This window comes from Symphodus melops (assembly GCF_947650265.1).
Source record: "Symphodus melops genome assembly, chromosome: 23".
Taxonomy (NCBI): Eukaryota; Metazoa; Chordata; class Actinopteri; order Labriformes; family Labridae; genus Symphodus; species Symphodus melops.
This window is the reverse complement of record NC_136713.1, coordinates 7,601,905-7,654,716: the sequence shown is the minus strand read 5'-3', so window position 1 is coordinate 7,654,716 and position 52,812 is coordinate 7,601,905. Positions and strand designations below refer to the sequence as shown.

The 52,812-nt window shown below is 42.2% G+C and overlaps 2 protein-coding genes and 1 long non-coding RNA gene across 4 annotated transcripts; all 3 read left to right on the top strand.

Moving 5' to 3' along the window:
* Positions 1 to 11,862: 11,862 nt before the first annotated feature.
* lig4 (ligase IV, DNA, ATP-dependent) lies at positions 11,863 to 16,438 on the top strand. 2 transcript variants are annotated; one of them, XM_079336361.1, is made up of 3 exons: positions 11,863 to 11,994; positions 13,117 to 15,184; positions 15,675 to 16,438. In XM_079336361.1, exons 2-3 carry the CDS (start codon positions 13,125 to 13,127, stop codon positions 16,342 to 16,344), a joined length of 2,730 nt encoding a protein of 909 aa, XP_079192487.1. In that variant the 5' UTR covers positions 11,863 to 11,994; positions 13,117 to 13,124; the 3' UTR covers positions 16,345 to 16,438. The 2 variants fall into 2 exon arrangements, with proteins under 2 accessions (XP_079192487.1, XP_079192486.1); XM_079336360.1 differs by having other exon boundaries at positions 13,077 to 15,184.
* A 3,247-nt stretch (positions 16,439 to 19,685) lies between these two features.
* LOC306818519 (NALCN channel auxiliary factor 1-like) lies at positions 19,686 to 45,753 on the top strand. The gene is made up of 3 exons (XM_079336146.1): positions 19,686 to 20,886; positions 41,711 to 41,882; positions 44,216 to 45,753. The coding sequence occupies exons 1-3, from the start codon at positions 20,215 to 20,217 to the stop codon at positions 44,512 to 44,514; spliced, it is 1,143 nt and encodes a 380-aa protein (XP_079192272.1). The 5' UTR covers positions 19,686 to 20,214; the 3' UTR covers positions 44,515 to 45,753.
* Positions 45,754 to 49,861: 4,108 nt separating this feature from the next.
* Positions 49,862 to 50,405, top strand: LOC306818762. The gene is made up of 3 exons (XR_013778363.1): positions 49,862 to 49,939; positions 50,027 to 50,146; positions 50,181 to 50,405. It is a non-coding gene; the product is annotated as an uncharacterized lncRNA (long non-coding RNA).
* The last annotated feature ends 2,407 nt before the right edge of the window (positions 50,406 to 52,812 follow it).

The following is a 52,812-nucleotide window of genomic DNA, read 5'->3' as shown; positions in this document are numbered from 1 at the left end:
GTACGACATCTTCCTTGAGTCCCCGGCGTCCAAATCCTGTTTTCTCATCGCTAATCTCATCTCTGTAAATCTATTAGTGAGGGTCCTGCATCTGCAACAACCAGCTTTGAAGCACCATTGGTGTCGCTGAGCTTATTCTCAGCTGTGAGGTTAACTAGAGCAAAGTGATTTGCGTCAGTGTGTGTTAAAGCCTTTCACACTCTGCTTAAATGTGGACGTCTGCTTTAGTGTATTTAACATGAATGTAGTCAGCATGTTGTCTTGTAATGTTCCTTGTCTGTCTGTGTCTCTTCTTTTAAATCCTGCAGCTCCCAGTCAGGGTCTGAGCCAACTTTGTATCCCCCAGGCTACAATAAAGTTATGACTGTGTGACTATGTCCATGCACGGGAAGACTGCAGGCTATACATGCACTTATGAAGTATCCATCCATTGATGGATAAATGTCTGACACCGCTATGATTGATTGCATGTTTCACCCTTTCAGTTCCCCTTATTCTCTTATATTGACCCTTTAGACTTGTAATATTACGACTTATTATCGTAATTCTTATTTTGAAAATCTCAAATTTAAAAAAAAAAAATTGTTTCATTCCTTTATGGTCCGTCATTACATTTGCAATATTATTTTTAATATGTCAATTGAAAGAACTGGCAAATTTCAAGTAAAAGATTTGGAATACTATAGATGTGAAACCTTTTCAGACTTTTGAGCATGTTTGCAGCATATCTCAGTCCTCCAACCATTCTTCCAACATTCCCCGAACTTTTATAAAGACTGTCACTGGACTCCACCGGCAATTAGATGACTCTGCAAATGGATGCTTACAGTTCTGGATTACAAACTGAGCTTTCTGAGCCATGCAGGTTTTGATATCGCCTTGAGTTTGTTTGCATGAGGGTGTCTGGGTCCCTACTTGAGCCGGAGCCACTCTTATTTTTGACCTTAGTCCTGGTGCCTGTTTACCTGTCGAGTGGACTGCGGAGTTATGTAAGACTTAATCTGTCAGAAAGTGCATGTTCCTCTGTTACCTGGGCCACAGTTTAACACACACACACACACACACACACACACACACACGGATGTCCACACTGACTCACACACAAACAAAAAGCTTAATGAGATGGCCTTTCTGCTGCAGCCTCCAACCACCACTCCAATAAGGAAACATAACCCTGCCTACACATTATTAAGCTTCACCCGCCTGTACACTGCACACACACTGCACACACACACACACACACACACACATACACACACACACACACACACACACACAAGTGTTCAGGTCCCATCGGAGTGTCCTGGTAAAGCACTTTTATTGCCAATAACTTGGATTTTACAGCCGCACAACAGAGATAAAGGCTCACGGCTTACACTTTGCTGAAAACACACAGACCTTACAAAACATTTACTCCGTCTCAATTTGTCAGCGCAGATGGCTGCTCGCCAATTAGTTTGGCTCTGCTTGAGGCTGTGGGGCCTGTCAACATTTTTGCCTGACACTGTTTTCATGTGTTAATTTCACCTGCTTTTGATGACTCTTAACTTACCTGTCACACAGATCCAGGCTTTGTTAACCAGGTCGTTGTAGAATTAGCTTAGAATTAGTTTGATTTTCACCCTATAATGGCTTAAAATAACAATCTGATTTGTTTCTGTCAAATGCGCATTCTTGACACACACACATGCGAGGTCAATATGTTTTTCTGGAGGTTTCTTTGCATGGGACCCATCATATTGGTTTCCGCTCCAATGCATCTCCTCTGTGACCTGGTGTGGGACTGGGTCAGGCTGCTCATAAACACACTCTTAAACTCTCCGACCTACCACAGAGGGTTCCAATGAGCCGTGGCTTGTAAGGTTTCCACATAAACATATCAGTGTATGGAAAGCAGAAGAAGAAGTCTGTCTGCACTCGGAAAAGAACATGTGTGAGAAATATGTGTGCCGAACCACTGCTGCACACAGAAAGAGAAGTGTTGCAATCTTTTCGCTTTGTGTGCTGTGTTCCACTTCAACCTACACTCGTAACGGAAATTACACAACCTTATATTTGAGTAAGATAATTACATGATATGTGTTCTTATGTTCATGTCAAATGGGGCTACATTATGTTGCAAGACTAAAGCTGCCCTATTTAAAGTTTGCACAGAAAAACAGGGGGTATTAACGTGAACAAACACTTTGTCCAGAAGCATTATAATGGTGTAACCGTTCTCTATACCTCCCATATGAACTTCTCACCGCCAGCTGTCTGCAGGAGTTTGAAACCTTGCCCAATCCTATTAGTGAGACTGGGTTAGTGCCTATAGGAATCTTAGTCAGCAAGCACAACACCCACCAACAAACCGAGGTCACACAGCGAGCATGTTTGCGTGCGCCGCAGCCAAGTAAATCATCCGTCAAACATGCCAGCCACGAGGCTAAAGCTTACAGAACAGGACAGAGTTGGATTCACACAGTCAGAGGGGCTTAAATGTAGAGCAGTTGCACGCTAAGATGTTGCACCCAAAAAAACCTTACAGCCAAATCCAGAAGAAATTGTATACTTTGTGCTGGATGCAAACAAGCAGCAAAACGCAGACGTCGAATATGTGTGAAATCAACAGCTGGTGCAGCACTCACAACAACTCATTTTTGTTGATCTGACAGCCAGGTGTCCACCAAACACAAAATTAGCAAGGAGATCATCTTTGTATTAATGGCAATTGTGTTGTAAACACAGCATTGACCTTTCATTTCGCACCTCATGCTTACACAACTAAATGAGGCACACCTGCATGTGTTTTGAGTAAAGCCATTAGAGATCTTTCAAAGTCCGCTTGTTTATGTCCCGCAAAGGAAAAAGTGAGAGCAAGGGGTTCGAACAGCTTATTGTTCTTCAAACACGTAATGTGGCCCGGGTCCAAGAATACCATTTTCACTAAAGAAGAAACTGAAGCGCCTCATTGCTCCTTAAACTTCAAAGCAACACGGATGGAGAAGTTGATCCTTAATTAATCCTTAATTTTTAATAATACAAACGTGATCAAGCAAAAGAATATACACCTGGAAGTCAACAATTTGTTTTGTCACAATCCCCTTTGATTTGACTTTCTTGCTGTCAAACGCTTTTTGAAAATTGCGGCATGGTTTCGTTTCAAAAGGAGTTTCTTTTTCAACGATTCGATATTGATGTAAATTTTCGAATCAATATTTTCAGAGATCGTTTAAAAACACCATAAAAAAAACAGAAGAAGTAACGCAACGCAAGTAAAAACAAACAGTGGGAGACATCAACAGCTTTTGTTGTTTTCAAATTCAAATACAGTCAGTTTTGTTGAGTTTTCATGATTTTTTTTAAGTTAAAAAAAAAAAAAAGTTTTCCATTTATGTTTACAAGCAGGACACTTTTACAAGTCAAGCAATGATAATGAGGAGTAATGTAATAAGAATACTGTAATATTTTGACATGTAGTTGTCGACATTTAGCATAATTGACTTGTAGTCGTTTTTTCAAAAGTGACATAACATTTATAACTGCAGAATTATCTACTTGTCAAGCCCCGCCTCCCAAAATGACTGCCAACATGTCAGCCAGTCCTTTCATTCTGACGTAATACCATTTAAAGTTCCCTTAACTTTGCTTCCTGACAGAAAGCTGCTAGCTAGCTTATTAGGCTAAAAGTGAATGTTTTAAAGTAAAATTGTTCTAAGAGACTGAAGCTATATTGCAAAGTCTTGCACTTCCGATAAGCAGACAAATGCAGACGCTCAGATCATGATGCTCCAGACCACACAGGCAGATTGACCAGAAAGAGGCCATGAGTAAATGTGTGTTTACAAATGACCAGATTGTAGTGGATTCGGTTGCTTATTGGATTATGGAGCGTGCCAAGTGTCTCAGATTGGTACGCCGTACTGAGGGGCAAAGTCCTGGCCTGAAGAAAACAGAGAACATGCCAATAACGCTGAGATGTAAACAACATAAATGAGGTTGTATATGTGATTTATTAGTGGTCCTTAAAGGCGCCATAAAAGCTGTGTCAACGAAATCAATCCTTCCCTGGTGATAAAGTTAATAGAGGCGCGAATGATCTGAATGGATGCCTTTTTTTCTCTTCCAGTCAGATGTCCCCATGACATAATAAGTCAATAAATATATTGATGAAAGATAAATGACCAGGCAGGACTTTAACTACACTATATAAAAGGGTTTAAAGCTAATGTCCCTGTATGGAAAAAGACTCCTTAGCTTACTATTTTAGCACCATTTCAGTTAAAGTTTGACCCCCTCTCCCAACAAGATGTCACACGACTTCAGAACACGGCCTTGCTCCTAATTTGAATGTTATTTAAAGTAGTTTTTTTAGCAGAGCTCTCTATTTTACAGCCTGTGATAGCACAACGTTGCATAAGATGCAAGTCTTGTTGTGTCCTTTGAGCTGGATAATGTATAAGTTGTAGGTTATAGTGTGACAAGGTAAAAAATGCAGCCAATAGAAAAAAAGGGTAATTTACCAGTCAGTGAGTTCAACAGAAGGCTTGGCAAATTACTCTGCAATAGATAACAGCTCTTTACAGATCGTCCTGTTCAGAATACAGCATGACTGATAATTAGATTACTGGTAGAGGAGCCAGGCAATATGAATTCGAAACAATCAGCTTGTTCCTTTCAAGGGGACATGTTATGAAAAATCGACTTTTACAATATTTTTGAAAATTTATTTGGGTAAACTGAATGTCTGTCGACCCGCAAAATTTGAACTAAATCTGTCCAGTCCTTTGTTTGTTGTCTACATACGTCTTACAACACAGAAAATGGCTTGTGATGTCACAAGTTGCAATTTTTTGCGAAGGTCTGGCATTTTTATTCTCGCCATAGAGGAGGTTCATTGCATTTAAAGAGACACACACCGCCACATTGAATCCTCCGCTCTCCTACAGCAACACACTTCTCCCCTTGCATTATCAAATTGGACCGATGAAGTGCTAACCGCAGCTTGTGTTGCAGTGTTGTTATCAGGCTAATGGTAGCGACCTTTAGTTTGCTCAGAGCTTCACATTGCATGTAGATTTACACAGAATGACCATGATCTCAACATGATGACAGACAACGTCTTCACTTATTGTAGAACGTAATGACTGAAATGTTGCACATTCCTCCTTAAAATTTCACACAATCTGAATAAAAAAACTAACATGCACGTTTTTGTTTTTTTTGTTTTTTTTTGCTGAATGCAAATGTAAAATAATTACATTCATGCGTTTCCTAACTCGCCACCCCAGGGGTACCTCCATGCTTCTGCCGCAGTAACACTGCACAGATCAGCTCAAGAACAGGCTTAAAGGGTCAAAAGCACAGATGGATTAACTCGCTTGGGGGTCCGAGGGGAAAATTAAGCAGTTTGCACTTTTAAGCACATACTCTCGTGGCCCCATCTTATTTGTGCCTCCAAGAAACCCACCTCATTCGAATGAGCCCCTGCCCCAGATTTACTCTCTGACGTTAAATTTGTGCTAATAACCACACATTTAATGAAGGATAAGCACCATATGAGAGGAATAAAAGCTGAAATATGCATCTATAATTTGACACTATGAATCATGAAGTGAATTTGCATAGGAAGTAATCCCTTTGCCTGTAGATCATTCAAAAACAACCTTTCTGTGATTTATCACTTCATAAAATTGGGCAATGTTTTATATCAGTGCCTCAAAACTGACTCTTTTGTACACCTGTAATGTTTAACTTTATGCAGATGACACTGTTCTGTATTATTGGACTGACAACATTTAATAATAAAGAGTTGCACTAGAGACTGCTTTGACAGTCATTTGAGTACTTTTCATCAATGAATTGCTTGGTTATTCCTTAAACTGGCTGCAAAAGCTAAGGAATCCACTTTAGGGGCCGTAAAATGTTTTCCCATTTTCACAGAAAGAAACGTTTATAGCCTGATTTGAGAAAACATATTTGTCACAAATAGCTCATTTATTCCTTAGTACTCAATGTGAGAGGGAATGATAATTGCAAACTCATCCGTTTTGATTTCGCTCATCCGAAGAGTCATTCATAAATTTGCATTATGTGGGTGCGGCTGAGTTGACCAACAGGTGTGCCAGAAACTGTTTGCCAGGAGGCTTTAGGCTCGCCTTAACTCTAAAGCTTTGCTTGTTTAAAGTTGAGTTAGCATTTTCCATATGGCAACAGCTATTACAAGGATAATAAAAAAAATGGTTCCAAAGGGTCATTTCAGAAAGGTAGTCAAAACTCAGATAAATAAACATTATTTATAAATAACAGACCACAGGGACAGTGTGTCTATTGTCCTTGTCCTCTAGTTAAAAACAAACCCTCCTCTGTATTAAACAGGTGTGAAACAAACTATGTTTAGTCTGACGTTCTTTTGGTGGCGTATTTTGTCTGCTACCCGGTTGTCTGTCTGAAAGTCCTTCAGCACAGAATCCATTACGTTTCACCATCCCTGGGCTTTGCTGTAAAGCACCAACCTGTAAATAGCAAACACACCATAATAACATTCATGCAAACAATACTGTTTCCACAAATGAAATTCATAGTATGATGTTTTGTCAAGTGTATTTGTATAGCACATGTAAAATCAGCTTTAGCTGACTAAAGTGCTTTACAGGCAATGCATTAAAAAAAAAAAAAAAGAAAAAAAACGATATATCGACACATACATGCAAGTGCCTACTTGTCGAGCCACAAAGCATTATACACACACTGATGCATACATGCACAAGCATAGAAACTGATACTAGACTAAAAAATGGGGCCTGTTTAAACTGGTTTTAAAGGCCAGGGGGAAAAATATGAGAAGATATTTATCTCAGCCTGTACTACATTAAATCTTTACTCCACTACGTTTTATATCAGAAATATGTTTATCAAGTGGGAAACTGTTCATTTTAGAGGGATAGGAACCCTGAATATCAGATTTGTCTTTTCATTTATGTCAACTTTGAGTATACTTTACCAGACAATTGAATCTTTATGACAATAACAGGATGAGGTACATTTCAAGTGATCCTCCATGACATCCTTAATCAGTAGAACAAATACTAAAGCTGCTGAACGCCTATTTGGATAGCAACATAGACAGTAGCACTGTATGTGTACTTTGAAGACAGGTGAGTCTACTTTGGAAATGAAGATGAGTTTACTGATTCAACAATGACTCATTCGTGTTTCAGCTTTAAAACATAGGTGCCGAGTGATAACCTTTGACAGAGAGTTACCAATGTAGAAATGCCTTCCATAAAGAACAGAGGCGAGCAAGCTGTCAGTTAATGTTCACAAACAAAGACATAGCTGTGAGTGAGCAGGAGTTCATGAATTTGCCTTTTTTTTAAAAAAACAGCAAAAGGGATAGAGTGGAAAATCGGTAGATAGTGGGAAAAACGACCTGCAGGAAAGCAGCCACAGGTCGGACTTGAACCCTGGCCGCATGCTTTCAGGATTTTAGCCCCGATACACTTCGCATCAGCAACCCCAAAGAGAAGTATGGAAACTGGAAGAGACCTAAGAACATTGCCGTGAGGCGCACCACTGCCCTCGGAGCCCATCAGAAAGTACAACTTAAATCAAATGCAGTTGGGTTTTTTCACGCCTAGGACTTAGACAAATAAGTCATGATGTCCTGATCAGGGGTGCCAAAGAAACACTGCAGCAAAATGGACATTGGCCAGTTTGGACAGGCTTAGGTGTCAGTGGAAAGGAGCTTTGGTAAGAGAGTGTGGCGTTAAGCCCACACCTCCGTTCACAACCAAATGCACCATGCTGATGAAGGACCAACAGAAGTGTTTTTGATTTCCTTTGCCTTGATTAGCTTGACTGACACGTAAGCCTCTTTAAATTTGAGCTAATTGTGACACACTCGTTTAGTGAGAGTAAACACCTTAGTTCAATGTACCAAGGGTGCACTTGTCCTGTTTTCTTAGATCTAACCTTGACCTCATTTCTGAACCCATCTGCTTCACTTCACTGATGCATAGCTTGTTATCACAGCCCCAAACCAATGCTGAGTTGCGGTCACTAAAGTGCTGCCATGGCCACCTATCCAGCCCTCTGCGATTATGCCACATGATGTAACCGAGCAAGACCTCCGCTGAGGTCAGCAGCCGGACCAGTCAGTCTGATGAAAACAGAGTTCGGGGATTTAGAGGAAATTCAATTTTATAATAACAAGAGAGAGGGAGAGCAAGAGCTATGACACAGCCTGTTAGAGTGAAGAGGGGAAAGCGACAGGCAGCTATTAAACAGGTAAAAAAAAAAAAAGAGAGGGCAATTTGCGTGTGGGATGGCAGTGATGTGTGAAGCTGATCTAATTTTAGTTGAAGGTCACTGGGTACTGTCTGGCTCGCACTGCCAGCTGAAAGCCTCACACAATATTTTGCGCACGTCAATTTAGGTGAATAGGATCTCCCTGTCCTCGTCTCCCTTGACATTTGTTTAAGATTACATGGTGAGGAGTTCAATCATGCCTTGAGGCTGCCACGAATCAAAAGCGGTTTTGGTAAGCGTACACAGAGTTGTCCTGTTTATAAAACATTTCCTGGGAGTATATTAAGTGCCGTACATGCAGGTACATTCTGTACCGAAACACTTTCTCTTACGCACGTTGTGTGTGTTGTTGTTTGTAATGCAAGTCAGCTTTAACCTTCAGGTCACAATAAGCAGCTGCTGCATTATACTGCCTCATACCAGAGATATAAGCAATACTGGAAAACAAACAATAAAGAAAGACTTTATTCCTGAGGGGAAATTCTGATGCATAACAAAATGAAAGACATAAATATAAAGATGTTAATAAATAGGAAGGGAAATACAACATATGAAAGACTACAACACATAAATGAAGGAATAATGTACTTTATTAAAACCCATATTTGGTGTTGTATGATGATTACAGTGTTAATATTTCATCAACATTATATTAGATATTTTATAATGTCACATTTGTATGAGTATTTTTGCATGAGAAAAAATAAGTGAAAATAAACATCACTCTAAATCTAAATGTTGCACGCAGCTCTATAGTGGCTATTTTATTGATTATTTTGATAATTAAATTTCAATTTTTTTCCACTAAAGCAAATTTTGAAAAATTTGAATAGAAGCAATTTTATATGGTTGGGCTTTTACTGGGATTCGCCACATCTTTGCACTTTATTAAATATTATACAACCAGTGTGAATAATCAATGGGAACTCTTCTGGCACACACATTTGTCACTTTGTCAGCAACCAGCAGGGGACAGGAAGTGTTTACGACTGTCTCTGCAGCCACACATCACCACCGACACCGAGTCAGTCTGGATGAGAAGGCTGACGCACCGCCTCATCATCGGCCATGTCGACAACGTGTTAGATCTGTTACTCTGCCCAACTCTCTCCCCATCCCACGCCAGGATCTCAAACACTACAAACCCCCACCTTCCTCCTTCTCCTCCTCCTCTTCCCTCTAAAGTCCCCGTGCGAGCGGATGCATACCACGGAAGCAGTGACGTCACTTGTTTACTGTCTTGTAGCCTGCTGCTCGTTGTAGTGCAGCAGCATATCCAGCAGGGTTTATGTAACCTCGCTGGATGACAGGCCGTTTACTGCAGAGTGTGTGTGTGTGTATGTGTGGGTAGAGGGGCTGAAGGATGGGGGGGTGTTATGCTGCAGAGCTTCACTCACTCCCACACAGGCGCAGGTGCATGAACGTTACACGCGGACTTAACAGCCAGTCAGCCAGCTTTCCTCTCCACTGCACCGCATTGTGTTTGGAGTGAAAACACAGCGGGTTCACTGCTGGAGCACATAGTAGCTCCAACTGGGACCTCTTCCCTCCCTCGCCACACACATAATCCCCCACTGCAGCAGCAGCAGACAGGTAAACAACTCTGGCTGGCGTGTGTGACTCTCGGACTTCAGTCTTCCAGCTCTGCTGCGTGGACAGAAATCGCCCCCTGCTGGCAGGAAGCAACGAAAAACCCCCAAATAAGGAATGATGATGATGAAGCGAGGAGCCAGGTTTTTTCTTTTTTTCTTTTTGGCAAACAAAAGTGCCTGATTTGTTCTGGAAAAAACGAGGATAAGAATAGCATATAAATTGTACAAGTTTGTTTCACATCTAGATGAAGAAGCCCACAACACTGAGTTTCTGAGTATGGAGTTGAAATACAGTCACACATTATTGACCTGATAAAAGTTAATCTGATGCTCCAACACTCTTAGTCTGGTGTCTCCTTTCGATATGTCATTTTCATTTAACTATGTTTACACAGCCCCCAAAAATACCACATAGTATGTAATCAAACAGTAATCAAAATAAATTATTACATTATTCTCTCTTGTATAAAAGCTATCATATGTATGTATTATATCCAGTCTTACTTGGGATTGGAAATGTACGGTTAATAACAATCATTTCTCTAATACTTAAAAAAAAAAAAAATTGATTAGATCTCTCTGTCATAGAAATATCTCATGAGCTATTACTTGCAGAAAAAAATACAAGGCTGATGACAAAATGGTGCAATAACTCCTGCTGTATTATGCCTATATATAATGGTTATATGCACTAAATGGGACATCATACTATGGGCTGCTTCTTTTATGAGACCATTTAAAAACACCTTCTGCTCATGTCTTTGCCCTGTCCTTTTCGTTGTATCCAAATAAATACCCCAAAATGTTTCATTGATCCCTGTAGGTTAATTTTCCTCTCCCACGAAGGTCAGAGTTCGAGGCTTTTGATCAAGCTGCACACATTAAATGTTGTCGATAAAGACACATACTATGATTGTTCATACGCAAACTTATTGACAACAAAGATCAGCGTTTGTGATTATGTGGTTTGCCGGGAGCCTCAGAAAACTTTTGTCACTTGAATGATATGTCGCATCACTTTACAAGTAATGGCATGGACTTGGAAGAACACCAGCTCCCACTAATGGCGCTGGTGTCAAAACAAGTTTGTAATGGAAACAAAGTTCAAGGTTAAAAGCTGATGGACGCTGTTACATAAAACATGAGGAGGCAATAAAAAGTCATGTTTTTGTGTTCTTAAAAGACTCCCTTACGTCAGTGTACTACACTGATAATATTGCTTTGAAATAAGTCAGTAGGCGTATTTGCAGGCTAATTTATAAACTGGTTCTCCGCTGAAATACACTAATATCATGGGGCTTGTAATACAGCATGTTTTATCTCTAATAACAATAATCACCAATCAAAATGAACCCTTTCGGATAAGATCATTAGCATTCTTGTTATTGTTCAAGGAACCTTAATGCAATCATGACTAAACATGAAGGCTTTAATTGACAGTAGTTCCTCCTATCAGTGGACTCTGTTCGAAATATGTTTTATGTAATCATGTGATGTACTGCCTTCTTGGTGTCAACACGTTTTCATTCATATTTATTGTCTGACTACTTTGTTTATCACTGATTCAATGGCTCCAGGGCCAATGATGGTAAACAAACTCACTGACTGTGCCTCCTCAGAAACGTGAGCATTTAAATGTCGCCCTCTGCTGGTGAGTAAAGGGACAACAATGTTATGTCAGTCGGGAATTTAATCATTTATACGAACTACACTGCCAACATTACGTTAAATCTGAAACTAATAAAATAACCTGGTTTATTTTTTTCATCATTAAATGAAAAAAAAAACTGCAAAGAAAAAATGAACTTACCACACTTACCACAAGATATATCTAATATCTAATTCATTGTTATTTCTATTTTTTATGTAATAAATAAAGAGGATTAGTAATTATTTTTTGGATACTTTAGGTACTATTCATGTGAGTAAATTAAATACTAAATAACAAGAAAACAAATCCTCATCAACTAGGAACTACAGATGTACGCTCTTGTTTCTGGGGGACTTTTTATTCGGCACTGCACCTTCTGTGTACGAGGAAGTGTTAAACATGTAGCTGGCTCAGAAGTCTCACACTGAAAGGTCTTTTGTTTTGGGGGATTAAAGCAGCAAGGTAAACTTAAATGTTATTTATTTAATCCAGTTGTTGATGTTTTGTTGTTGTTCCTAAAAACCGGATATATAACATGTCTGACTTTGTTTTGAAAAGAAGGCGCAACAGACAATAAATAATTAACTTTTTAACTAAATATTTTGTGTTAAGATTTTGTGTTTGTAAATCGGATCATATATTTTTAAATTATCTATGTTTCTAGTCCAACTTGTTTGGATCATAGACTGGACATGTCTGGGCCAAACAGTCTACGTCACATAGTCACGTGATAACAGATAGGTCTGCTTTTATTTTGAAATTGAAAACCCGAGAGATGTTTTCTGTCCTGTGTGAAGATTTCCTCAAATGAGCACTGGGGAGTTTTTGGCAGATAAATGTAAAAGTTGGAAAAGTGTACAGACTCTCTATACAAGCTGTCCTCAGAGGAAAAGAAGGTACCTGTAGGCTTACTGTTTGAAGATAACATGGAGAGAAGTTATGGGTGGGGGAGCCACTATACCAGGGACCCACTGTCCCTTTAAATAAAGTTTGTGTATTTAGTAAAGAAAATATAACAGAATTGTTTCACTTCTCCAACGTTTTAAATTTCAGCACCAAATCTCCAAATTTTACTTTTAATGTTACAACATTTAGAAGGATATTTAGCAGGTGGAAGTCGATACAACACACTTTGTGTTTAATATTAATAGTTTATAGGTTTAGAGACATGTAAATCAAGTTTTTGTAATCACTGAAGGAAAAGCAATAATCTTCAACCAGTTGAATATTAAAGTATATGAATAAATTGTAAATATATTGTTGTTGATCATTTGAAATATTCTGCTTTCCAAATGTATAATTTAAAACAAGGTATTTTGAGCAAAAGTTTCCATAAACGTAATTTTAAGCAACCTAATTTTATACTCATAGACTTAGTAGTATTTGCTGATAGTTTCCTAATTTATTTATTTTCAAAGTTATTTTTGGGTTGTTGTTTTTCCTATACTCGGTAGGACAGCTGAAGAGGGACAAGAACAGTATATGTTTTATTACATGTTATATGTAATTCCTACGTTTAATAAAAGTGCTTATTTCTGTTATAGATCCTGCACGACTTGACTGATCTTTACATATTCGTTATAGGTCTTGCAATGGAAGGAACTGCAGCTGATGCGACAAATCAGCCCTCAGTCGCTGCTCAGGTTCCTTTTCTCCACCTTTGCAACACTTTAGAGAAAATCCAGAAGTCTAAAATTCGTCCAGAGAAATCCAAAATCCTTGGAGATTTCATTGAGTCATGGAGGAAGTTTCATGCTGCTCTCCACAAGGAGAACCCCAAAACGACCGACTCTTTCTACCCAGCGATGCGCCTCATAGTCCCCCCCTTTGAAAGAGAGCGCATGGCTTACGGCATCAAAGAGAGCATGCTTGCTAAACTCTACATTGATGTATTAGGTCTCCCAAAGAATGGACCAGAAGCTAATAAACTTTTAAACTACCGTGCTCCCACTACATCCCAAGGAGAAGCAGGAGACTTTGCCGGCATGGCGTACTTTGTGCTGAAGAAACGGTGCACCAGCCAAGGTAACCTCAGCGTCAAAGAAGTCAACGACTTTTTAGACTCAGTGGCCATCAACAACGCCAGCAAGAAGAAGGATCTTGTAAAAAAGAGTCTGCTGCACCTTATTACCCAAAGTTCGGCTCTTGAGCAAAAGTGGCTCATCAGGATGATCCTGAAGGACATGAAGCTCGGGATCAGCAAGGAGACAGTTCTCCAAGTCTTCCATCCAGATGCGAATGACCTCTACAATGTCAACACAGACTTGAATAAGGTTTGCCAACAGCTCCACAATCCCTCCGTGTCTTTAAGCGAAGTCTCCATTGGACTGTTCTCCGCTTTCAAGCCTATGCTGGCAGCTGTTGCCAACATACGCAATGTCGAGAAACAGATGGGAAACAGTCCATTTTACATCCAAACCAAGCTGGATGGGGAGCGTATACAGCTGCACAAAGATGGGGACGTGTACAAGTACTTCAGTCGAAATGCCTTTGAATACACCCAGCAGTTTGGTGGATCCCCTTTGGAAGGCTCTTTGACGCCTTACATCCACAACGTTTTTCAAAGCAACATCGTAAACTGCATCCTGGATGGAGAAATGATGGCGTACAACCCGACGACCGAGACCTTCATGCAAAAAGGGAGCAAATTTGACATCAAGAGGCTCATGGAGGACTCTGAGTTGCAGACGTGCTATTGCGTGTTCGACGTGTTGTTGGTGAATGACCAGAAGCTTGGCAAGGAAACACTGAAAAAACGCTACGAGACCTTGCAGACAGTCTTCACCCCGGTCAAGGGAAGGCTGCACCACGTCCCAAAGACTGATGCCAGAACCGTGCAGGACGTGGTGAATGCGCTCAACGATGCAATTGACAGCAGGGAAGAAGGTATCATGGTAAAGGATCCTTTATCCATCTACAAACCAGACAAGCGTGGGGAGGGATGGCTGAAAATAAAGCCAGAGTACGTGGACGGCTTGATGGACGAGCTTGACCTGCTGATCGTTGGCGGCTACTGGGGTAAAGGAAGGCGAGGCGGCATGATGTCTCATTTCTTATGTGCCGTTGCGGAAGCTCCAAAGCCTGGAGAGAACCCTTCAGTTTTCCACACTCTTTGCCGAATTGGTTCTGGCTACACCATGAAGGAGCTGTACAACCTTGGTTTGAAGCTCGCAAAAAACTGGAAAGTCTACCGTAAGAATGACCCGCCAGCCTCCATCTTGTGTGGAACAGAGAAACCGGAAGTTTACATCGAACCCTGCAACTCGGTCATCGTCCAGGTCAAGGCTGCGGAAATTGTCGGAAGCGACATGTATAAAACCAACTGCACTTTGCGTTTCCCAAGGATCGAGAAGATACGCGACGACAAGGAGTGGCACCAGTGCATGACTCTTGCAGAGCTGGATCAGTTCCGTGGTAAGGCGTCTGGAAAACTCGCCTCGAGGCACCTTCACATTGGCGACGACGAACCGCAGAAGAAGAAGCGCAAGATGCCGGCCAAACCCAAGAAAGTGGTCGGGATCATCGACCACTTTAAGCCCCAGGATCTCTCTGGGGTCACCAAGGAGACGGATATGTTTGAGGACGTTGAATTCTGTATTCTGAATGGAACTGAAGCTCACCCCAAGGCGGAGCTGGAGAAGGGTATCGCCAGGTAACATGACATCTGAAATAAAAGTAGTTGGAAGTTTAATGTGCAACCGATGTTGAACTTAAAAAATGAAAATACTCATCCAGAAAAACATGTAGCAACAAAGCAAAGGTTTAATATGGAGGCTTGTTTGTGTCCTCTGAGGAATGTTAGTCCAGCAGTCCCTCACTTTTACAATTAGTCTCCACCAACTCCTAAGGCTTATCTTTTGTGCTAAGTAAGTTTCCCAACCAGTTTATGGCAAAAAAAATCATGCATACCTGTTCTGTGTGCAATAAAACCAAACTGCAGTTACAGACCTGTAAACCAAACAATTAAGGCCAAGGGTATTGGACACACTGCACAACCAAGCTGAATTATATTCCAAACAGGCAATACTGTTAGACAGCTGCTACTCGCAAAACTCTAGAAACTCAGTTTGCTTTTGATGATGAAATACTGATTGTGTTATCACCACTCTTAAAAATGTACATTGGTGTCATTTTCTCATCAGGTGTGGAGGTATTGTGGTTCAAAACCCAGGACGGGACACCTACTGCGTGATTGCCGGTGTGGAGAACATGCGCGTGAAGAATCTGATTTCATCCGACCAGCATGACTTGGTATGGGCCTCCTGGCTGCTGGAGTGCCTCGACCAGAAGGAAGTGGTCCCCTGGCAACCTCGCCACATGATCCACATGTCGCCCTCCACCAGGGAGCACTTTGCCAAAGAGTACGACAGCTACGGAGACAGCTACTTTGTGGCAACCGACGAGCAGCAGCTGCGGGAGGTGTTTGGCCGAATGAGTGGCGCGGAATCGTCGGTGGGAGTGGATGTGGCCCAGGTGGAGCAGCGGTATGGTTGGGAGGACCTTCCAACCAGCTTGTTCAGACCCTTTGAGGTTTACATGGACCGCTACGCCGACATAGGAGACCCCAAAACTGCCTTACCCGCGACATGTTTGGACATCAGGGCGCTGGAGTTCCGCTACCATGGAGGGAAGGTGTCGCAGAAGCTGGAGGAAGGAGTCTCGCATGTTATTATCGCGGAAGAAGCAAGACTTCTGGATTTGAGAACTCTGAGACGCTGCTTTAGGAAGAAGTTTAAGATAGTACGAGACTCATGGGTGACAGATTCAATTAAAGCTGGGTATCTGATGAACGACACTGACTATTCAGTTTGAAGACTTTGCTGTTGATTTTGACAGCTTTTAAATTGACACTGGAGACAAATCCATTTGTATTAGTTAATTTTTTACACAATCCCTAAAGATAAAATTAGTCCAATCTTTTTTAAAAAAAGCTAGAAAATACAGATTTTAAACAGTAAAATCTCCATAAAAACACTAGAATAGTAATGTGATGCAACACTACACTTACTATAAATATACAGGGACATATTTTCCACAGGTTTCACGCAAACAATACATGTTTTTGCTCTTGATTTTAATGAGATATTTAGTCTGCTTGATAGTTTTAAATTGATTGGACAAAGAGAAAAGTTTGGAAGGCAAACATTTTTTATTTGATTTTAAGTATTAAAAGTGTATTTAAAAACTTGAATGTGCCATGTTTTCTCCTTTTAAACACTGGAAACATCAGGGATTATTGTGTTGCTTCTTGAACCTCTTTATGCTTTGGTGCGGTGTTAATAATAAATATCTTGTTGTCGACGAACAACTGTTGTGTCCGCAGTGTTCATTTTGTTTGCACGAACCTGATTGAAATAAAATGGGGCTTCTGTGTGAAACGCTGACCTTGGCCTTCAAATCTTCTGCGGTTTCTTGGAGAGAGAGAGAAAGAGACGGGTGAACACCACAGGAGGGGCGTTAAAACCGGTTCAGCTCAAGGCCCTCAAACAAAGATGTCTCCATGTTTTCCTGTCTTCAAAAATGTCACCTGTGCCCCTTGGGACTCATTGATATGTTATAACCTTCATTACCATCGCCTCCAGGGTGCAGGTAGCTGCCTGTGGCGTCCTGGGCATTGTTGTGCGTAAATGCCACATGAATACATTTTAAAGTAAAAGTGATGAGGTACCTGTTCCTAATCATTTCCTGTTAATAACTGATCTCTTTTACATCTTGTTGTGGTCCCAGTGGGGTTTGATTTTTTTTTTTTTTTTTTTGCATTTTCGAATTCTGGAAATGTAGGCAGTATTTAATATAACGTAAAAATGATAACGCAATCTAAAACAAAACACTAAAATGACAAGATGAACATGATTTCCTTTCTTGGCAACAATGAAAACATTGTGCTTCAATAAGCATCCTGTAATCCACTGCCCACTCTGCACTATTTCCAGGTGTTGCGAGGTGAATGCTTGACTGACAGGCTTTAATTAGAGGTGTTCAACTGGTGCTTATAGCAGTGTGGGCGTTTGTAAGGTGTGCTGCGTTGCTGGGATGTTGAAAAGTCTTAACTGCTAGTCCTAATGACCCGGAGATGAAAACAGCAGCCTTGCAAATTTGCCACTGAAAGCTAGCATTGCAAAACTACCGTTTCCTAATGGGATAACTGCTCTTATTTACTCGACCGTATATCTACTGGAGAAATGGCAAACACTAGGGGACAACAAAGCAGAAACAGGTGGTTTGGAAACATTTGGCTGGACAACCAGTGTGTGCATGCATCCAGCTGAAATAAATGAGCTCCTGTGGAGACCAAACAGAGGCTTAAAGCTGCAGAGAAGGTTTGTTTGCAGCAATTAGCACATGCACCCTTTATGAGGTCATTCCACTGGGGGGGACAGACAGAATAAAGCTCAATGTCGTGCCATATAAATGATCATAAAGTTTATTATGAGCTGATAAATTTATGTTCAAATCATTGGTAAAAGTGCTGAATCAATATGTTATCTCCATGTAGCCTATTGTGAATAATAAATATATACCTGCACCTTTTTTTTACATGTTAATATAACAGTGTATATATTTTTAAATTGCTTATTAGATTTGTATCTTGTTTTTTTAAATTATCAGGAGCACTGCTGTTGTCATAGCTTCTTACATGCTTTGGTACTTTGCTTATTGTTTTGCACAAAAACACAAAGTCCTATTTCTTGTGTGTAAAAAAAAATACATTTTTTTTTCTGATCATTGAATTATTGTCTGTTATTATTTCTTTTTTAGAAACTCACATTTTAAGGGTGAAATAGTGATCTCCAAAAACCTGCGACACAGGTGACAGTACCTACATAAACTCGGTGGCCCTTGTTGGACTATATTTCTCACGTTGCAGGTGATTGATAACAAAATCCATCACAACTAACTTAACATCGTCTTTTGCTGTTTGCAGGGTTCTCTCTTGGTTGTGATGAAGCTGCAAGCACTTGTTGATTTAAACATCTGGGTTGCACAACTGTGTCACCTTTGACAGTGACATTCTTTCTCTCTCTCGACTTTTAATGAGATTATTTTTCAAAAGGTTTTTCAGGTGTATCACATTCTGAGGCTGTGCCACAACAGAAGCGGGTGTGTGTTTTTGAAAGTGTCGAGATGTGAATGAAAATTGGCTAAAACATGTATTCAGTCCTTTGTAGAGGAAAACAGGCTGGATTCTGTTGAGCATCTTGTGTGAAACCAGGTGAGCATTAACCTGACAGGACGAGTGTCAAGTCAACCATAAAATAAGGTATCATGAGCCTTGTAGGGGAAGTTTAATAAATAAAATAAAATCACACTATTGTTATCGTGTTAGTGCATGTTATTGAACAGAGTGTTGCCTACTGCTAATGTTTTTATTTTAGCGGCTGTGTTTTCTTTATTACGGTACTTTGTAGCTTTATAACTGAGACATTATTTAATTTTGTGACTGAACTTACAGGCTTTCATTTTGAAGTCAAATTCACATCACTGCTTGGGACATTTTTTTTTGCGTACTACATCCGACTTGACCTACCTTAGTACCAAAGGATGCGGTAACTGCGGTGCGCGCGCATAACGTCAGAGGTGGAGTTGTGTTATGAAGCTCTCAACAATCAGCGCGCGATATATTATGTTTTTCAATTAGGCCTTCACAATAAAATAAATATTCCACAGTTCGCTTTTTTTTGTTAAAATACTTTCTTTTCTTTTTTTTTAATCTGAGCTACCTGAAATATAATTGTGTTATACAAAACACAGAAGCAATTATTTTCATTATGCTGTATTTTTCCATTGTTATCAATTGCATTGTCATGCTTTTAAAGCTTTTCTTCTTTTTAAACCATTTTAAAGAACTAGAAAAGATAGATCCACTGCAAACCGATGAAGAGCCTTGACACTGGTATTGGTAGATCAGTGATTCATTTCTCTAGATTTTAAACCTTCAACATACAATCCAAGTATGAAAATAATGTGGTCAAATTGCTGATCAACAGTGATAGGAGTAAGACCAGACACACATCCAAAAGACGTTTGTCTATTTTATAGAGTCTGACAAAAAATATGGAGGAGCTTAGGGTAAAAAATTAAACAGAGTCAGCTGGTAACCTTTAGTCTGAATCAAAATTCCGGAACTGCTGCTGTTTATTGCTGCTTCCTTGACGCGGCTTCCTGCAAACACACACCGTCTCTCGGCGAACATGGCGGCAACTTGACAACGGCAGCGAGATGAAGACGGTGAGGGCTTGAAAAAGAAAAGAGGTTTGTTGCAGGCTGCAGGCCCATCCCGCCGACACAAATACAGACAGCTTCGCCATGTTGGAAGAGGATGTCCCTGCACGACCGAGGCCGGGGAAAACGTAAAACGCGTCGGTGAGTGTTTCTAAAAACGGAGTCGAGGCTACGCAGAGGAGCGGAGCGGCGCGGCGCGGCGCGGCGGCAGAGCTCAGGGCGGACGGGAGGACACAGGCTTCACCGGTCAGCCATGGAGGATGCGGCCCGTGGTCGCCAGCGTCTAATTTGCCACCCGGCCCACGCTCATTTTGATGGGAATTACCGCTGAAACGCAAAGGCAAGCCGGGACAACCCACCACTTGACAATTGAGGGGAGGAAAACGCGAAGCGGACCCCCACGTCAATGACTGTTGCGGCAGAGGAGCCCCCACGGTGGAGTCGGCCGGTTCCCAAAATATGACCAGGGGTGCTGGGACGTGTTGGCAGCAAGAAGATGACGACGGCTTCCAAATCTGGCTAGAGCCCCCCCGCGACAACCAAAAGCCATTCACCGACTCAGAGAGGGCGCAGAGATGGCGACTGTCCTTGGCATCCCTCTTGTTCTTAACCATCCTCCTCTCTGATCACCTGTGGTTCTGCGTCGAGGCCCGAACCCGGGTCAAGTTCGCACCCTCCCAACTCCTGTCACCCCAGACCCACTCAGCACACAGCAGCCTCAGAGGAAACCCAGCTATTTTTATAGGAAACTCTACTAAACATTTGTGGCGGCTTGAAACTTGCCACCAGGATAGTTTATCTAAAGACTGCTTTACTCTCGCGAATGCCGACGACTTGTGCGAGGGCCTTTCCGACAAAGAGGGGACGCGGGCTGTAAATATGAGCGATTTGTACCTTTCCTTTTGTAACTCCTACTCTCTGCTGGATTTGTTTTACGGGTCGACAAGTCCGGACAATTTGAACTGCAGCCTCGAATTGCTGACCGATGACACCAACAGATGCAGCGAGTGCGTCCAGGCGTACCAGCGCTACGACCAGCACGCCCAGGAGAAATACGAGGACTTTGAGCTCCTCACTCAGAAATATGAGCCGGGGGCTTATTCAGTGAGGACGTGCATGAAGCAGTGCAAGGTAGGATGCAAAAAAAAAAAAAAAAAGGGGGGGGAGGGGGGGCTGTGTTGGTGGTGGTGGGGTGTTTTGGAGGTGGGGGTGAAGTGGTGGCCATCTGTTGATTTGGGCCCGGATAGATGCCAGTTTTTGGTCCTCCTCCTCCTCCTGTCACCATGGAGACGGATGACAGATTCAAGGAGACTCCCGGCTCCAGGCCTCATGTTCATTCATCTCCTCATTGTGTTTAGGCCCCATGCTAATGTGCAGATGGAGGCCCTGCTTGTGTCTTTTTTTTCTTCTTCTTCTTTTACCTCACCTGCTATTCTTTGACATTGAAGACCGCCTCGCGCTCCTCTGGTCAACAGATATAGGGCTCTTACAATTGCCTTAAGCTTTTACAACCTTGCTTTTACAGCGTGAGCAGGAAGAAGGCTGCTACCATATGCAAACAACTCAGGAAGCCTGTGTGTGCTGTCGCAGTCCGCCAGGTGTTCATCATGGCCGCCCACTTAATATCGAGAGCATTTCATTAAAGTCAAGAGGTGGTTTCCCTGCCTAATGTGGCGGAAGGCTCTTTTTGTGTTTGCTTATTGACAGGCCCTCGCGTATAGGCCTCGTTTCGGCTATAGGCCCTGTGTCACTGTTTACCCGCTTTCAGCTGGAGACGGTGGGTCAGAGTGAGCTGTTATGTGTTCCCGGGAAACGCGGACCTGCTGCTTTTGAAGCGGAGGCAGAAAAAAAAGAAAAAAGAAAGAAAGGAAAAAAAAAAAATCAGCACCGCGGACAGCTCCACAGCAGCGCTGCTGTGGAGCTGTCCGCGGTGCTGAATGGCGCTCCACACGGATCCATTCACAGAAGCCCTGGCCAATCCCAGATGGCCTCCATTCAACCAGTGGCTGAAACACGCGCAAAAGCCTCAACAACGCGAATCTAACGAGGCCACCTGCCTGCGTTTGAAAACCAAATTCATTTAGATATTTTCATTTATACAGAGCCTAGTTTGCAAACTAGCGTACATTTTTACCTGATAAAAAATGGGCAGTGAATCCCTATTTTGTATTTCTGTCATTTACTGTCTTTTATTCTCTCCTCGCTGTTGCTCCTCTTAAGCTTAGCAAAGGTGGCTCTTTTTTTAATTTTTATTTTTTATTTTTAGAAAAGCCAATAACAGGTTGTGGACGTATAGTTTGTGCTCCTCCTACTCACACAGTGTTTACACTGACGTGCCTTTGTTTCATTCATCTCATGCTCCTGCATGATATAAGCCTTCACAGTTTTATGGATAATGTCTATAAAGGAGGTTTGAAGACATGCTTCTCTGTCAATATGACAGACAAGTAACTGTAGCTATTAGGATGTTTGGAACTGTCTGACATGATCTTTCGATTTAATTTCATAATCAGCGACATTTTTGGTAATCCTTTTCTATTTCTTGTTTCGTTTCTTTTGAACAAACACTTGTTCATCTTAATGTGATAATATCCAGACTCTCTTTCTCCACATACTTGATACACCTAACGTGTGAGTCAAGCTTTAACTGAGCAACCTGCAAGACTTTCTTCAAGGTGGTTTCGGTTGGTGGATTGTGTAAACACAAGCGTTCATACAGGAAATGAAAGGTGATGGCAGTGAACATTGAATCAAAGAACTAGCCTTCCCAGAATCCAGCCAAGGCTTCCAGTTTCCGCCAGTGAAGAACATTGCTTTCACATAGACTAAAGAAGCCTCGGCGCTGCTCTTAACAGAAGCCCTGCACATTCCTGTTTTACCCGCTGCCAGTCTCCAGCTGACATTCACCCGCTGTCAGGGTTAACCTCTTGGCTCTTAAAGAGAAAACAGTAATTTAGTCAAGCTGCTAATTCCTTTCACAATGACCCTTCTCTTTCCCTTTCTTGATTATAGGTTTGCTGCAGTCTTGTATATGTTGTTTTCAAGGGGTGCAGAAAGAGCAGTGTGACTCAAGGGATAATGTTACACTCTTGTTGAGTTAATAGATACCTGCCTTGGAGAAACTTGGAAGTGCCCATTTCAAGCCAGCAGAGATGGATGTGTATGTGTAAATATGGCACGGCTATATTGTTCAGTGTGGTAGCAAGAGTGAAAACATTAACCAAATAGATGTTTCAACATTCAGGTGTAACACGTTTTTTGTTTTTTTTTCTACAGCCAAAAGGAAGATATGTGACATTTCAATCTGAGTCATTTGACATTGAAAGTAGTGTTTGTTGTGCAGGAGTGGCTCTTGCCGTCCGCAGGTGGTGCTTTGATTCTCGTAACCTGAGGTCAAACATCACACGGCGAACGCGGCCGCTGTGCTGTTCCTCACGATGGGATTCTCCGTCACCCGACGCGACCAATACCCTCCTTTCATCTCAGCAGTGGGGGGCGGGCTTGAAACATTTAAACCTGCGTTGAGGCACTTAGGCGGACTTGAAAGCAGTAGTCAGTGTGAACCAAAAAACTCACCGATAGTTTCACAGGAAACAAAGACGTCATAAGCAACCGCCCGCTTTGAGGACTTATAGCCTCTGTACATGGGGCGCGACCTAACCGCGAGGCCATCAGTTCCCCCCACAAACATCTTGTCAGTGCAACATATGAAAGCATGAATTTAAAGGCAGGGTTGTTAATTTCTGAAAACTAGAATGATTTGGAAAGTAGCATTCCCTCAGTGCTCCTTCTGCACCCACCCGCTCCCCTCTGTGCTCCCTCAAAAGCCACGCCCCTCACTTACATGCACAAGCACCATTGGCCCAGAAGAAAACGCGCAGGGAGACAGGGAGGTGGTTCATAAAACTTGAACGGAGTGCAGGCATTGGTCGAAGTTTTTACAGGCTGACAACAGCTATAGGTGACTGATTTTTTTGGTCCTTTTTCAGAGCACATGAGTTAATCATTTATGTCAGGACCTAAAGATGATTTCAACCAAAATCTGATGACCAACCCTGCCTTTAAGCGTCATCAAAGGTGGGAAAAAAATCACTTTGACCCCAAGTGATGTTTTCACTCCTCTCATTAAGTGGGCGTGGCCTAACTGGTCAGTTTGATTACTTATTCTCCCCAGCACCACTCAGGATTTACCAACACCTGAATCAGAATCTGATGCCATTTGTAGTGTTGATTTCTGATAAATGACACATAACAATGAAATCCAGTAGGTCACCTGCTCTCAAGCCCACAGATGTTACATTAGTGTTATTTGTCTTAGGAGTTATAGAGTGAAAGCAAGATGGTGACTCAATTGGAAAGTAACTGCACATGTGTGTGCGTCACCGCTTGACACTGTGGAGGGGATCATACATTATTATTCTAATTATTATTTGACTGGTGAATAAATGTACTCGAGATTGATCCTGCCTTTATTAGAGCATTCATTTTACACATCTCCAACATTACTGTACATGATGACCTCAAGGGCTCTTCGTTGTTTGATCTTTCACAGCGGAAAACAACCGAGTTCCCAGCTGACATTACCGCAGCTTGAGACAAGAACATCGATAATTTCTCAAAACAAAACACTGAACCTCGACCAGAATCATAAATCAGGAGCAGAGGTTTCAACAACATCACTCCTTCTTAGTAACGTCACTAATTTGCCAATTTTAAAACTGAAACGTTCAACACTTAAAAACCGAAAACTGAGCCACTCTATCTGCTTGGACTCGTCTTTGACCCTCTATGACCTCTACTTCAAGAGTGACAACTGCCGACCCAGCGTCTTCCTTTCTGCCTCATCCACCAGTGCTGTGATGCAAAATCATTTCAAAACACAATCACTGATAAGTCTGCGCACAAATCTGTCTCCTCCCCCCACCCTCCAGGTCCAATTGAAAGTCTAATCTTAGCCGGTTGTGTTGTGTGCGAGTGGAAAAGAGGACAGCGTCCACAGTGTGCTCCCTCTCTAGATCCTTGTCGACCGCACACATCTGCATTGATCTGAGCTCTTTTTGAGCCAGAGGGACGGATGGCAGCAATACCAAGAGGTTGATCCCTATTGATTTGCACCGAGCCCTCCGCGTTTAATCGTCCTTCATTTGATAGTGGGCAGCTCCTCTGAACCGAAATAGGCCAGCGGCTGAGCTCAGTGAGGATATCATGTTTCAGTCGGGAACCTGTTTGATTGTGGCATCAGACCGGGGGAATATGCCTGTTTGTGTTTTCAGATTCAATTTAGAAAAAGACGAGTGTTGAAGTTGCGTTCGCTTCATCCGTTATCTTCGTTTCCTACAATAATGACGGTTATGCAATCCTGCAGTAAATGATGTGTAACCACGAGGATCAGCTGTCAGATGGGGGGGCCTGAAACAGAATCCTAACACAGATGGAGCCTGGTGAAGAAATGCATTTTAGGGTTTGGAAGAAGCTTGAGGTGCTCGCTTGGAACAACAAATCTGTCTTTTAAACAAATCCCACCATAATGTTCACAATGTGCAACAAGCTCTCAAACCCGGTATGTACCGTAAATTCCGGACTATAAGCCGCTACTTTTTTCTCACACTTCGAGCACTGCGGCTTCTACTCCGGTGCGGCTAATGCATGGATTTTTTATGGGGGACAATGAGCTTCTGCCGCAAAAACATTTGACTTCGTCACGTCGGATCTTAATATCAGTCATTTTGCGCTTCATGCACGCACCCTCATGATGGAAAACACACGGAGAAATACATATGATGCAGCTTTCAAGTTAAAGGCGATCGACCTGGCTGTCAAAGAAGCTAACAGAGCTGCTGCACGTTAAGATGACACTGACAGCGACAACAGAGACTGAGGAAGTGAGTAATGAAGTCATTCTGAGGCAGTGAATGGATGGACTTTTTCTTGTGAAATATATTACGGTCATCTTTTTCATCAGCCGTGTTACAGACACCGTCGGCTAGGCTTCGTATTGTAACGGTTCATGTTGTAAAGTCAGTAGTTGATAATGTGTTCATAATTCCGATTATGTGGAGAGTCAGTGAATGCACCAGCGAGAACGTGTTGAGTGGCTGTATGAGAGAACGCTGGGGGAGAGAGTTGGATTGTTACGGCAAGTTATGTGTTGCTCTCTGCTGTAAACGGCGTGGTCACGGCCGACAGTGATCGGGTTATTAAAAATTATTATTTGAACGCTCTCGTCGTCCTTTAACGTCCGTACGGACGCTATAGTATTTGCGGATGTTACCGGTAGCCTACGTCTGTGTAAATAGCTCTTGTTATAGCGTGGACACCTGCGGCTTATAATCAAGTGCGGCTTATATATGTACAAATACATTTATTTACTTATTTTTAGCCGGTGCGGCTTATATCCAGGTGCGCTCAATAGTACGGAATTTACGGTAGTCTGTGATTTGTAGATAACAGTATGGCAGAACTGGAAACGTCAAAACAACTAAGAGGGCGGTTTCTACACTTCACCTGTTTGATTCATTTCAAACAAACTCAACTCTCTCTGCCAAGTTTGCACGGTCCATTTGTGCTGGTGTGGACCAAACCACCGTACCGTACCGTTTGTCTCCATCCGCTTTGTGTTTGCTTGTTTTAAGATCCAACCTCGATTGGACCTAGCTGCAGGAAGCGTTGTGTTTTTTTTGTTTTTAATTCAGACATCTACCATAGTCTGTTCATCATCGCTGAACATGTGTTAAAGACCACAGGCCGATTGTACCTGATGGATCTTTGTGAACAATTTCGCTGAATCAGCAGGTCACTGTTCAGGAGGAATAATGCGTGCCTCTCCTGAGCTGTCTTGATAAGCCCTCTGCATTGTTTTTTTTTTTTTTTAGAGCTGCAGTCGCCCCTCATTTTCAGACTGTGTCCTTTGCCTACACTTATAAATGCAAACAGTATACAGATGACCAGAAGCAACGTCAGTCTGTGTTGCTGTGTGTCCATTTTGTAACTGAAAAGCGGCTTTAGAGCAGCGACAGCCAGGCAGGGCTCAGCAGTTGTTTTGCGTCTCTTTTGAGAGTTTGCGTTTTGCTTTTGAATGTTGAGCGTTTTTTTTTCTTCTAAATGTTTGTCATTTCATCAGTTGCAGAGCATGTGACCCCTACCGGCCACCGTACTTATACTTTATGCAACACAAATGCTTATTGCTGAAAACTGAACTTCAAAGACGGTGAGGTGGACGATGTTGTCACGATCAGCACGTGTGGATGCTAATGCTAACTACTGTTGGCGAATCAGAATTAAACTCGAAGCAACCCAGAGTTCACAGCGTGGTTTTCTACAATATTCAACGTCCTGGACAGTCGCCCAGTAAGTTTTTAAATGTATTGACAAAGAGATGAGTCGCAGCCCAATGGCCAGTGTCTTATAACCCTGAGAGCTTGTTAGCAGTCTGAACACTCTCCTTGTGTCTGCTGTTCCTGAAGAAAGTTATTATTTCAACAGTTTTTGTTGAAAGTTGCAGCAACCTTACTCATTATGTTGGGTGTGCTTCAAGCATAATGAAAATCTGTTTTACAGTTTAATTGCAAACTGTGGTTAGAGTTATGAATTCAATGGATTCCTTGTATCATGACAAACACAATAATAATCGTTTTAGTCATCGTGAATAAAAGTTTTAGCTCGTTCTTTCGATTTTAAGGCCTTCGATTTTGTCATTTTGGTTCCCTTTCAGCGCTCTAACCTTAACCCGCGTGATTCTCAGCGTCAGGATTTATTATTATTATTATTTTTTAAGCTAATGCTTAAAAGAAAACACCAAATTACACACAAGCAAAGTTAAAAACAAGCAAGAGAGCACATTGGAGCATGTAGCAAATCAATTCTAAAGTCACTCCTGCCACATGTGTAAGTTATTAGAATGTAGAGATCTGAGATCCTGTCATGACATTATGGGCCAATGATGACAAACAGATCCATACTTTGTGTATCAGTGTCGGTGGTTTGTATTATTTGTATTCCAGTGACAACAAGACACTGACACACGGACTCTCTCATCCACAAACCCTTCCGTTTTTATCTCATCTGCATGAATATCCTCTGATCAAGCTTTTTAAATTGCTGCCTTTGTCAGCCTTTTATCCATTATTCATATTACCCCAAACACAGCGTGTGTGTGCTTTTGTGCATTAATGAACGACAGATTGTTGCAGAGCGTTGCATTGTTCGCTCGTCCAGGTTTGCACGAGTGGCGCAAACGGAGGTGAGCGCGCGCGGCACTTCCGCCATTGTGTCTCCCTGCGGCAGTTGTGAATGCTGACCTTGGAGAGGGTTTTGTCTCTCCAAGAAGCCTGGCCCACTCCATGGCAGCCCTTTTATGAATGGGCAGTTCCGTGGGCCGCATGCTAATGAGGCGGAGAGGCGATAGAGAGAAGAAGGCTAGCTTGCTGCAGTGCACAGCAGCGCTTCCGTATGGTTTGTAACAGTGAACTGCTGCACTTTGAGCACACCAGATCGGAGGATAACACACAGCTCGAGGAGGGAGGCTATAGCTGCAGGGAGCAAAGGGGGTTACCCAGTTAAAAGGCCTCATTTAACCTCTGGTGCATTTCCATCACAGGTGCCATGTGCAGAAATTACTCTAACATGATGTAATGTTGTCTGTAATTCGATTAAGAAAATAGTTCTTCTTTTGTTTCCTATACACCATCCGGTCATAATGGCTTTGTAGTTTTTGTCATATTCTAATGAGCAACCACATAGCTGGTATGTCAAACTAAGATTGAGATGTTGGAAAACAAATCTGCCAAACAGCCAGATATTAGCATAGCATTGGCTTAAAGCAGCTTCAAACCTGAGAAAAGTCTTAAGCATGTCTTTCATTTCTTCGTCTTATTCTAACTACTCCCGAACATTTCTACAACATTTAAGGGAGACTGCCCCGGACAGTGGGAAACTTTCCCTGATTGGACAGGAGAGTAGAGGTTTGAAGAAGACGAGATGTGAAAGGAATGACGCAGATGAGGCAACAGAGTCTGGAACACAGTGCTGGAATGATCATGTTGGCCTTGATGCTACTTTCAGTTTGACACTTGAGCATACTGCAGCAACACAATGCAGCAGAGATCGCAGCGGTCGGGTGCTGTTCTATGTTTACACGCTCGACTCCCAAACGGCTCTTAATTTATGTTGTTTTGCAGCCTCATTTTTTTCGCCGAACTTTGCAAAAATGAAAGGTTTGTGTGTTGAAAACCCTCTTGCGTTCAGCGACACATCACTAATATGAGGCATGAGACATCTGTGGGATGTAGGTAGTTAAAGAAGTATTGACTACAGGAGACAGATAAATAAATGCTATTTAGGCCTCAGTAGCCGAGTTGGGCCACCCCACTCAAAAAAATTCTAGACACGCCCTTGTTTAACCATGTGACATTGTTGGGGTTATTGTACACTGCTTTTAACAAAGTAATCTTTTTACACACTACTAATGACAAATAAAGTGAACAGTTTGTGCTGTTTAGAGTGTCTGTTGCCGACACACATGCGCGCACGCACACCGACGCACGCATGCACACGTGTTGAAATGACATTCTTAAAAATCCTCCTCCCTGGAGATAAATTGCATTTAGTTGCCAAGCTGTTTTCATGTTTTGCAATCATGGAACAATCAGAATTTAATTAGAGGAAAAACATCAATTACTTTGGCTTTACAATTGTGAGAAAATGAAGTTGTTGCAAGCAGGATGTTTTTTTTTTTTTTTCTTCCTGTGAAACACCTAAGGGTCAGACTAATACCTTCATTCATTTACGGGCTTGACATCAATTAGTCTAACAGTCCTATTGTCTGCATAGGTGTTTGAATGGATTATCTTTACAGGGGCAGCCTGAATGCATATCCCAGTTGTGTGCTTTATTGAGTTGAAGTATTTAACCAATGCAGAAAAAGCAGGAGCAGGGTGAAGGTTTTGTAGTCTCGTTTATGGGGGTACTCGCGGTATTGTCCAAAGCAAAACTGATGACCTAGTACCTCAAATATCCTTTGTGCATCCTCCAGATGCTCACATGTAAATTCCACCACAATTTGGCACAAATGTGATTATCTGACTCCTCCTTTAGCCCACACTAAGGTACCCCTCTCTCTCCCTAAGTGCCCTCTTCTTTTTTTCAAACCAGGTCTGCATGTATACAGTGGACTGTAGGTAAAAGGTTATGTTTGAGTCCCCGTTAAGCTCTGTGCGGCCCATTAGGATGATTGAGGATGATGTTAGTCCTCGTAAATGAATTTCAGTCACTGGACATGTGTTTTTTTTTTTTTTTTTTTGAAAGCACAGTATAAAGATTTTCCTCCCAGTGCTGTCGTGAAGAATAAAGGTGCTCGACACTTTGAGTGCCGTCAAATTGCTCACTTGGACACATCCATCTTACGCAATGAGTTGAAATGCAGTGCCAGTCGACCTCGCTGGCAACATGACGTTTTTAAGATTGTCTAAACGTTTCTAGCCTCCTGAAACTGAACCACCTCTGGATGCTATCAAATCAAATTAACCTATTTCCAACCATAAGCTGCGTAACATTGTGAAATTGAAAGAAATGGGGCGCCAACGGCCTCGTGCTGAAGTCGCGCCCCATGTACAGAGGCTACAGTTCTTTAAGCAGGCGAGCATGGGTTTGGATCTGATCTGTTTTTCCTTCCATGCATGTAATTCCTTGAACTCTCCTTCAATAGGTCCTGATCTATCCACCGCTGCCTCTACTGTAAATAAAGACATAAAGAGAACAACTTTTTTTGTGTTGTGAAAGCAGTCATGCAGAGGCTGACGGCGGACTACCAAGAGCCTGATCATGCTCAGGATCTCTTCCTCTTAAACGGGTGTTTTCCCCGGCCACTGATGCTAAGTGCTTGTAGCTCATGTGTTGCTTGTATTGCTGATGATTGTTGGGTCACAGTAATAGTAAACTGACTTGACCTTTCATATTTACATGCTGCCTCTCCTTCACACAAGTATTCTTGATCCACATCGGTGGACCCGATGGAGAAGAAACGTGGAAATAAGAACAGCAGCTGTAGTCTCGGAGTTCTGGTCAATAAACTTAAGAAAGTGGGGAAATTCATCAGCACACTTCACTTCACCTCTTCCCTTCCCTCAGTCAAAGCAACATATTGATTTGACCCACACCATCATTCTTTAGCTCAGCTTGTAGTTCACGTACAGTTTTTATGCTGGCTGTCTAGTTTTCAATTTAAAGTTAGAATGTTTAAACAGGCAACCTGAAAAAACAAACAGTGTTATAAAAGGCAAGTCTTCAGGAAAAACAGCATACACATTATTATTCTAGAGATGTAATAACACCGCATGAAACGAAGAAGAGAAAATGCCAGAAATGGTGGAAGCAAGTTAATAATTTTGGATTTAAAAAATGGTCTTGTTTTAAAGCCGAGTTGTAAAAGCAGGAGATGCAACAGAATCTGGATGCGAAGAGAAAAAAGTGTAAAAATCCTGTTTTAGGATGTGTCAGATGCCTTTTTTTCTCATATCAGAAGAGGAAGAACTCAACTTTATGAAGCATGAAAGTGTCAGACGATTGTTTTCTGTGTTGTAGTCACGACATACCAGCGTGCTCCGAGACCGAGACAAAGACTACGATATTTAGGGATCGAGACCAAGTCAAGACCAGGACCATACATATCAATGAAAAATCATCATCTTGCCTGCGTGTTACTCGGACCATAACAACGGGAAGGTTGCAGGGGATGAAAATCAAAGTAATGAATTTAAGTTATTTGCTTTTTAATAAAGAGAAGTTTTCCTTTGGATGACAGTAAAAACGTGGGAAGATATTCTTTCATAGGTGGTCTTGATTCAAAACCCGGAGTCCACCCAGTCTGAGAGCGATACGAGACAGATAAAAAATGTTAAAGACGAGGCCGAGGCCTCTAAAAAGTGGTCTTGATGAAGTGGTCCTCCATAACAGTTCCTTTTTAATGTCTTTAATTGTTTGTTATATTATTTCCAAAAGACAATTTTCAAAAAATCCCGAAGAGTCTGCAAAGGATCAAAAACACTGTCATTAAATGCCAAATTTTACAAGACAGTTCAATATAAACGTTGACTTGGGCTTTAAGATTTCTATGCTCAGCAGCAATTGGCCTGAGAGAGCGGCTCAGTTTAGCAGAAGTGACAGAGGATGTTGAGCAATTGTCAGAGCCACCTGGTCCACCCACAGTCCTGATGCTGCTCCTGCCTGACCTCTCCTCCAAATCCTCACATCTGATCTGCCAAGTGGCCACCTGAGTGGAGAGCTGCTCTGCTGCGCTCTGAGGAGCTGCGCCTCTGTCACTCCGAGGGCCCGTCTTCTCTTCAGTGTTCAAGTTTGAACAGTACATGTTAGCCATATATAATGTATCATGTTTGCTCTTTGACACTCACAAACGGCCCTAATATGCCGCTGGGATATCAGAAAAGTTGCCTCACAATGACTCGAGGATTTCAAGGCTGTGATGTTGATTTGAGAGATGGGGTGGGGGGGGGGGATGTATCATCGCAGGGCTGTGGGCGGAAAAAGAGGCCTCTTGGCTGTTTAACTTCAATTTTGTCCTTGTATATTAATCACACATTCCTGGAAAGCTTTAGTTATCAGATATCTGTTTTTAATTTACCAGCGCTCTAAATAGCATCAGCTTTTGTTATTGGTTTATGTTTGACATACTGCTTTTCGAGCTATTCGAAGTTCGTTTAGCCTGACTAATGGTGCAGTTGCTAACAGAGTAACTTGTGCTTTCATCCCTTGGTAGAAAAGGTTTTGATAACATTATTTTGACGACAGTGTGATATAGCTTGTCTCTGAAATAGCTCTCAGAAAAGGGGGGAGGCCCTGTTAGCAAGCAGCTAACTCTTGAAGCAACAAGTTGTAAAGCAAATAAAGTCAGGCGAGGCGTCGTGATTGGACATATTCTCCTCCTTTTTCCACCTTTTCAAACAGTCTCCTTGCGTCTCAGTGAAACATCTGTGCTGTGCTTTGGTCAAAATGTAACACGAATCAAAAACCAGAGAAGGTTATGGAATAGAAACCAGCTCTTTCAGAACGCTCCGTTTTGTCGTGTGTGTCTCTTTAAATGCAATGAGCCCCATCCCCTCCACCCCATCCCACTGTGATGTCACAAGAAGAGCAAATTTGAAACGGAGCATTTTTCTCTCTGTTGTAAGACTTTTGCAGACCACAAACAAAGGACAAAATATGTCCCCTTTAAGAAGTCCAACAGTTACTTTATAGCGCACGCTGTATTTTCGAATATTTCAACTGCACAGTTTTAACTATGTTACACAATTTATTTCAATATAAAGTAGATATTTGTTTTTGTTCTGTTCAGCTTGCTAATCTAAAATTGTACACGTATATGAACCAACCAAATGTGAGCATGAAATACCAACCAAATGTGAGCATGAAAGTATAGTCAATGTGAGTTTGTTGCCATGCAGTGTTAGCATTGAGCTGAATGCACAGTACCTTGTTCTTGTTTCCCGTGTGACTGTTGATGGTGGTGTCACTCTTTCTTAGGGAGTGACTTAGGTGGCTGTTCACAGTGGCAGTGTTACATAAGGACTCTCCCCAGCTATCTGCCCTCCATCACTCACACAGTGACCTCTCACATTAGCCCTCTGTGTCAGGCTAATAAATCTATATGCTAAGTGCTCTTCTCCCTTCGGCTGGTCATTCCTCACTATTCTCTCACTGCCATTACAGCCAGCACTTGGCTGATAATGTTTGTCATTTACCTTTTAATTGGGATCATGCATGACGTCATTACGTCCACGCGTTTGCCCCTGCTTCCCCGCTTAACCTACAGGTCTTCTAACATATAATTTGAGTTTGGGAATGTGCAAAGCTACAGTTGCTAGAATATATCAGAGGTAACGGTTTACTTACATGAATGGTGATATTGTGCAAAAGTGACATGGAAAATTTCAGTTTTAACATGCCAAATGTAATTTGTGGCAACTTCATGAAACCAGGAATTTATTTTTGATGGCTTTAATCCTCAGGCCGGTGAAGCCTCTTACATAAGCCCCGTTTCCACCAAACAGTTCAGTTTGATTCAGCACAGCTTGGTATTGTTGGGTACCAACCGTGCCCTTATTTGGTAAGCGTAGTGTAAGCCAGATGGAGGAGCAGTCCAACACAGTTTAGCCAGCTATTTATGAAGTTAATCATTAAAGAAGAACAGGGACACAGTAAAAAAGCCCTGGCAGTCCTGGCAGCCCTGCAGCATTCTGCCCCCCTGTAAATCATCCAGAGAGCTGGCCAATCAGAAGAAAGTGGGCACGTTGGGAGGGAGGACTTTGAGACAGCAGCCTCAAATGAACCATGTCAGGCAGAGGGTGAAATGACGTTTTTTCCTGACGCGAGTATTAGATCATTTAGGATAGATTTCACAGACTGACAACATAACGTAACACATGAAAATCAGAAAAACATGGAGTCTTTGTAATGGTCATGGGGCTTTGGATGATTCTTATTTATTGTCACTTTTTTGCCTTTTTCTAACTTTGAATCGCTTCATGCTAAACTGACATTAGAGCTAGAGTGGCATTTAGATCATCATATATCGAAGCCTTGGGCCACAGATGACGGTATTTCATAAATGTGAGTATTTGGTGAGTAATGCAAAAGAGTCAGTTTCTGTAAATGGTCTCCTTAAACTGTATTTTTTACACGAAGGAATAACTAGTAACAGGGACAGCACAGTCAAGCTAAGTTCAGTTTGTTTTGGTGGCTGTGTAAAAGTCCAGACTCAGCATCTATCCAGCTTTTCTTTTTTTTTTTTTTTATCATGGAGCGACATCTCAGAGGGGGGTGGTTCAGTCAATATGTCCTGAGCTCAGGTCGGGCCTCCTGCAGTCTGCAGCCTCTGCATCAATAGAGAAAGCAGAGCCACCCTGACCTATACAGCAACCTGCCAGAGCTTTGAGCCGAAAATGAATTCTTTAAACCTCTGAAAACGAGAGCTGCAGAGCTGGAACTGAGCCAAGCAGGATCCTGCGACCAATGAAGAACTTAATCTACAAAGCATGAAACCAAAACCCTCCAAAAAAAAAACAACATGAAATTTATCTTGAAATTGTTTTGTTTTTTTCTAGAGCAGATTGAAAGCTGATTCCTAGAGCTACCTGTTTTGTAACCAACTCAATTCTGCGCCTGCATGCTAAACCCGGCTGAAAACAAATCCGGCCATACACATTCATGACCATGTTTTCTCAGAACTGATCTACAAAACATGCTTCAGGGAAATGGATGCCATCTTTGTCTCCATGTCCTGATAGGTGGATTCACATGGTCAGCCAGACCTTGATACCCTGGCGCCCCACAATGCCGTGTGCTCATTCAACAGGGCATTTCCAGTGAAAAGGTTCAGGGTTTCTGGAAGCCTAAGTCGATACTATTGATGGATCGCTAACATGTCAGGATACCAATGTGCAACTTCATGCCGTGTGGGTAAAAACAAACCTCTCTTCGAATACAGATGTGACACATTCATTTGAGACAACAAACATTTCACACACGTAGAAGTTGTTTGATGTCGGTTTTCCGAGTTCGTATGATTTTGTGGTTGACAAAAGAAGCAGGTGGGCCAGATTGATTTGACTTCTTTCTTCTGTGTGTGTGCAACTGAAGTCACAAGAGCAGCCACTGTGACCGCAAAAAAAAAAAAGCGGTGACATGATGTAACAGCAGCGTGCTTACTGGAAGACAATCAGTCGAATCAATGCGATCGATCGATCACTAATCAGTTCCTCTATTCGCTGTCTTCACCTCTAGTCCTTTTGGTTTCTTTCTGAGAAGTTGACACGCCTTCAATGGCCGAAATAGATTTTTGATGTTTCTGTTGGACTGTTGAGTCGCACTCGTTGAATACAGATGATGCACAGGTGCTTCCTTCATGTGGAGAGCGTGAAACTATCAATTTGTCCACACTTTTCTGCATCTTTTCGAAAGACACTGATTGAAAATGTTGTAGAATGAAAATACTAATTTAGACACTTATTTTGATGCAAGTCAAGTTTAATAACAGAGCCAAAACTCACGAGTGTATCCCAAAGGAAATTATGCTGATTACACACGGCATCATTTCCTGTGAATCCCCAGTGTGTGAAGAACCCCGCCACAAACAATGACAACAACTACATGGAAGGTTAATTACAGAATGTAAATACAGGAAGGGTTTTGCATAAACAATGCAGGGCCTGGATTGTTTTTTTTTTAAAAAGGGGGGGGGGATTGAAGCATTTGGATTTTTATTTTTTTAGACAACGACGCAAAACCAAAACTAATAATCAATTAACTAAAAAAAAAAAAAAAAAAAAAAAACATGGCATAGATTGGTACATTTTCCTGGAGATTGAAGATTTTTGCAACTTTTGCAGCGCTTACTCAAATGCGCTTAGTGTAGCTTTGTTTACTGATCCTTTTTTGTGTGTTGTGGCATGTCAGTAAGCCTGTTTGTTTCCGAGATGTCATTCCTCTTAGTAGGTATGAAAGCTTTGGCGCTTTTGAGATCCCCCTCCTGTTTCGAACCCTCAGGCCATCGCTTTCCAGCGTGTCAGACAGAAAAGAAACTGACACCTGACACTATTTTTAAGCTCGGTTAAAGGTGTGTCGCCGCAGCTCCCTGTTTTCTTGAGAGAGTACTCCCTGCTAAGAGATGACAGAGAACGCACAAACAAGGGTTGCACTGAAATTGCAAACCCATCTAATTTGATGAGAATGTTCTGCCTGTGAGTGTCATTTTCCAGACGTGCGCACACTCAGCGCCTGGATCCCTTACATCACCAGGGAATGGGATGTAATAAGTACGGACATCAATGCAGGAAGACAGACACCAGTACGTGTCCCTGTCCTGCTGGATTACGCGAGGATTGCGTCATTGACCTGAGGCCTCCGCAGTGAGATTTAAGTTGAGAGTGCATCAAAGTCCCGTCAACATTTTGTAAGGATTGACAGTATTTCTCCTTAATCGTGTGTGTAGTTACATCTCTTTTTGTTGGACCCCCTATGACAAAAACGGGCCACCCCATCTGGATTTCACCTGAGAAATCTCAGCTGTCATTTGCAGCAGCCTGGTTTAATATGCCTCAGAGCAATGAAATACCCCAAAGAAAGAAACACATCTGGAAATAGCCTGAGTAGTGTAAGAGTGGCTTCCTCTTCTACCCCCAGCTACGATTTGTGTTCGTGGTAATGATCTGTGTCATTCAGCTTCTACTCGGGATCTCATTCTGCTGCTGACTCACACACTTTTTATAGTGGTCTCGGTCTCTGTGTGTGTGTGTGTGTGTGTGTGTGTGTGTGTGTGTGTGTGTGTGTGTGTGTGTGTGTGTGTGTGTGTGTGTGTGTGTGTGTGTGTGTGTGTGTGTGTGTGTGTGTGTGTGTGCGCGCACTCCTGAGTTAACACCTTTCGGCTCAGATGAAAAAGTGTTGCTACTTAACTTTTTCTGACATACCTTGGAGTTTAAACCAACAGGAGTACTCCAAATATCCCTGAACAATAATTGGTTATTTCTCTCTAAGAGACAGGATTTGTTGTAAATCTACCTTTTTGCAACAGGATGCCTGTTGTTTAATCTGTTTTTTTTTAATATGTGGCCATTATTTTGCGAACTGTATTGTTGTTGAACATACACAGGAAGAAGGCATTTTCTAGTTTGACTGTTTGTAGGAGTTTAAGTATTCTAAATTGTAACTCTGATTATGCATCTTCTTTTTGAATCCTTAAAGAATTAACCTAAAAAGGTTAAGATATTGCCTCTTTATTTTGTTATTTATACTAAGGCCTGACAGAATAATTGGCCAGCCAATAAACTTGACAGATATTAGCACATCCGGTGACTATCGGTAGCCTATTGGCTCATTCGATCACATGTCCCGATATAATGACACCGTCGCATGTTGCATCATTGGCACTGACTTACATAATGCAGTTAAATCTTGTGTATTTACTGGATCTTTTTTTGTAGCTTGAAAAACATAACCGGTTTCTTCTCTTTGTTTATTGTCGAGGTAGTGAAGCGTGCGTGTCAGACTGCAAACACTTTCCCAGTGTCTCTGCTTTAAAGAAGAACCCAAATTGACGAAGCAGCTGTTTTAACTGGTGGGAATTATTCAGTGACAGATGACGTCCTATTTAAAACAACATTAGGAAAGTTGTGGTTAAAGTTAGATATTGTTTGATTTGATTCTGCAGATGCTGTATGGGAGTAAATTCAGCGTGCCGTGTCCTCAGGGTGCTGTGTTTGTGCTGCTGTATACTTCTTTGCAGCTCAGTGATTCCTCTTGTCTGCAGGCGAGCTCTCCCACAGTCCTCTCTGTGTCAGACGACAGGCATGTGAATGGGAACAGTGAGGGGAAAGCCCTGCGCCTGGGCGAGGCAGAATGGGGGAAGAGCCTTCTTAACATGTCAGTTTTATTTACAGCAGCTGTCAGCCGGAGCTGCTGGCTACTTGTAGAATGACCAAAAATGACCCCGTTTTACAAGAGACAAGTCTCTGCGGGGTGCGTTCTGAGCTTTTCCGTGCGTCCACACGAAGCCAATAAGCAGTGCACATTCTCTGTCGTATTAAACGAGGGTCATCTGATTACATCAGAAACATGAGACTAAGAATTGTGAGGAAGAATGGACCTGAAATTAAAGCAATATTAATTAATCGACCATTTGTTCTTCTTATGATCCAGAATCACAGCAAAAGTTATCTCATGACATAATGGTAATCAGGTATGGATGGGTTGCCATTGTTCTCAACCCAGTAGGCGGTTTGTGTCAAACAATGAGTGTCATTCTGCTTCTGCAGAATTTCACTCTGCCGGGTGAAAACAAAGTTTTCCCTTTAAGAGTGTGTTTGATTTAGTTGGGTTTCTTCTTGCGTGCTATTGCCAAGAGTACAGCGCAGGCCAACTCTACATATAAATCTTCCTGTTGGTGTGATTTTACTGCGACATAAATTGATTGACCGGTCGTTATCTTTTGTGTTTGTTGTTATGTGGGCTTTATAGGAACCAGTGGCTGCAGTGTGTTCCCATAAACAAAAAGTAAGTAATAATAATCTAAATTTTAGTTTCGATTTCGAGGTATAAAAACAGTTCATGCGTCCATCTGCTTACTTGCAGGTTAGAATCTGCAGCAAGGTCTGAGGTTTTTTTGTTTCTTGGGGGGGGGAGTCAAGGTTTCTGAACAAAATATTAAAATTGAAATCTATAAAGCGCAAACCAGGAGTGAAATCCCCTTTTTAAAGTTCTGAACAGTGTGTTCTGACTGCGTTGGCCCCAGAGCACGAGGACTGCATGCTACAGAGAAAGAGAAAGAGCAGTCCATCACTTGCTCTACAGACTGAGTCTTATATAATAGTAATCATCACTGTGGTGAAATTCCGATGCCAGCACTGCTGACACTTATCTGCCAAAGCGTCAGCGTTTGAATCTTAATTTTTCAAACGTTATTTTTAGGCTTCAAAAGATGTGCATGTAAGCACTGGCAGAAAATGTCTTGTTGGCGTGTTTTACATCAGCTCCGTTTCAATGTAAATGTCTAAAAGCTTATATTTGAATTTGATCTTTGATTTTTTTTTTGTCTGAAGTGTAACCCTTAAAGTGCTGCCTGCTTTACGAGCTCCTCTCTGGGCCTCTGTGCATTGTTTGAAGCAGACCTATAACTGCGTGGCGACGTCGGCTTTTTGAGTGCCAGGTCCCCATTCACACTGATCACACATTAGACTGATCAAATCAGACTGCAGACCTGCTTCCTGACTAACTCGATTTGCTCTCGTATGCTTCCTTTTTCACGCTGATCACACGCACGCCACACAAACACACACACACACACACACACACACACACACACACACACACACACACTTAAACGTGTGCACACACACACAAAAAAAAAACCAACAGAGAGCGGGGCAGTACCCATTGAGCTCTAATGAAAAGCAGAAAAAGCTGTTTCCTTGGCAACTGCCTGCATATAGTGCATCTTCAGGAGGACCCAGATTTCCTGTCTGACTGCGATCGTATTGTTTTGGTTCTCCTTTGATAGCCGCAGCATGCCTAGACAGATTATCTCACCGCTGGCAGGCATTTATGCTAAATCATCGCAGCCATTTACGCAAACTGGAAGCCACCATGCTGAAAATCCCAAATCAGGATGACAGAATACTTTTAACTAGAAAATGTAATCAATGAGCTGGGCGATTTCATCTTGGCCTTCAGCCAGTTTCTTGTCTGCACATCCAGCTGTAGAGCCCCGCAGAACAGTGCTGCACTAAAAGCAGAGGACCGTGCAGGGAATAGACGCGAGGAAGCGGTTCATCCACATGACCCTCGAGCAAACAGGAGCACAATGTAACTGAACATGTCTGTTCGAAGACAGAAGCAGCCTTCACCCTGTGGACTAACCTGGACTGAAATGGAGACGGACCTCCCGTCAAAGCAGCAAAACCACAGAGTGTTGACCTTTTTTTTTTCTCCCCGTTTTGAAGGATGATGGTATTTCTTAGGAGGCCAGATATGAGGATTTAACCCTTGCACTGTCTGTAAACTCCACACACAAACAGTACCAACATGATGTCACACATGCCTTATTTGATTTCACACAGCATTCAGATCCACGCTGTCCTCGTCATTATCATCCTCATCACCATAATCAGATTATTATAATTATTATAATTGCTTGTGCATGGTTTGTTATCTTTGTATGTTTAAGCAGGAAACACATCAGCACCCCCCCCCCACCCCCTCTCTCCGTCTGATTTCCCAGCAGTTGAAAATGCTGCCGACTTTCGAAGAGGCGGCAGGAGTCTACCTGTTTTATCTCTGTGGCATTCCCCGGTGTAATTTAACCAAACAGGCAAGACACTTTAAAACCACAATGACACGTCTGAGTCAAAGCGACTCCTCCGTGGTTAAACAACACAAGGGATAATTAGCTGGATGTGCAGAGTGTTCTCCTCTTCCTCCCTGGGATCTATGTTTCCAAAGTTCCTGCAGCGCGCTCTTAAATCACATGCTCAGATTGAGCAGAAACTGAAGTATGTTATTTCAGAGAATGAATGTAATGACAAAGTCTCCTTTTTTTCTTTTCTTTAAAGCTCCTGTGTGTTGCATTTAAAAAAAATAAAATAAATCTCACCCTTTTGTTGTATATATAGCGAAACACACATGATTTTGACAGCAGGAGGGGTTCTGAACTCATTTGTTAGCGGCCTCAGTGGACTGCGTGGGGATCTTTGCTGTCATTTCTACCATCCTTCTGATGTTAATCTCAGTTTCGAAAAAAAGAACATGAAACAGCATGAATGCAGATTTGGGTTCGCTGAAGCTTCCTTTAGTTTTGCTAAGCTTTGTAAGCGTGAGGCTTCTGTCGCCTTATGCACTCACGTCTGTGCATCACCTCCAGCCTTTTACGTTTGACCTGGAAAGGCGACAGAAACTTCAAGAAGACATAGGGATTGTCTGCCCCTTGATTATGAAACTATACCAAAGCTAATCATGAGACTCCAGCGCTTTAGAGTTTAGGGAGCAGTATTGTAGAGATTGGCTGATAAAGAAGTACATTTTCTTCTTTTTTTTTGGATCTGGACAGTCATCTTTTCGTATTTTTTTGACATTCAACGACTTCAGCCGGACCTCTGGGAAATAGGGATTGGTCTGTCTGACAATATTCCAACCAGCACATGAATGAATAGAGAGAGTCATCACAAACTGTAGCCCTTGTTTGCTGTTTAAATGCTTTTGACCTTTCCCCTTTCATCAGAAAAATCTAAATCCATGTCCTTTAATTCAGCCGATCATTCGACTGTATTTGGCGTGAGTGTCGTCCTGTACGCTCTGAAGTCGGACTGAGCCAGTCTCCCTGTGGCTCTTCCAGCAGACCAGCCTTGGCTCGTCTTCATTTGTCTCATTTTCTCTTCTTCTCCTGTTTCCTCCTCCTCAGACGGCCTACAAGCCCTGGCTGTGCGCTCAGTATTTCCCCACCACCCCGCATTCCTGTGAGAAGAGGGTACCGTGCCACCAGTACTGCCTGGAGGTCCAGCAGAGCTGTCCATTCATCCTGCCCGATAACGACGACCTGATTCACGGCGGCAGCCCAAGCTTTATCTGCACAGGTAAACGCCTCACTGTCAAATCAAGCAGCCTGTTTACATCAGCAGCTGATAAGCGTGGACTTTAAGCACCGGCTTCTGTGGCTCTTCAGCCCCCCAATTCAATTTACATGAGTGAAAAAGAGCATTTTATAAAAGGATGCTCAGTGTTAATTCATGCTGTCTCCATGTTTACTGGATGGCGTTCCTGCAGGAAAACGGAGAGATGTTTCTCAAGGCTTTCTGATGACACCTAGTGGCGTAGTGTGAGCATAACCGAGTTAAGACAAGGACGTTTACACAATGCCTTGACGAATTGAATTTGGCCTTTCTCTCAATATTTACAGCAGTTTCTACAGTAGTACTCACAAAGGACTCTGCCTCAGACGAGCAGACGCCGGGTGGATGCAGACTGACAACAAACAACCAATAAGAGCCGAGCAACACAGCAGAAAGGCGCCGCACTAACAGCAGTGCCTTTGTTGGTCAACAACATTTAAGGAGCCAATGAGCTGAGGGAAGGGAAGTCAGAAAAGACTTTTTTTTTTTTTTGTGATTAATGATAGTTTTAAAAAAGGTTGTGGTAAATGTGTATTAGGTTTTAAAGGTGTGCTTAATGTGAATCTTCAGCAGAGAAAAAGTACTTTGTGTTTTTTGTTCTCCTAATTTTCAAGAGGTAGGCAGCTCTGAGAACAACTGCATTTATGAAGAACTTTGAAACTGTAAATGATTATTGTGCATTTTCATATCTGCGAGGTGTTTGAACTCTGAAGGATATTTTCTTAAGCCAGCGTCTGGGCTTCCCTCGCCATTTGGATAAGTGCTTTGCCTCACTTCGGGGTCGTTTTGGATCACAGTCGTGGCCGTTGTACTTTTTTTTTTTTTTTTTTAACTCACCGCTCTCTTTGTTCTTCCACGACTCCCTTGCTCTACTCTTGCCTGATGAGAACTCTTCCCTTGAAGAAGCAGGGTCGGATTTTCCCTTCACAACCTTCGCAGTCTAGCGTCCACTGTGCAGATGAGTGCAAGGCAGCTCCTTTTGCACCCGTCCAAGTTTCAATTTCCAGAGTCATCATATGACGCAGCCGTGCGTCACCTTCTGCGTGGTCTTGGACTTGAATTTGAGTTCAGCTCGGGGGTCACTGTGTCTGGTCCTCCGCGTCGTGATTAGAGCTCCGAACCATGGTCAAGTGGTCTTGATCCCTGTACAGCTGAAGCTGAAGGATTCTCTAAATGCGCATGAGATCACCTTTCACTGTACAAGCAAAGTGTTGCAATCAAATTAGACTGCTGTTCTGAATAGATGCAGTTTCAAACACAGCTGGAGCAGACTGAATCCCAAATGCTTTTTTTTTTTTAAATGTCTCAATCGTCGTCTCTGTTGCTGACAACTTTTTATGATTTTTTTTGAAAACCAATCTCAGTAATGTTTGAAACCATCACGCTCCACTTTTTTTTCTTCTTTTTTTTTTAACGTATTTTGCTTTCCCTTGGATTTCACAGTGCACGTTAGGACTGGATCTTTGAATGTTTTTTTTTTTTTTTTTTTCCGAATAAAGCTGAACGTCCTTTACCTGAAGGACCTCTGACGTGAGACGTGACAGGCGCTGACATATTGCTCTTTTGGGGCCAGAGTCTGTGCGGCAGAGATCAGCCTGAAAGCTGTATTGACGTCACACGCTTTCCACTAACCATAACGTTGAACTTTGGCACAGTCCACACACAGAACAGATTCTTAAAGCAGACACTCACGATTACGGATAGTTCAGCCACTCTCGTGTTTAGTGCTTGTTATATTCCCGTTCACCGTTTATTCATTTCACATTGGAAGTTTATGCACCCAGAGAAACATTTATTTTATGTATATTTTTATTTGAGCACATCTGTTAACGTGACGATCTATAATGTAGCCTGTCAGATTGAGACGTTGCCGTGTCCAGTTGGTCAAGTCGGTCGCCCTCTCAACCGGGAGATCAGGGGGTTCGATCCCCAGCTCCTGCAGCCACATACCGGATGTGAAACAGAGCCTTTTTTTTCCCCCTGTGTTGTAAGACTTAAGCAGAAACAAATAACTGGATAAATTCATTTCACATGTTGTGGGTTGATAGACACTCAGGTTACCGAAATAAATGTTCACAGACACTGGATTTCTCACAATATGTCCCCTTTAACAACCATCATAATAATTATTAACTGGTTGTAAATATGACGGCTGATAATGTACATGTTTTGACTTTTATCAGTTTATCTCAAAGGTCCACATTGGCCTCCTACTAATACATTGGTCAGGCTCTTAATAATAGATTTGTATTCCGGGAAAAAGACTGAATATTTTCCCTTTGTCGTCCTTTTTTCAGGGCTCTTGGGAGAATATCTATCAGACAGTGAAGCGGAGTGCTGCGACGTCCGATGGGACTCCAAAATGGACAACCCTTCAGGCGAGACACTAAAAAGGACTGCATCTTCCTGCCAGCCCGAGGGGGCCTCAGTCACCTCAGCTGCCACCTCGAGACTGTGCAGCGGGCGACTGAAGATCTGCCTGCTGGCCCTTGTCCTCCTACACACTGTCATCATCATTTCAGCCTCCCATAATTCCACGTTGGTGGGCGTGGCTGCCATTTTCTCACCCGAGGAGAGCGCTTCGAATGAGGAGTGAACCTTGGGGATGAATTTGGTGCTTGTAAAGAGCGATGTCGTCCAGAGGATTATGGCTTTTACAATGGCATGGCTGCCAGGGACACATCTGGCGAGACATGCAGAATATGCCTCTACAATCTTACGCAGATGAACCAACAACCACAGGAAGTGGGAAGGTTTTAATTGGAGCTAAAGGCGCTGGGATTGGACATCAACCAAACGGAGATGTTTGAAAACCACCCCCCTAAAGAACTGACCTCTTGCCACTTGAAACCTGCTCATTGTTTCTATTCCATCCAAATGTTTTTTCAGCGTATTGTCCCTCCTCTTCTTCCTCTTACTCCCGCCTTTCCTTCCTTCCTTTCCTTCCCCTTCCTAACGTTTTCAAAGTGTGTATGGATGGCAGAGGGGAAACATATGGACATTGATGAAGTGTACACTCTCGCTCATCATTACCTTTAGATTTTTGCTGCATTTATTTCAGGTGCCAGAATGTTTTGACATATCAACTGTGTTCCACTTCCTGCTCTTCATAGCCTTTGAAGGCGTCTTCTTACAACCTTGTATGTGTTGCTTGAGGGCCTGCCAGGACCATCTGATCCATCATCATTCATATGGGTCTTGTTTCTCTGAAAACAAAATGTATGTTCTTCAATATTCTGATGTACTGCTTGTATTCTCTCCCACTAGAACTTATTTTCAACCCCTTTTTTGGCGGTACACGCCTACACATTTTAGGACCTTAAGTGCTCTGACACCGGCTCACTTTCTCTTCCAACTTGTTGGGCCATTGAGCAAGTTGGGAGTGACGAAGTGGCTGACGTAGTGAAGGTTCAGCGAACGATTACGAGGGGTCACAGGAGCTGATGGGCTCCTAAACAGGAAGTGGTGTTCTCTAGGTTCTGAAGTGTTCAGTTTACCTCATACGGTAGTGTCGGTGTCGCAGATAGGCTGCCCGGTGCCTCGTCTGAACGCCGCAGTATTTAGAGACGTTGTACATGAGACTGCAGGGACAACCCGGGGATACTAGAGAACAGCTGCATGATGCCAAAACACCAAGGACCTCATTTATCAACCATGTGTAGACTTGTTTCTACGCACAGAATTGGATTTGAACAGGCTTGAGAATCTCAGAAAATGAAGACCCCATGCAAACCAACTCTTATGATGAACGATGTTAGCATACTGTAAGAGCTAAATGAAACTTCCAGGGGGCCGTGAGTTAGTTCTGAGACGGATTAGGGCAAAATTGTAGAAATCTGGTTCGCTCACAAGTGACTTAGCAAATATCGCTAAATGGAGCTAGCTTTGGTCGGCGTTTGCCCACACACCCCTTAGGGGTCGTTAAATAATTCTATTAGACGTCAACAACACTCTTAGTGTTGACCTGTCCTCATTAGACAGGTTATCTTTCTAGCTAACTCTACATCGGTTTGGAGGTAATTACTCGCAAGGACATGAGCTAAGATTTGATGTCTTTCTCATCAAATTGTGTAACACAACAACACTATAGTATAAGCTCTCAGTCACTTCCTAGCTAACTCAAATATTACCTAGCAAGTGGCCGAACGCTAACCTCAGCTGTTGTCTGAACCTAAGATGTTGTCGTTGAACTTGATTTCCACCACTCGTCTGATCGTGTTGCTCCTCAAGAGAAGAGCAATTATTTATCAGCTATGTCGAGCATATTAAGGCTTCCCATCCTAACAGAGCAAAATGCAAAGATCTATGCCGACTTTTATCCAACGTGATCTTCCTGCTTTTCTACTTTTGCTCTGAATGAAGGCGACTATAGGACTTTGAGCTCAATGTGGTGGACCATATATGACCTAGCTAGCAGCTGCACGGGCTGATTGATGGCTACTTTATCTTCTTTTTTTTTAATCAAGATCTCCTACTTGTGGGAACACTTGGTTTGATAAATGAGGTCCCAGATCTTTGAGTGCCTCTCTGCTGTGTACACCCAGTGAGGCGGATTCTGGCAATGGAGCAATATAGAAAAAGCAGCCAGCATTAGTGTCCTACTTTGTGGCATCTTCACTGGCTCTTTCTGCTACCTGGAAGTGGAGCGAGTGACCAGCAGACCAATCAATCAATCAATCTGTCGACTCTTAAATACCCTTAGACGAGCTGATCAACTGCTATCTTTCACAGGCTAGCAAAGGGCTGTGTTAGCATCAGCATATGAGGAGTGTGAGGAGTTTCCAAGGGCTGATCCATCAGATTTTTTTTTTCTTCTGTTTTTACCCCCTGCATAGCTGCTGCCATTTAAGTGACGAGGAACGTGTAGGTGTGACCACATTCAGATGAGGAACGTTCACACGTGGGATTAGGATGACACAGAGATTGGACACAAAAGAGAGATACCACGAGCAACAGTTGATATAGATAGATGTTATTGCAGCAACTTTTTTTGTTTCAAATCTGGGTAAATAATCAGTTTGAGACAGATTGGGGTTTTAACTCCAAATTGTTCTTAGCTGTGAAAACGTGCACTCCCACCTCCCCCTACCCTCACCTCGCTCCACATCATCTAAAGGCCGTCGGTTCGCTCTTCACACAATCATCATAGGAGTGGGTTGTCACATACAAGCCCACAATCTCTCCACCCAGTTTACACCCTGATCCCTTTTTTTGCTCGATATTCTCGTGTGACGTGTCGTTTCGTTACTTTCTTTTCCTTGGCAAACTGTGATGACGAAAACTACATTCCCTTGAAGACAGCAGCGGATGTAACAGGCTCACTCTTTGTGCTCCGTCCCCTTTGGATCTCTAGCTGTTCACGATTTGAGTCCTGTGGATCTATGCAGAAGAAACCCCACCACAAACTAACTCCCTGCCTTCCCTCCACGACCATCGTCAGCACCACCACCAATCCCCCCCTCGTCCTTTCTTTTGTAAATATGTCCTTAGGATGTGGAATCCAAAAATGGCCGTCCACCACCCACACCTTCCCCTTCCCTTTCTTCCCGTGCCTATCCCCCACTGTTGGAATCTCACTGTGTTTTCTGTTCGCCTCCTTGGTTTTTTGTCTGTTTTTTGAGATTTTTGCCGCATTTTCTGTTGTCTAAAGCAGTGGTGTGAGTTGATGAGTAGGACTAAGTTGGATGTTTAAAAGATGAGATGAAGAGGTCTTGAGAAAAATATACAAAAAAATGAAGCTTGAATTGAGAAAAGGGTTCAAATATAGAGAAAAAATTATGATAAAGTTGTCATATTGTCATACTAGAGATGCTTTAGTTTGCTAATTTACTTGATTTTTTTTCTACAAAAGACTTGGATGAAATTATTTATAAACTGCGTCCCAGGAGTCATGATCTTTTTTGGACGTAAAACAAATACATTTATTAACATTTTGTTCAAAAGAAAATAAATATAAATTATGTTAAACATTACTGGTGTATGTGGTCATTTCACTAAGCGTCTGATATGGATGAAATTCTTTAATAAAAATAAAGACAGAAGAAATTGACACAAATAATTTTATCTTTTTATTTTATTTTTTTAAGTAACATGAGATCCTATGAAATGATGTCAATGAAAAAAAAAATCAGTTTTATCAAGGTATTCAATTGAAGCGATCAGATTTGCAGCTTTGAAGGTACTCATATGTTCATTCCACATGAAATCATACAAAATACACGTTAAAAGGCCAAGTATACATAGTATGTTCGTAGGTAAGTATGTACCTCTTTGTCCCATAGATTAAACTGTAGATCATGGTATATGCATATTATGCTTTGTCCACGAGATGGCGCCAAATCGAAACCTGAAATTTCCTTACAAAAGCTATATATTTTGCGAGGATACATTTGTATGTTAGAGTCCAGAAAGGAATTATTATTTAACGTAATTTCCTTGTTTTCCGACATAATCATCGTTTATTTCTAATAAGTATCCTACATACAAGGAGCAAACATTTTAACGCAATTATTTGTTTCCATTTGTAGCGTATGTGTATGTATTATTTTCCAATTATTTATTAATTATGTTGGTCTATGTTGTTTTCAGCCCTGTGGACGCAACAGCGCGTCACTTCCGGTAGCGCTGACGACGCACAGGTGAGCTCCTCAGGTGTACCAGGAGTTGATTGTAGGCCGATAGCATGGTCGGAGTGCACGGGTGTCTTAAGACCAGCCATCGACGCAAATGCAACAGAAAGTACACAGGCTAATACAGGACTTTAAACGCTTGTGTTGCGTTTCATGTTGTAAGATCAACAATGAGAGCGGAAGCAGACTGCTGAAACTGCTGTAAAAAGAAAACACGACGGACCGGAAACTTGGGGATGACAACCGAGAGAAACACCGTGAGTAATGAAATGTCCACACGTTGACTCAAACACACAGAAACACGGACTGCGTTCAATATAAATAATGCTTATAAATAAGTTTGTCTACATGTCAGAATGAGCCAATTAACTGAGAGCCAGCACTTAAATGAAGCCCTTTAACCAGCCAATGAGAGCCGTCACGTTGATAAATAGAATTGATGGTGTTTAATAACAACTAAAAAAGTGACACAACAAGTATATCCAGAGGTGATATTTTATTTCCACTCATCACAGTGTTGACTGCGCTGGCTTGAAAAGAAACACTCCGTTAGATAAACATGTGATGGTTAGAAATGACTGTCGATATTATAATCTGTTGTCATATTTACAGTCGTTTAGTGTTGAGTTGTCGTTTAAAAAAAAAAAAAAAAAAAAGTGGTTTAAGTGAACGTTATTCTAACATGTTGATGTAGTTATCAGGAGACACCAGCAGGGGGAGCAACTGCGCTTCCTCACTTGTCAGTGTACAGCTGATATTCTGGACTCAAATGGGCCTTTATCAGGGCTTTTACAAACACAGTTTATTAAATAAACTTAGTGAAATTGAATGTTTTGAGAAATCGTCTGACAGCCGCTGGTTTGTGCTGCAGAAAGTGAAGAGCATGGCCGAGTCACAGTCAGTCTCATAGTCAGTAACGTTACCTTCTTCATGTGAGAGCCAGCTGTTGTTTTATTTATGTCAGTTGTCTCGGGTGTCAGTCAGTGTGAGAGGCTGTGATTGTCTTGCTTGGAGTGATCATTAGACTGGAAGTTTGATTTTAGAAAAGTCAGTAAATCTGTAAAGCTTGTATTTGTGTCGCAGCCTCAATCTGTTGGCTTCACTTGTCTAGTTATGTTGTAAGTTGATTGGTGTCTGTTTAACCTTTACATCAGTGTTAAGATCCCTTGACTTAGATCGTGAATGGCATAACATTTGCTTGAAATGGCTGACTTGGAAGATTGAAAGCTCTTATGGTTGTTAGCTCTGAGCTGTGTTTGACTGATGGATTGTTTTGTTGGCTTCAGTGACTGTATCTTCCTCTTCATGTTGCAGGACCCTGTGCTGTTCACGGGCTCCATGACCCTTTTTAACTACCGTACAGATGAAGAAGTGTGGAACGCTCTGCAGGAGGTCAGTGACACCAATACACGCTCGTTCATCTGTAGGGATTAAAAAGACAAACAGAAAATCAGCGAATATGTCTCTGTCCTCCTGCAGGCGCAGCTGAAGTCTGGCTCCAACTTCAGCATGGGCCAGAGCCGTCCTGAGGAAGAACCGCATCCTCATCATCGGCGACGCCACGGCCAACGTGGACCCCAGGTACTCTGGAAACGACTCGTGCTGACAATCGCCTCAACACCATCATAGACAGCGACAGGATCCTGGTGTGTACCTCCAGCCAAGCTGCACATGAGAACTGTGGAAGGATGGTTTGACCTTATATGCACCCGGTGACATTCAGGGGGGCAGCTGAATATTTTTCCCAAACAAGTTAAGTGGAGGATCTTGGGATCTCCCCCAGAAGAGGTTGGACACCTAACATTCATTTTTCTGCATTCTGATATGTTTTTATGCACCAATTTGTGCGTTTTCTGAAAAACAAGGGGGGGCGACGCGTGAAAACAGCCATGTTAATGTTTCCTAACACGTGTGCGGAGACTAACGGTAAACAGTTTGCACTTTGAGTTTGAACGATGTGAGAAGAAGAAGCGAACACGGTGTTGTTGAGTGAAAGTGTTAAACACACGAGCGTGACAGAACGAAGAAGTGTGCGTGTTTGGAGACTGTCGTGTGTGTGATTGTGATGTGATACAGGTGTGTGCACAGGAATCTGCAGGTGTGTGGACTCTGAGCGGACTGTGGAGGATTGTTGAGGTGAGTGCATCAGTTTGTCTTTGATTTATCCTGGTAAACATTTAGCTGTAAACACGTTTTTGTAGCGTTTGATAGACGAAAGGTGTTCAGACTGTTTGTTGTGTTGCAGATCTGCGGCCTGACTGGACGACGCGTTGAGAAGAAGGATCGTTGAAGTGATGATGGAGTCTCCGCTGAAGCTTTAAGATAAGAACATTTTATGAACATGATACAGACTGTGAAGAGTTTGTGTAGTTGTGGACTTGAGCCCAGTTTTTAAAGCAGCTTGGCGTTTTAAGATGAGATTAACAGTGACCACTAGAGGGCGCCATTTAACCACGAGTCATGAAATCCGGGGATTGTTTATGATGCGTTTCATAGTAAATGTGTTGTCTTTAATGAGAAAAAAACAATGATTAATTAGTTAGATGAAAAGCATGCTCCCCCCCCCTTTGTTAAATCTATGTGAATGAGCTGATCATATATACACACAGATTCAAGTAAAGTTTAAAGGCAAAGCAAGTTTATTTATGTCGCACATTAACAGCAAGGCAATTTAAAGTGTTTCACACAAGACATCAGAAGTATCATCCAAATTAAAACATGTTCAAGTAAATGTAAATGAACTAAGAATATTAAAAGTTACAGTGCAGAGTGCTTCCCCATGTTTGGTTCTGACAGCAGTTAATGAGGAGGTCACTCATGTATTCTGGCCCTGAACCATAAAACCTGTTCTCTGACAGACAGTGTGAAGACCTCAGAACCGGACTGATGTGGTCCATGTTCTTGGTCAGCTGCACTGTTATTTTGATCTAACCAAGTGTCAGATAAAAACATCAAATCAAGCTTGTGCTCAGTAATAAAATCATTTCCCTGCCTTTTGTCCCTTGGCAGAGTCCTCTTTCCTTCTAAAAGCACAGGGTGTTTATATACATGAGTGTTTAATGGTAGGATGAGAGAACAAACATAGGTTCACTGAATCAGTCAGATTAAGTGAGGTCAATTTGATTTAAAGGCGCCTTTTGAAACAGCCATGTTACAATTACAGGATGTAGTGGATTTATGAGACCAGGGAATGTAACTTTAATGCTGACTGTGTTGAAGTTGAGCTGATTTCTCTGTTAGATTGTCTTTGATTGGAAGTGTTAATTAGAATAAAGTCATGGTGACATGAAAGATGTAAACATGCTCTCTGACTCTACTCATTGATGCCTGTAGGTCAACATGTAGATTTATTTTAAAAAGGTTAAAATGTAAATAAAGGTATCATTTTGTTCTTCAGCAGAGATGAAAGTAACAGCCACGGTGGATGTTTCACTCTTCATTGATCAGACAGCCTTCATGGTGTGATGTCTAGACAAAGAAAGGTACAGTAAGTTTATGTTGACTGTTTAATCAGTATAGAACAGGTTTTATTTCTGCCTCCCTAAAAGCATTAAACCTTTGTTTCAAATGTTCAGTCTGAAGTGTGCTCACGCTAACCACTGCTTCTTTCTTTTACAGGTCAGTGTGTTGCTTTGGAAAATTTCTCTGATCTAACATGGGCTGATTGAAAAGTTTTCATTCAACTGTGCAGTAATTTCTTAAAGTCCTCAACTGATAAATGAGCTGTCATTTTATTACAAGGAAGTCAACATGCCAAGGCCCTTTACAGAAATCTGACATACATCTTAAGTGATAGCTAGTGCCCTTGAATGAAAGTGTCACACAGTAAGAAATCATGACAAGAGTTTTGATTTGTTTTATTGATGTTTGTGCTTTGAACACTTTCAGAAAATGGCTTTGCAGTAGGATGAAAGCTTCTCAAATCAGCACACAGACCTGTAAAAGAAAGAAGCACAGTGTAAGTATAAAAAAATATATACTTACTTAATGTTTCTGTCCAACAGCAAATGGTAGCATTAGCTTAAACAGGAGCCAAGAAATTGACTAAGTAGTTTGAAAAGTACTCACGGTTCTGGGGTGAATCGGGCAGCATAACTGGCCGGCTTACGTGTGCTCGGCTAAGTGGCGCAGGACAAGTGGCCTTTCCCCTGCTTTTGCCCTGCCGCGTGCCGCTGCCGCGCCAAGACACGACTGACTCTTTGTACTCTGCTCCCGCAGGTGTTCAGCTCGGACTCGGCGCAGGTGAACTCCATCGTCCTGATTGC

Coding starts and splice junctions, on each gene's coding strand:
- LOC306818519 (XM_079336146.1), top strand. CDS start 20,215: ATGACCAGGGGTGCTGGGACGTGTTGGCAGCAAGAAGATGACGACGGC. Junction 20,887..41,710: donor CGTGCATGAAGCAGTGCAAG/GTAGGATGCAAA, acceptor CCTCCTCCTCAG/ACGGCCTACAAGCCCTGGCT. Junction 41,883..44,215: donor CCCAAGCTTTATCTGCACAG/GTAAACGCCTCA, acceptor TCCTTTTTTCAG/GGCTCTTGGGAGAATATCTA.
- lig4 (XM_079336361.1), top strand. CDS start 13,125: ATGGAAGGAACTGCAGCTGATGCGACAAATCAGCCCTCAGTCGCTGCT. Junction 15,185..15,674: donor CTGGAGAAGGGTATCGCCAG/GTAACATGACAT, acceptor TTTTCTCATCAG/GTGTGGAGGTATTGTGGTTC.